Source organism: Podarcis pityusensis (genome assembly GCF_964106645.2).
Source record: "Podarcis pityusensis genome assembly, chromosome: 13".
Classification (NCBI taxonomy): Eukaryota; Metazoa; Chordata; class Lepidosauria; order Squamata; family Lacertidae; genus Podarcis; species Podarcis pityusensis.
Genome location: NC_138038.1, coordinates 42,763,265 through 42,834,452, shown reverse-complemented (window position 1 = coordinate 42,834,452; position 71,188 = coordinate 42,763,265). Strand labels below are relative to the sequence as shown.

The window sequence follows — 71,188 nt, the reverse complement described above, 5'->3', positions numbered from 1 at the left end:
CACCCTAATGCATGGGTAGGCAAACTAAGGCCCAGGGCCCGAATCCTGCCCAATCGCCTTCTAAATCCGGCCCACGGATGGTCCAGGAATCAGAATGTGAATGTAGAATGAATGTGTCCTTTTATTTAAAATGCATCTCTGGGTTATTTGTGGGGCCTGTCTGGTGTTTGTACATGAGTAGAATGTGTGCTTTTATTTAAAATGCATCTCTGGGTTATTTGTGGGGCATAGGAATTCATTCATTTCCCCCCCTTCAAAATATAGTCCAGCCCCCCACAAGGTTTGAGGGACAGTGGACCGGCCCCCGGCTGAAAAAGTTTGCTGACCTCTGCCCTAATATATACAGTTCTGAACTCATCATTTGGCAGCAGAAGTGTCCTGCAAAATTGGAATAAGTGGGTGGCTTTTTTTCCTTTCAAAGGTTTCGCTTTGCGTATCGCTTTGGCAACTGTGGATTAGATAGGCCTGCTTTTAAATGCTAACTGAACCTCAGGCCTCTCCCATTCCTAGTCCCCATCACCAGCTGCTCTCTAGCTGGTAATTTGCCCCTGACTGCAGGGCTCTGGGCTTTATACCTGAGCTGCAGCCCCTACCTGCAGCATGATGCTTGTTATTCCTCCAAAAAGATGCTGGCAGCAACAAAGGGGAAATGGTAGGGACTGGCAGTTATGTCCTGCCCTCTTTCCCAAACTCCCAGGTGCTATGGGAGCTCCTCCTGTCTGCTATCTCCCCACTCCACTCCCTGGGATGTGTTTTGCATCATGTCATTGATGCAATAATATTGCACAAGTGATAGAAGGCTGTCCTTCCACAACAATTCTGCTTTATTAGTTGTTCTGCGATGCTTCTACAGTGTAACCACTGGAGAGCACTGTTGTTCTACAGCACAATGGAACTGGGACAAGAACACCCCCTCTCAATATTACATTTGTTTCATAAAATCCACAGACGGCTTGACTGTTGTTAAAACTCCTCAAAACGGTTTAGAAAGACAATAAAACAATAGAAATATAAGCAAAAACAACCCTTTAAAGCTTTCAAAAGACAAAATCAGCAGTAAACGAAAAATGGATTAAAACATACTACATGTCTGAGTAAGGTAAAGGTAAAGGGACCCCTGACCATTAGGCCCAGTCATGGCTGACTGGGGTTACGGCGCTCATCTCGCTTTATTGGCCGAGGGAGCCGGCGTACAGCTTCCGGGTCATGTGGCCAGCATGACTAAGCCACTTCTGGCGAACCAGAGCAGTGCACGGAAACGCCGTTTACCTTCCTGCCGGAACGGTACCTATTTATCTACTTCCTCTTTGACATGCTTTTGAACTGCTAGGTTGGCAGGAGCAGGGACCGAGCAACGGGAGCTCACTCCGTCGCGGGGATTCGAACCGCCGACCTTCCGATCATCAAGTCCTAGGCTATGTGGTTTAACCCACAGTGCCACTCGCATCCCTACATGTCTGGGTAGGCTTGTCTAAACAACAGTGTTTTTAACAAGGGCTGAACAGAGTACAGTGAAGGCACCTACTTGATGTCAACAGGCAGGGAGTTCCACAGTGTAGGTGGTGCCACACTGAAAGATTGATTTCTTATGAATGCAGAATGGTTATTAAGGAGTACCCGGAAAAGTGCCAGTTCTGCAGATCAGTGTGTGTGTGGGAAATCCTCATGAAAATTCACCAGCATTTCGGTGCTAATTTCTCCCAATAAACACACTTCTGTATGTAGTTTTGACTAAAGAACACATTTTTGCGAGCAAAGTTTCCTAACAATGAATTTTTGTGTGTCGTTTTCATTAGTGCATTCATTAGTAGGCATTCTTTACCCTGGTGTATGCATTTTTGCAAGCCCTGGTCTGTCAGAGAACTGCATTGCGAAAGTTCAGAGAAGTGTGAATTTCGAAGGATGGCTGTGTTTCGATTACCATATTGCTTCTGAAGGTGTAAATCTGGTAGATTCACTTTTATTTATTTATATTTTTTCATAAAGTTTTATTTGGTTTTACAAGTTCATTCACACAAATAAAATTCTTGCAATTTTTAAAATTAGAACAAGATTCTTCCGAATCTTAGGACTTCTCTCCTCCTCTCCGTGGGTTCTTTAAATACCTTTGCCAACTGCATATGATAAACTCATCCAAATTACAGTCCTCCATTATATCCAAAGTCTTTGTGACCTTGCAAGAGTTATTTAAAGCCTGTCAAAGAGTTCAAGTGTTTACAGTGTTCTTTTAGATACAGTCTATATTTGTCCCATTCTCTATTGAAGTTTTGATCCTCCCAATTTCTGATTTTCCCAGTCAGTCTTGCCATCTTTGCATAGTCTAGTATTTTCATCTGCCAGTCCGCTTTCTTAGGTATCTTATCAGTTTTCCAACTCTGAGCAAGCAGCATCCTTGCAGCTGTACATAAACAGTCTTTTCAATTCATTCGGTATCTCTGCACCTACAATTCCTAACAAAAGGGCTTCTGGTTTTTTAACAAAAGTTATTCTAAACATTTTAAAAAGTTTATTATATATCGTTTCCCAGAATTCCTTTATTGTTTTACAGTTCCACCACATATGATAGAAGGTGCCCTGGAAGATTCACTTTTAAATGTGAATTGAATTGAGTTCCTTCCCCATCCCTACATGTACATGACTGGCCCTGACAATGCAGTGAAAAACAGAGAGTTAATACAGGTGACGGATCATGCTCTGCTCCTGCGGTATCACTTCCCACCCCAGACCTTGGTTTTGGTGACCATCTTCCATATGGCAACTTTGATTTCGTTGTTCCTCAGGGTGTAGATCATGGGGTTCATTAAGGGGAAGACCACGGTGTGGAAGATGGCGACCAACTTGTCAAGAGCGAAGGCCTGGAACGGGCGGCAGTACATGTAGATTGCGGGAGCAAACATGATGAAGACGATGATGATGTGGGTGACGCACGTGGAGGCTGTCTTGCCCTTCCCTTTGGTGGAGCTGGACCTCACCTTGGACAGAAGGGCCCCGTAGGAGATGAGGAGGAGAATGAAACATATCAAAGTGGCCAAGCCGCTGTTGAAGAACATGACAAACTCCAGGTTGTATGTGTCGGTGCAGGCCAGCTTGATGATCTGGTTGATGTCGCAGAAGAAGTTGTCCAGCTTGTTTGGGCCGCAGAAGGGTAGCTGGATGATGGGAATGAACTGGATCAGGGAATGCATTAAGCCAAGGAGCCACACGGTTGCAACCAGTCCCCAGCAGAAAGCTTTGCTCACCACGTTGCCATAACGCAGAGGGTGGCAGATGGCCACGTACCGGTCAAAGGCCATGCCAATGAGGAGGAGGAATTCGGCCGCTCCCAGCCAGTGGAGGAAGAAGATCTGGGACATGCAGCCCCAATATGAGATGGCTTTCCGCTGTGAGTACAGGTCAGACAACATCTTGGGCGGGGTGACTGAACAGTAGCAGAGGTCTAGGAAGGCCAGGTTGCCCAGGAAGAAGAACATGGGGGAGCTGAGGCGGGGGTTGCTCAAGATGGTCACAATGATGAGGATGTTCACAGGCAAGATGAGGGTGTCAAAGAAGAGGAAGAGGACAAAGAGAAAGAGCTGGACCTCCCTTCTCTGAGAGAGACCCAGCAGCACAAACTCCTTCACCATTGTGGTGCGGTTGCCCCGCTCCATCCTCTTGAGGTTGCCTCCTGCAACAAACACTCACACACATCCTCACACTGGAAGGACTGCAAGCTGTACACAAATCAGAAATCACCAACATGAAACAGCTTCTAAAACCTGGATCCGCTAGAGAGGACAAGGTGCAGACTTGAGGGATTTACTTTGAATTTAACTAAAAAGGGTGGAAAGCTTCAGGCTTGGGGACTGAATGTGACCCCAAGGCCTCGCTATCTGGCCCTTGGAATTCTCTGCTGGTTGACTGGTCTTGAAACAGTAGACCAGGCTCCCCCAACCTGGTGGTCTCAAGATGTTCTTGGACAACAGCTCCTCCTTTCAGCTAAGAACAAGCGTATTGCCTGCCAGGTTTGTTTGACCACAAAAAAACAGGGGAGAATGAGTCATAGATTTGTTAATGGAATCTATTGTAAGATTGGAGGGCTTGACAGGAGAGGTTCAATGGGCTCGATGGACTGCTTAAAGTTGGTCAAACATAGAATCATAGAACTGTAGAGTTGGAAGAGACACCAAGGGCATAGCTGTCAACGTTTCCCTTTTTTAAAGGGAAATTCCCTTATTCTGAATAGGATTCCTTGCAAGAAAAGGGAAAAGTTGATACCTATGACCAAGGGTCATCCTAGCAATACAGGAATCTTGCCCACAGTTGCCACTGAAGCATGTTGGTCAGGCATATCCATTTGTGATGTAAACTTCAGGAAATGTATTAACGTGGGAACTAAATCATTAAGCAATTGTATCTCGATGCAGGATGATTGGGGGGGGGGAGTGTTCTGAAAAGAACAAGCAGAGAAGGGAGAAGACCCTGCGCCCAGCTCAAGATGGGGGTGGATATGTGTTTGCGAATGAAATGAACAGAACAGAGTGCATTTGTATGAGAGAGAAAGGCACAGAGAGCTGAGCTTGGGTGCTGAAAGCATCTCAGGGGCTTGGCTGTCACTTTAGAGATCTGATGTGGGAGCCATGTGAAAAGTACCATATTTTTTGCTCTATAAGACTCACTTTTTTCCTCCTAAAAAGTAAGGAGAAATGTGTGTGCGTCTTATGGAGCCAATGCAGGCTGCGCAGCTATCCCAGAAGCCAGAACAGCAAGAGGGATCACTGCTTTCGCTGCGCAGCAATCCCTCTTGTTGTTCTGGCTTCTGAGATTCAGAATATTTTTTTTCTTGTTTTCCTCCTCTAAAAACTAGGTGCGTCTTATGGTCTGGTGCGTCTTATAGAGTGAAAAATATGGTGCTTAGGTTCTATGGGCAATTTGTACGTCTGTAAATATTTACCAAATGCCCACAAACCTGCAGTAACCTCCTTCCAAAGAGAAGCAAACCCAGGTTAAGTGTAGCACCCTAAGAACATTTCACCATCCAGAGATACGCTTCCCACGCAGAAAATCTCAGAATTCAATCCCCAGCATGTTTAAGGAATGTAAAGTAGTAAGTGGTGTGAAGGACCCCTTGTTGGAAGCCAAGAGTCACTGCCTACCAGAACAGACATTACTTGGCCAGATGGATAAATGGTCTCACTATAAGACAGCTTCATTTATTCCTATTCGAATGAGCTCCAAACACTGAGCTACAGCATGCGCAGTAGACCATTGCAGGAGCAACATGCTGACAACCTCCATTTGCAAGAGCTGCAATTGAAATAATAGAATCATAGAATTGGAAGAGACCCCAAGGATCATCTAATCCAACCCCCTGCAATGCAGGAATATGTAGCTGTCTCACACAGGGATTGAAGTAGCAACCTTGGCATTATCAGCAGTTTGCTCAAACCAACTGAGCTGTCTGGGAATATAGTGCACTCTTCCTATGTCTGATGTACTTCCTAGCAAAGAGGGGAGATTGTTTTGCCCGCTGTTCATTGTGTGATGGATGAACATAAGATGAGTCCTGCTGGATCAGGCAAGTGGTACATCTAGCCCAGCACCCTGTTCTCACAGTGCTCAAGCAGATGTCTAAGGGAAGACCTGAGCACAGCAACACCCCCCCCTCTGTGGTTTCCATCATCCATCGACTGGTATTCAGTCTTCAACAGTGGAAGTAGAACACAGCCATCAGGGTTAGGAGTCACTGATAGCCTTATCCTCCCATAGATAGATGGATGAATGAATGAATGAACGAATGAATGAATGAATAAATTAAAAAATAGCTTATGACCTTCTCATGGGCATCTGGGAAAAGAAAAGAAGCCAGGGCTATTGCATCTTTAACAGTTGTCTAGGAGAGGGAATTTCAGCAGGTATAGCAGGAATGAGAAGCTGAAATTCTCATTACCGACGAAAGAATGGCAAATGAAATTAGATAAATTAACAGGAAGGATTTGAAACCTGCGGGATCAGAGATTCTTAGAAGACTGGAGTAAATATCTGAGCTATTTGAAAAGCAATTGTAATAAGCAGATTACGCTAGTAGGACTGCAAGAAGTTCTGTAAGGAGGATTATATGAAATATTGCAAGGAAGAGAGTTATTAGTTAATGGCAATTAAAAGTAATAGAGAAATTAAGAAATGCAGAATAAGTGATAAAGAACGGAAAATCTTCAGAGGTTGTTGACGGAAGTCTAAAATATTGTATAAGATAAGAAGTTATGTTAAAGGACTGTTGGAAATGATACATTAAATATATATATAAAGAGAAGCTGAAATTCTCTGTTCTGTGACCTATTAGAGCAGGAGGAGCCCCATCCTGAATTTTCACCCGGTTTCCTGAACCAGACCTAGACATGCTTTCCACAAGGCAGCTGTGTCATAGTCTTGGCCCTTTCAAAATAGTTTAAAGCTCAAACAATCTTAGGTTCAAATAAGACACAGGTAGACACTGGAGGCATGGTTGGTTAGCAGAATAAGATGTGAAGAGAGAGAGAGAGAGAGAGAGAGAGAGAGAGAGAGAGAGAGAAAGAGAAAGAGAAAGAGAAAGAGAGAAAGAGAGAATCAATGAAGGAAAGGCAGAAGAGGAGCATCAGTAATGACTTACCATGCAGGATCTTGGTGCGACAAGAGATGCCCTTAGTTGGCCACAGGTCTTCACACCTCCCAATACTAAATCAGCTCCTGCCCCATGAGAATCCCTTGAATGGGAGAACGGATCTGCTCCATGTTTAGACCTGGAAGGAAGCCCAACTTGGAGTTCAGGGAGCTTGTTAAAAAGAAAAAGAAAAAAGATAGTGGCTGGGTTTGCAAGTGATGGCAGCATCCCCCAGGATGGGAAGGTGGGAGATGAATCAAGAATGAATCCAGATTGGAATGAGACTTCACTTCCGCAGCAGTGTACAATGTTATAGGATTGGAGGGTCAGTGTGGGTGACATTTCTGGTTCCCTTTCAGTCTTACGATCATGTAGCTGTGAGGTTTAGAAGCTAGTGAAAGGACACATTGAATTAGGGCACGTGTTACAGCATTAATGACCATGCCAATCTGCCTGGTTGCTAAGCAATAGCTCCACCCATCTCACTCTTGTACAAAAGTTGAATTCATATTTATTCCTTTGCCCACTTTTGCTTCTGGCTTTGCCCAACACTAGTGTGTGGCCCCCAGAAGGTTGCACAGAAGCTAATGTGGCCCTCAGCCTGAGAAAGATTGTCCACCTAGGCTTATGCTTTGGCAAACCCACTTCTTCAAACTCCATCACTATTTACTTTATTTCATTTCATACCCCAAAATCTGTGTTTGCCCATCAGCTTCCACATGGCTTGTTTGATCTCCATGTTCCTCAGTGTGTAGATCATGCGATTCATTAGGGGGAAGACTACAGTGTGGAAAATGGCCACCACCTTGTCGAAGGGATAGTCCTGGAAGGGACAGCAGTAGAGGTAGATGATGAACATGATGAAGATGAAGATGATGTGGTGATGCAGATGGAGGCAGCTTTGCTCTTCTCTTGGTCAGATCCTATCCTCACCTTGACCAGAAGGGCTCCATAGGAGATGAGGAGAAGGATAAAAGTTGGCCAGACCACTGTTGAAGAACATGATGAACTCCAGGATGTGGGAACCTGTGCAGGCCAACCTGACAATCTGGTTAATGTCACAGAAGAAGTTGTCTAGCTTATTGGGACTACAAAGGGGGAGTGGCATGATAAGGATAATTTGGATGACGGAGTGCACAAATACTAGACACCATGATGCTAGGGCCGAAATGCAGTAGACTGCTCTGGCGACTAGACTGGTGTAGTGCAGCAGGTGACAACAGGCCACATAGCAGCCAAGGGCCATGGCAATGATAAGGAAGAACTCGGACCCACCAAGAAAATGGAGGAAGAAGATCTGGGCCATGAAATCCTTGTAGGAGATCGTCTTGTGGTAGGAGAAGAAATCAGCAAGCATCCTGTCTAAAACTCTGGAGAGCCACAGCCAATCAGTGTGGAAAATATTGAACTAGATCAGGCACCCCCAAACTCGGCCCTCCAGATGTTTTGGAACTACAACTCCCATCATCCCTAGCTAATAGGACCAGTGGTCAGGGATGATGGGAACTGTAGTCCCAAAACATCTGGAGGGCTGAGTTTGGGGATGCCTGAACTAGATGTTCCAGTGACTCAGTAGAACATAGTTTCCTATGTACCCATGTAAAGAAAGAAAAGCTTAAGCTATGATGTCTGTTACATTAACTATGACTTGAAGGACTTGCCACAAAATGCTGCAGAACATCATGCTTGGGGACCAAATGCAACTCCATCTGGCCCTTGAAACTCTCCTCAGGCCACACCTCCTTTTCTCAGGCCACACCCCTCACACACACACACCCCAACCGGTGGATTTTGCTTGGCTGGAATGTGGCCATGAACTCTGCTAATACCTCATGCTCGTCTGGTTGGGGGATGGAGAAGGGTGTGTGTAGAAATGGGTCTACTATACAAATGTGAAATTTCCATTCACTTCTCTGCCCGCTTTTGCCACAGGTCCACCACTGGCCCTTGGAAGTTTTGCTAGATGCAAATGTGGTTCCAGGGCCAAAATAAGTTCCCCCATCCCTGCACCTGACCCACTGACTTCTTTGTAGCTATGGTACTTTTGGGTACCTTTCTTTTAGATGGGTACTGTCAGGGAACTGCCATCAGCTCAGAGGCGAGAAATAGAAGGGCAGTTGTGTTACAGGGAGCCTCTGAAAATCTTGCGAAGCAGTTTCTCTTCTGGGGAGGAGGAAATTCCCACCTCTAGTGGGGAAGAGGTGCAAGGACCAGAGGATGCTCGTGGGAGCCTTAACACAGCTCCTGGGCAAAGCGGACAGGAGGGAAACATGCCCTTGCCATCACCCATCCTGCACAGTAGCCTAAGGCGCAAAGAGGGAAGTAGGAGGTTGGGGGTAATGAAACTCTTATGTTGGGGGAGGTCCAAGAAAAGACCGCTCCCGGATTCTGTTAGCGCTTGAGCCAGACCTGAGCTTTGAGGCTCTTCACTAAATAGTTTGCGCCAAAATAAAAACCTGTAAAACACAGGTTTTGAGTCCTGCCTGGTTACTCTCGAGCAACCGCAACAGCCATCTGACAGGTACTAAGTGCATTGCAAGCAGCAATTGACATTCCGGCTGATTTTCTTGCAATGTCTCCCTGGACTCAGTTACATTAATAAAGATACAGCAATTTGAATGCACTATAAACATACAACACCAGATGGCGCCAGAGAACAGGAAATTTTAAAACACACTTTTTCATAGAGATTTCTTTCTTTTTTTATAATGATCTAATCTCTGACTTATTTATAGCGCTTTTTTCCCTGTGTCTAGATCCATCCCCTGTTAATTATTCATTTGCGGCACACTTTTTCAGTGCCAGAAGAATACTGACAGCCTAGAGCTAACGCAACACTTTCTTGACTGCAATTCATGCCAAATGTGATTGTGAAAATCTCCTGCACTTCTGGAACCCAGGGCAGCTGATGTTCTATCTTGTTTCCCCAACTGCAGGCTCTTTACTGTAGTTCACATCACTTTTTTTTTTTTTTTGGCATATTGTGGCCTGGATGATTGGATGTGTTGAGTACTGCAAATTTATTCATTTTAAAAGTATATAGCTTCATCCTTCATTGGTGCCAATACTGTGGCAAGTTGCAACACAAAACCTCATTGATAAAACAGTAAACTGAGGGTTGTCACTCCTTTTAGGTCCCATGGGCACATTTGGAGTTCTGGTCAACTGCTGTGAAATTATATTTCTGGTATAATTTATATTAGTTTCACAGTTATATGCTTCACTGCTGCATGGTCTGCCAGCCACTTGGAACTGTGCTTAGCCACAAGTCCCTATGCACTATGTATGCATTGGATGAAGTAATCAATGTCTGTATTCTGATTTCTTTTTAAAAGCTCATTCTGCTTTAAAGGCTTTGGAGTGGGCAACAACACTTAAAACTGAGCCGAACCAGACAGAAAAAAATTAAAGCATTATTTTTAATGTCAAAATACTGTAATATGAACCTCAAATTTTAATTTACACCATACTAGCTCAAATGCTAGCTATGAAGGACCAACCTGACCAAGAAAGGCTTTGGGTGTTTCAGAAACAAAATGATCTTGCTCAAACATTTGGTGAGTTTCCAGTAGAAGAGAGTTTCCTGGTTTTGGAGAGGTCACTGGAACGCCATTGTGTGGACATGGGGTAGTAGCCAACATTAAACATACTCAGAGTAAACCTACTGAATATAATTGGCATATCTAACTTTGGTCCATTAATTCCAATGGGTCCATTCTGATAATGAAGTCATAGGAAGCTACTCTATAGTTGTGCGTTTGAATGAGAGTGAAGATCCTAGATGACCTGTTTATTGAGTATTTGTCCTGATTGGCTTACACAACATTTATGTGGAAGTATGACCATGTCTGACCTTTATGAAGCATCTCCTTTGATTTGTTTGTGGGGAGGTTATGAAGGCAGTGAGCATCCATTCATTCTGATGTTTGTGCCTTTCCATTTATCATTCATTTATCACACTTTTCAGTGCGTTTCCCAAACTGCAAAAACCTAGTCCCCCTGTCCCAAAGAGGTGGATTTGTTTCATTAGACCCCACCATTAAACCAATTCACTTTAATGGAGAAAATCCAAATTCCTGACTTGAATTCCCTCCCACAAAACACTGACAGTCTGAAGGTGACCTCAGCCCCTGGTTTCTCAGTTCAAGAGCCTCCAGTACAAGACCAAATCATAGCAAAGACACTCAACTGATGCTCTGTCAGTGACATCAGGTCTCAGCACCTATGTTCTCATTCCAGGCTCCTCAATATCAGTTGCTGGATTTGGGGGCTGAAGAAGAGCAGATGGTAAGTGCTGCTCTTAGAGCAGAGATGGAAAGACTTCAGCCTTCCAGATGCTGTAATACTAACATCCCATCAGCCATGACAATTGGCCATGCTGTTGAGGTTAATGGGAAGTGGAGTCTAACAACATCTGGAGTGTCACAGGTTTCCGATACCTGTCCTAGAATTTTTATGAGTCCTGGTCAAACCAGAGAGCCATTTTTGCTTAACAGTCTCCTTATGGCATGCTTAATCTCCTTGTTCCTCAGCGTGTAGATGATGGGGTTCATCAAGGGGAAGACCACAGTGTGGAAAACAGCCACCACCTTGTCAAAAGAAAACTCCCGGAAAGGGTGACCGTAGATGTAGATGGCAGGACCAAACATGACAATGACAATGATGATGTGGGTGATGCATGTGGAAGTAGCTTTGTTCTTCCCCTCAACAGAACCCATTCTCACCTTGAACAGCAGGATCACATAGGAGATGAGGAGGAGGATGAAACAAATGATGGTGGAGACACCACTGTTGACAAACATGAAGAACTCCAGGGCATAGGTGTCTGCGCAAGCCAATTTGACGACCTGAGTGATGTCACAGAAGAAGTTGTCAAGTTCATTGGGGCCACAGAAAGGGAGTGGGACAATGAGGAGAACTTGGATGATGGAGTGGACAAAACCTAGGCACCAGGATCCCACCACCATGGCACTGCAGACTGGCCTGCTTACTATGGTGGCATAATGCAATGGGTGGCAAATGGCCACATAGCGGTCAATGGCCATGGCAATGAGAAGGAAGACCTCTGACCCTCCCAGCAAGTGGAGGAAGAAGATCTGGGCCATGCAAGCCTTGTAGGAGATGGCCTTGCGGCTGGAGAAGAAATCAGCAAGCATCTTGGGAGGGGTGACGGAGCAGTAGCAGATGTCCAGAAATGCCAGGTTGGCCAAGAAGAAGTACATGGGGGACCCCAATCGGGTGTCACTGCGGATGGTCATGATGATGAGGATGTTTCCTGGCAGGATCAGACAGTAGAAGAGAAGGAAGAGGAAGAACAGGAAGAGCTGGGCCCCTCGTGCCTGGGAGAGACCCAGCAGAACGAACTCTTTCACCATGGAATGATTCCCTTGCAGCATCCTTCCAGAAGCCTATAACATTAGGGCATAGAGACAGTGGTCAGAGAAAATACTTTCCTCCTTCTTTCTTGACACTAGAACTTGTGGAACTCCAAGTTACAAAGCAATGGGGGCGAGGAGGCAATTTGCTGTGGAGAAGGGATGGGCGGGAGCTTTGCCCCCATAACTTGTTGCTTACATTCCTGCATCCCTTCTTCACAACAATTTCCTGCCAAAGCAGGGTTCCGGAGTCATATCTGCAGCATTGTGGGGGAAGATTGGGCATGGCTGAACGGTAGGGTGGGCATGGGACAATCAGGTTGCAGCTTTTTTCTGCAAAACACCTCTCATGCTAAGAGGATATGCTCAGGGAACAATGGGTTCTATTAATTACGAAATGACAGCCTGAGCATCCCTCTGTATGCACCACATTCTGTGCTAAACAAGTAATTTACAAAGCCAGTGCTGATCTTATGACATGTAAGAACATAAGAAGAGCTCTGCTACATCAGGCCAATGGAACATCTGGTCCAACAGCATCTTGTTTGCACAGGGGACAGCCAGATGCAGCAACTCTCCCTACTTGTGATTCCCATCAACTTGTAGTTAGAGGCATCTGGCTATCATGGCTTGTAGCCACTGCTAGCCTTATCCTCCATGAATTATGCTATTTGTCATCTAAAGCTGTCCAAGTTGGGGGCCACCGCTTTATCTTGTGGGAGCAAATGTTAGGCTATGAGCCGTGTAAAGAATCAGTTTGCTTTGTCCATCGGACATCTCCCAATGTTTCACTTCCTTGGATGCTCCTGGGTTCTAAAACTGGGAGAATTGGGAAGGGAACAAAGGAAAAGCTTTTCTGCAAAGACAAAGGAGAAATACCCAATTTGTGGCAAGAAGCATTGATAACCCTTATCCCAGAGCAAGGTACAGATTTGAGACTTATAAAAAACTACAGGTCAGTATCTTTATTGAATATAGAGTATAAAATATTTACTGGAGTTCTTGAAAATAGAATGAAAATTCTGCTAAAAAAGGTAATTAAAAAAGATCAGGCAGGATTTTTGCCAGCCAGACAAATAAAGGACAACACTAGAATAATTATAGACTTAATAGAATATGCCGAAATGAACCCAAGTAAAGAAATTTCAATGCTTTTAGTAGACGCTGAAAAGGCATTTGACAGTGTCTCTTGGAAATTTATGATCAAAACCTGTGAAAGTTTAAATTTAGGTAAAAGATTTACAAATGGAATTCAAGCAATCTACAAAAAACAAAGAGCCAAATTAATCCTAAACAACGAAATTACAGAAGAATTCAACATTGAGAGAGGGACACGACATGGATGTCCTTTATCCCCACTCCTATTTATAACAATATTAGAAACCCTATTAATAGCTCTGAGAAAGGATGAAGAAATAAGGGGCATATGTCTTGGTACACAGTGTTACAAAGTAAGAGCATTTGCAGATGATGTGATCATTACAACCGAAACACCAAAAGAAAGTATAAAAAAAAGCATTAGAAAGAATGAAAGAATTTGGCGAAGTAGCAGGATTCAAATTGAACAAAGATAAATCGAAATTGATAACTAAAAATATAGGCGAGAAAGGGGAAAAGGAATTAGAGGAAACAACAGGACTAAAAATAGAAAATAAAGTGAACTACCTAGGGATATGGATTACAAATAAAAATACAAATTTATTTAAGGATAATTATAGCAAAAAATGGAAAGAAATTAAAGGAAGTATGGATAAATGGGGAAAACTAAAACTATCATTAGGAGGAAGAATATCTATGATTAAAATGATGATACTCCCCAAAATTCTATTTCTATTCCAAACGATTCCAATTCTATTTCTATTCCAAACGATTCCAATTGTAATAGGAACTAAATATTTTATAAGCTGGCAAAGAGATCTTGCAAATTTTATATGGCAGGGGGGAAAGGCAAGGATAAAATTAGAAGTAATGACGGGCCCAAAGGAAAGTGGAGGATTCGCAGTGCCAGATTTAAGAAAGTATTTTGAGGCAACGTGTTGGTGTTGGATAAAAAAATGGATATTATTAAAAGATAATGAAGTCCTAACACTAGAGGGCTGGAACAAAATATATGGCTGGCATGGCTATTTATTCTATGACAAAAAAGAACAACATAAAAAATTTACAAATCACATAGTAAGAAAGGCTCTATTGGATGTCTGGGAAAGAATAAAAGGAAAAATTATTGAGAAAACTCACCAATGGGTTTCGCCAGTGGAAGCAACCACAACATTAAAGAGTAATGTAAAAGAGACTTGGCCAACATATAGGGAAATATTAGAGGATGCAGACGGAAATAATAAATTAAAAACTTACAAACAATTACAAACATCTGGAATAAATTGGTTACAATATTATCAATTAAAAGCAACGTATGAAAAAGACATAAAAAGGGGGGATTTGAAAATAAAACCTCAAAATTAGAGAAGGAAATATTGCAAAGCGATCAAAAAATACTTGCAAAAATGTTTAGATTATTAATGAAAACCACCTTAGAACAAGAGACGAAAGGGGAAAACATGTTAAAATGGGAGCATGATTTGGGATATGAGATAGATCTGGAAAGATGGAAAACTTTTTTTGGGGAAAACATAAATTTTACTGCGTGTGATTTATTAAGGGAGAATTTCAGGAAAATTAACCACAGATGGTACCTAACCCCTGAAAGATTGTCAAAAATAAATAAAAGGAACAACGACAAATGTTGGAAATGTAACAGAACAAAAGGTACGTTATACCAAATGTGGTGGACTTGCCCAAAGATTAAAACCTTTTGGGACATGATCCGTGATGAAATAAAAGAATTGATATGGACATCACACGCAAAAAAGGCAGAGGCATATCTATTAGGAATTCTAGATAAAGATATCCCAAAAGATAAAACTAACTTATTTCTATATGCGACAACAGCGGCAAGAATTTTGATTGCTAGCTATTGGAAAGAAGACAGCATCCCAACAAAAAGAGAATGGTTGGGGAAACTTTGTGAGTACCTGGAGTTAGCAAAACTGATGGATATAATAAGGAGAAAATTCAAAACTATGGTTATGAAGCAATGGGAGTTCTTAAATGATTACTTACAAAACCAGGACTCAACTACAAAAATCTGGTTGTGTTTAGAATAATCTTGTGTGTACTAAAAAAAATTCAAAGTGAGACATTAAGGAAATCCAAAGGGAAAGTATGAAGAATAGAGGTTCTGACGAACGGATTATTAAAAAGGTGTGAGGTAAACGGTGGAAGTCTTTTTTTAAAAAAAAAACACAAAATACCAAAAAAATTTATTTAAGGTAGATAAGGACAAGATGAAATTATACAATTCAATATAAATATAGATGGGAAATGGCTATGTATTGTGAGTACTTATCTACTTTTAACAATTTTCACTTATGATCTTTTTCTCTTCTTTATTCTTTCTTTGTTCTTGTTTTCTTTTTTCTGATATCATATCTTTCATTTCACTGCTTTATTGTGAATGGCATTTTATAGAGGTATAAATAACTGTAAATATGAAAAGAGACAAAATATTCTCTAATTTTTTTCCCCCTTGGTTAGATGTATTTTCTTTTTCTTTTGTATTTTCTTTTGTTGTGAATATGTATGTTTTCTAATTTGTACTTAATAAAAATATTTAAAAAATTAAAAAAAATTTAAAAAAGGAAAAGCTTTTCATAAAGAACATGTCCATTAAACTTTAATTAGTTTAATGTTAAGTAAACGTCCAGTGCGCTTCCGACGCCATAAGTCTTATCTCAGCAGAGAATTTCGTGCAGCGGTTGAAGAAAGCAAGAGAGTCAGTACCTTTCAATGAAGAATCCTGGAGCAAGCACTTTGGAACTCAGGAAAAAAAACTTTATTTACAAAAGAAAAACCCTGGCGATAAAGCACACATGCTTTTATCTCCGGCATAAAGAAAACTTTACTCTAAACTTAACTCATATCAGCAAACACGCCCATGGCCACAAACTGAGTCTGCGAGTCAGGTCAAGGGGGGAGAGAGCGAGAGCACACGGGTGAACTGACTATTTATACAAACTAACTCACATTCCTGGATGCTTAATGACTTCCAGCTGCTCAGTGATTAGAGCGACTTGTTACCTCTTAACCCTTTAGTACCAACAGGCATGCTTCTCGGTTCAGGACAGGGAAGAAATTTGATCCATTTTGCGTTTGAAGGTGAACCTCCCTAATCAGCATTGTCCAAAACAACATGAGATCTGTAATATAGCCACCTTGTGAAATTTGCACTTTTCCAAATTTTGCAGTGCTGCACGCCAGCCAAGCGATGTGTACAAAAATGCACATGCTAGGTTAAACTGTGTAGAAAATGCATCTTTTAGGGCTTATCCATTCCTCTGCATTTTCCCAGGCACAGCCCATGCTTTAAAGCTCTGTGTTCAAGCACTCTTTTCTTTTGCTCTGGAGATTTCCCTGTGAAAATCCCTTCTTTAACGCTGAATTGGAGCAAGTGGCAATCTACAGAAAATCCGAATTGCATTTGTTGCACTTCAGCTTTAAAGAGTGGGTATTCACGGGAAACGTTCTGTGGTGAAAAAAGGAGTGCCCAGATGTGGAGCTTTAAAGTGTGGACTTGGAAAGTGCAGGTCCAAAGGTAAGGGTGAATAAGCCCTTAGTGAAAACCATGTACAGCAGTGGTTCCCACTTAGGGGTCTGCACCCTCAATCCTTGTCTTCCCTCAACTAAATACAGTGTTCCCTCGGTTGTCGAACATAATCCGTTCTGGAAGACCATTCGACTTCAGAAACGTTCGACAACAGAGGCGCAATGGGCGGTCGACAATTCCAATTGAGAAAATGGAGAAACACGCCCCGGAAGCTGTTCGGCTTCTGAGGCATGTTCAAAAACGGAAGCATTTACTTCCTGGTTGTCAGCGTTTGAAAGCAGAATCATTCGGCTTCTGAAGCGTTTGATAACCGAGGTACCACTGTATTTGGCATTTTTGCATGGTAATCTCCCAAATGTTATAGTCTGTTGTAGCACTGTGCGATTTTTCAATATATTGGCTGAAATTGGCTTTCAAATCACACTGCAATAATGATTTTGATCCGGCAATATGCAGCAATATTTTGCTCCTCACGTGAGGGAGACCAGGGCAGCTGATTGTGAGGTGCTGCCTTCCCCTCACGCTGACCGAGAAGAAGGTAGCTGACTGCCCTCACTTCAAAGCACTCCCTTCCCCTGGCACAGAGGTGGAGCAGCTTTTCTCAGCCAGCAGGAAAGCAGCATCAGCCACAGTGGGCATGCATCTTCGCTGGCTGCCCCACTGATGGCAGCTTGAAACACCCTCCATCCCCATCCTCTGCTTCCTCTTCTCCCTCCCTCCATCCAGTCTCTGCAGCTGCTCCTTCTCTCACCCCCACACCTGATCTCCAATTTCCGACATTGTGATATATCGGAATATTGCGATGTTAAGCTGCTGATATATCACAATGTTGGAAACCAGATATCGCTCAGCTCTAGTCTGTTTTTTGGTATACCCAAGATCCTTTGCTTATTCAGGCCTACCCCACATTTTGTTCAAAAATTTGCTTTACAGAGGTAACTACCATAGATTTATCAAAAATTTCAAAAGTAGGGGGTCCGTGACTTGGCTTTTGAAAAACAGGGGGGTCCTCAGTAATTAACTAATGGTGAACCACTGATGTACAGAAATGCACTCTAATAGGGGAAATTGCTTTGCAAATATCTGTATATTAGGCAATGTTGCATAGCAACAGGTGCATATTAGGAGAAATTCACATTAAAATGCTGAAGAATTTCCCGGACTGAAGCAAATGAATAAATCACAGACCAATGCAGAAAAGTGGAGAACACAGCTCAAGTTTAGAAAAATGAGAAATGGAAAGAAACGGAAACTGATAGAGTCATCCATCGATATTCTGGTGGACTTTGGCAGGAATCGTTAAAAGAACAACAACAGCCACAAAATATGAAGACGGAATGTGGGTAGGTTGGAAGACAGCCTTCCTCACTTACCATTCAGTGCCTTGATGGGAAAAGAGAGACCTCAGTCAGTGACAGCTCTCCATACTTGAGAAACCCCTATATGGGAGAATATACCTTCTCAATGGCTAGCCCTGGAGGGAAGCCCAGATCAGAACTCAGGGACCTTGTTAAAAGAAACAAACAAACAAATTTGTGGCTGCCTTTGCAAGAGATGGCAGCACCCCCTTGGGAAGGGAGATAGGAAAATGAATCAAGATTACAATTAGGTTTTTCTCTTCCCATGGTATGACGTTTCGCTCACCTCCTTGAGTCAGCTCTTATGGGAATAGTCATACAAGGCTGTCAAAGCTGCTCATGAATGAGGTGCTATTTGAACACTAGTTTTGACCACCCCTGTGTCCTGAATTAAGTGTTCCTATGGAAATAGCCAAAAATCTCAAAGTTAGTACCAATTAGGCCCCCCTTGCCCATCTTTGTTATTGTGTGTTCATAGTGATTTGTGCCCATGATGCAATTGGATCAATCATACATGACTCTGCTTTCAATGCTATCAGTGCTTGCAAACATTTTGGGGCTAACATACTGCTTTGTTTCCACTCAGTGCATATCCTGAAACTTCCATGCTGAAATCCTGTAACTTCTTGCACCACAAATGTTCTGCACATGAATAAATAGCTTAGAATGACAGAACTGTAGAGCTGGAAGGAATCCTGAGGATCATCTTGTCCAACTCCCTGTAATGCAGGAATATGCAGCTGGCCTGTACAGGGATTAAACCTGCAATCTTGGCATTATCAGTATCACACTCCAACCAACTCAGCTTTCTCCTCAGCTTAAAATTATAGTGGTCCCCCTCAGGGCTGTCTTAAGCATATGCGGCGCAGGGATGCAAAGATCCGCCTGATGCCTCCCCCAGTTGCCCAGTCCCAGGCACACAGGAGGGTGGAGCCAGCCAGCCGTCTCAGCGTCTCACTGGCTCGGTCCCCCCTGAACTGGCAGTGCAGAGCCACCCACAGCAGAAGAGCCCACCACGGCACTCCGACCAACAGGCAGGCTCTTCCCTGGACTCAATTCTCAGGTCCTGCACTCTCAGCCTGGCGCCCCTAAGAGCCCGGCACCTGGGTGCCCTGCACCCCTAGCACCTATGGGTAAGACGGCCCTGTCCCCCCCCCTCCCTTGCTGCACTGTAGCGCCTCTGAACAGCAGTAATGTGGTAGCAATGGAGAAGCATCACAGCGCAGCTAGTGAAGCAGAATAAGTCAACCAATGCATTGTTATAGTGTCAAGAATATGTTGCAGAATGCACCTGCAATAAAACACCAATCTGGAAGGTCCCCTAGCATTTGTGATAGCAATTGGGTTGAATCAGTCAATCGGCTGATAGCCACACTAGGATTTTCATCTGAATTTTGTTAAAAGGAGGTTTAAAGAGAAAGCTTTGGGCTCAGTGAAGCAGCATTTGTTTATTTTATTTGCTTAGCAAGAATTATACACCACTTCATCGAAAATTTTAAAAAATCACAAATTCCTATGTAGCTTACATACAATGATATAAAATATTCCTTAAAAACAGCAATAGAAATGGATTTCAAAAAGCAGGAGGCCTGGTAAAATTATCAAAACATATATGGTGTTGTAATTAATAATTGCACCAGTTTGGAGATGATCCGTCTGGCTTTCTGAGAGACTGTTCAAATCAGCACAAATCATTGCAAGTTGATTTGAGGCAACCTGATCTTCTCTCTAGTGATTTGTAATTTGCTTCAACTGGATCCAGACAGAGCACAAATCACCCCAAATTGGCCAAATCAGGATTTGGCTGAATCTGGTGCACTGCCCTAGTGGTGTGTGTGTGTGTGTGTGTGTGTGTGTGTGCATGCATGTCGTGGAATTGTGTGGGCAAATGAAATACAGATTGTGTATTTGAAACAAAGACTGTTACAAACTTAAATATATGTGAAATCATGAAGAGTGACCATCCACAAAGTAGTATTGATACCAACCCCCAAATCCTGGCGTTGGTAGCTAATTAATGCCTATAGTGGGAGATTTCAATACATATATAACTACACCCATTATCTCGATTCAGGCCGTTGAACTAATGGACACCTGCCCCACCCAATGCATATCATATAAACAAGGCAACTGTCAGCGCTGCCTCAGGTCCTAGCTCACAGAGGACCAACGCCAGTTGCCCTTTATAAACAAAAGTCTTTATTGTGGTTCATTGTTGGTTTGACATCCATGGCGCGCAGCGCTACGTCTGAGTCCTTAGACCGGCGAAGCTCCGTCTGACTCCTCCCCTCCCCTACACCAGTTCAAGACCCGAGCTTTGCTCCACCTCTTCCTCTCCTGCTTCTGCTCCTTTCTCCTCCGGGTCCTCCTGTCCTCTGGGGTTACCTCCTTCCTACTTTCTTCGGAGGCGGATTCTTCTGACTCCTCCCCACCCTTCCGGCGGGCTTTAGGACCTGGCTCCCAATCCGGGTTTTCTGCTGGCCCGCGCGCCTCCACATTTGAACTTGGCGCGCGCGCCCAGCCGCCTACTTTCCTCCTAACAGCTACACTGCTCCCCTCACTGCTTTCTCCTTCAGGGAGGCTGGCCGGACCTGCTCTTCCCTCCGCCCCTCCACTCTCTGACGGAGGCGTGGTCAGTCCAGCCTCACTCTCTCCTCCTGCAGGAGACTCTTGTTTTAGTCCTTGGGATTCTTCCCCCCCGCTACGCTCTGGTGGGGAAGCTACCCCTGATTTCCAGCTGCCGCTTGGAGACTCCCCACTGGCCCCCCTTGCCCTGCCTCTGGGGGCCCCCTTCTGGGAATCCTCTGATTCGCTGGAGAGACTCATGGAATCTCTCTGATCACTGGCATACCCTCCTGAGCTCCCCTCAGATTGTTCCCCTTCGCTCTCCATCTCCTCCTTCCCCTGTGGCTCAGCCCCTGAGCCCATGACATCCATCCCCCCCTCGAAGCCCCCCCTTCCCCCCTCCCCCTCTCCGGGCATTGGTTCCGGGCGCTCCAGTGCTTCGGGGGCGAGAGCTGGATACTGTTCGGTGCCCCTGTCGTGCAGCCCTCCCGCTGGCTCCAGCCAGTCCGTACTGTGTTCATCGACGTCTATCTCCTCCGCTTCCATCTCTTTGCATTCGTGCTCAAACCCCTGTTCCTCACCCCACTCGTCCATGTTTGTCCCACCCTCCGATACCTCGGGTGACTCTGCGTGCCAAGGTCCCCTCAAGCATTTCCGCCTCCATTGCTCCTCCGGTTGATCGTCCCACCAATAGGAGCGGTCCGTGTCGACCCCCGAACAAGATCCCCTTGGTGTGCTCCATCCCGGCTCCGCCTCCTCGTCTGATGAGAACCCCTGGAACGTGCTGGCCGAAAGTGTGGGTGTGAAAAGCCAGTCGTCGAAAAAATCTGCTGGCATGGGTTTTTGGGGGAAGAGTGCATGAAACTCGTCCTTGAGATAGCGCTCTTCCAGGGCATAGTCCGGTACCCATCTGTTGGCGCTAGCCGGGGTACCCTCCCTGGCGAGGAAATATTCTACTCCCTCTTCCCCCCATCTCGAGTCCAAAATCTCCGTGACCTCGTTGATTGGTGTCACCCTCTGTGACTCCCCCCCTGCAGGTGATTTTCTGCTTGGGGCTGGTGCTGACCCTTGTGCCTGAAACCTGTGTGGTGCCTTGTAGGGTGTGAGCACCGACCTATGAAAGACCGGGTGCATCCTGGAACCCTCCGGAAGCGCCAACCTGAAGGCTACTGGATTGATTTGTGTCTCCACTTGGTAAGGCCCCAACTGCTTGTGTCCTAGCTTCTGCTTGGCTAACGATTTGGCCGGCACTGCCTGGGCCGCTAGCCATACCCAGTCCCCCACCTGGATGTCTTCCCCTACCCTCCTGTGCTTGTCTGCCTGCACTTTGTAGGCGTGTTTGGCTAGTTCCAAGTGCCTCCTGAGCTGCTCATGGACCTCCTGTAACTCTGCTGCCAAGTGCTCAGCTCCCCCTCGTGACTCCCCCTCCCCCTTCTTCTCAAACCCCGGGAAGGTTCTGGGATGCCGCCCATTGTTGGCGAAGAACGGTGTCACCCCTGTGGACCCGTGCTTCGTGTTGTTGTAGGCAAACTCGGCCAGCGGCAGGTAGTCCACCCAGGTCGAGGGCTGTTGATTCGCGTAGCATCGTAGATACTGCTGCATGATGGCGTTGACCCTCTCCGCCTGCCCGTTGGCCTGTGGGTGTCGCGCCGACGCTAAGTCGATCTTGACGTTCAGGATGCCCAGGAGCTTCCGCCAGAAACTCGAGATGAACTGGCGCCCCCTGTCAGACAGGATGGACCGTGGCAAGCCGTGAACCCTGAACACGTGGTCTATGAACAGCTTGGCAGTTTGTTCCGCCGTGGCTACCTTCGCGCATGGGATGAAGTGCGCCATCTTGGTGAACAGGTCTACGACCACAAGAACCGCTGTCTTGCCTCGCGAGCTGGGCAGATCCGTGACAAAGTCCAGGGCCACCTGCTCCCATGGTTCGAACGGCGTCTGTAGCGGTTCCAGCAGTCCCGCCGGTTTCCTGTGCACTGGTTTGGCTCTTTGGCACGTGTCACACCTGGCGACGTAATCTGCGACCTCCCCTCGCATCTGGGGCCACCAAAAGTCTCTGGCCACCAAGTCCGCCGTCTTGTCCTTGCCAAAGTGTCCAGCACTGGGTGCGTCGTGCAACTGCTGCAGGACTTTCGCGCGAAGGTCATCTCCCGGCACGTAGAGCGCCCCTTTGCGGGTGAGCAGTCCGTCACGTATCTGGAACTCGCCGTCCTTCGCTGTGCCCCGTCGCACCTCCTCCATCTTGGATTGCGCGAATGGATCCGTCTGTAGCGCTCGACGTACCGCGTCCAGGTCGACGGTGGCTGCAGAGCACGTCCACACTGCCGGTGTGAAAATGTGTTTAGCTGCCGCCGGCGCCGCTTCCTCCAGATACTGCGGTTTCCTGGAAAGTGCATCCGCCATGACGTTGTTGTCTCCCGGGATGTACTCTATCCTGAAGTCGAAATCCGCAAAGAACTCCGCCCAGCGGATGTGTCTCTGGTTCAGGAACCTCGCCGTGCGCCAGTACTCCAGGTTTTTATGGTCTGTGCGAACTTGCACGGTGTGTCGGGCTCCTACGAGGAAATGCCGCCACGCTTTGAAGGCTGCATGAATGGCCAGCAACTCCCTGTCCCAGATTGTGTAGTTCTGCTCCGACTTGCTGAGCTTCCTGGAGTAAAATGCGCAGGGCCTCCAGTTCCCTTGCGGATCTTGCTGCAACAGGACCGCCCCCACCGCTCTGTCTGATGCGTCAGTCTCAATCCTCAGCGGGTTGCCGGGGTTGACGTGCAGCAGCTGTTCCTCGGACGCGAAAAGACGCTTGAGCCTCTGAAAAGACTGCTCCGCCTGTTCCGTCCAGATGAACTTCTTCTTCTTGGAGCTGAGGGTGTCCGTGATAGCCGCCGTCTCCTTCGCAAACCCCTTGATGAATTTGCGGTAGAAATTGGCGAAGCCGACGAACTTCTGGACTTCCTTCCTGTTGCGTGGGCTCTTCCAGTCCAGCACCGAGCGGACTTTGGCGCTGTCCATGGCGAGTCCCTTGTCTGACAGCTTGTATCCCAGGAAATCCACTTCCGTCACGTCGAACTGGCACTTTTCCAGCTTGGCGTAGAGCTTGTGCTCCCTTAGTCTCTGCAGGACCTCCCTGACGTCCTCCTCGTGAGCTGCCTGCGATTCCGAGAAGATCAGGATGTTGTCTAGGAAGCAGACGCACTTCTTGTAGAGTAGCCCCGCCAACACGTGGTGCATAAATTTTTGGAAAGTGTGAGAGCCATTTTGTAATCCGAAAGGCATAACTTTGTATTCATAGGTGCCTAAGGGTGTAAACATGGCCGTCTTCCACTCATCGCCCTCTCGCATGCATATCAGATTGTATGCGCCTCGCAGATCCAGCTTGGTGAAGATTCTCCCCTTCCTCACCGTCGTTAGCAGATCGTCTATCTTGGGCATGGGGAATGCAGTGGGCTTTGTCCTCGAGTTTAAAATTCTGAAATCCACCACAAGTCTCCGTTGGGGCGTGTCTTTTTTCTTCACGAAGAACACGGGACTGCCCCCTACTGATTTGGATTCTTGGATGAATCCCCGCTTCAAATTGAGCTCTATGAACTCCTTGAGTTCTTGCATTTCGTCCTCAGACATGGAATACAGCTTCCCCGTTGGTAGCTTCGCTCCCGGTAGGAGGTCAATCGTGCAGTCGTAGGGCCGATGAGGAGGTAGCTTGTCAGCTTCTTTCTCGCAGAAAACGTCCAAAAACTCCTTGTACTTGTTGGGTACCGCCTGCACCATGCCGAGATGTAGCTGTTGTGCATCCTCCTTTCCCTCCTCTTCCTGACTGGTCTGGATGCAATGTTCCGCGCAGTAAGAGGAGCAGAAGGTCAGTTGCCTCTGGTACCAGGCTAGCGCTGGGCTGTGCCTATCCAACCAACTCATGCCCAACACTATGGGCGTTTCGGATAGGTGGGTGACATTGAAACTGATGACTTCGCGGTGATTCCCAATTTGCATCACCATAGGTGGTGTCTGCTGTACCACTTGCCCCCCCAGCAGCTTCCTGCCATCGACTGTGACGACGTTCAGGGGCATCGTGGCAGGTAGGAGTGCTATGCTGTGCTGCTTGACAAATTCCACCCCCACAAAGTCTGCATTGCTGCCAGAATCGATGGTAATAGGAACCTCCAAGATGAATCCATTGGGCAGTTGAAGTGATGCAGTGAGCTGCACCACTGGTTTGGGCGGGAGGGGGTCTTTGGGCTTCAGAATCTCTGGGGACTGCTTCAAAACCTTGCCTGGCTGAGCCCCAGTGCCTCTGCTTCCAACCAGGCTTGGTCGTTTCCCTGCTGCTCCCCCGCCTGCTGAATTCCACCTTTAATAATTGCGGAGGCTGCAGTGTGCTTCTGGATCCTCTGGGGACACTCTTTGACCATGTGTTGTGCACTGTCGCATAAGAAACACTTCCTGTTCCCTCTAGGATTTTTCGGCTTGACTGCTCCTGGCGTTAGGGCTCTGGCCGCTGTCTGAGCCTTAGCAACACCCAACTCCATTGGTTCTACTCCCTCCCCCAAAGGAGGCGTGGAGTGGGCGCGTCCACTCTCCCTGGGCATGAAAGGAGGTGCTTTGGCCGGTGTGCGTGCTAAGCGACCCTCATCTCTGTTCCATGGGCGTTCCTCCATTCTCACTCCTATTGTGAGTGCTCTCTGGACCACGTCTGCAGTGGTGCTAGGTCTATCGCCCCTGGCCAGCTCATCTTTCACGGAAGCGTTTAGCCCCTCCCAGAAGAGATCTCTTACAACCACAGAGTCCTTTTCCCAGCGCAGCGTATTTACCAACGCAAAAAACCGGGCATGGTATTGTCTTACTGTTGCCTTCCCCTGCCGCAAACCGTGCATCTCCTTTCTAGCCACGTCCACATCAGTGGTTGATTGGAAACAAGCGTCCATAGCCTTTATAAAGGCGTCCGCATTCTGGAGGGCTGGATCATTGTCGCGCCATAAATTGCGCAGCCAGGATCTTGCTTCTCCATGCAAGTGCGTTATGATAAATCCTACTTTCTCCTCCTCATCTCTAAAGTCCTTCCGAAGCAGCCTGAGCGCAAAAACTACATCTGCTCTGAAGTTAGGATACTGCTGCAGGTCTCCGTCAAAGTGGGCTACTAGGCTGCCCCCCCTCTTTCCGAGGCCAATTCCCTCTGTTGATCTGGGTCCCGGCAGCCCCTCCTTGCCCAATCTTTCCCACCTGGTCTGCAGATCCTCGCAGAACTTCGCTGCTTCCTCCTCTCTCTTCCTGGAAACTGCCAGTTCTGCGTAAAGCGCCTCAACTGCTTTTTCCAGCTGTTCCATCTTCCCTTCTGAAGTCATCTTTGTCTCTCTTCGTGAGCTCGCAAAATACCAAGTTTTGCCCCTCGCTGCGCCAACTCGCGCTGCGAGGGTTAACTTTTAGCTGAGACGGAGCTTACTGTCAGCGCTGCCTCAGGTCCTAGCTCACAGAGGACCAACGCCAGTTGCTCTTTATAAACAAAAGTCTTTATTGTGGTTCATTGTTGGTTTGACATCCATGGCGCGCAGCGCTACGTCTGAGTCCTTAGACCGGCGAAGCTCCGTCTGACTCCTCCCCTCCCCTACACCAGTTCAAGACCCGAGCTTTGCTCCACCTCTTCCTCTCCTGCTTCTGCTCCTTTCTCCTCCGGGTCCTCCTGTCCTCTGGGGTTACCTCCTTCCTACTTTCTTCGGAGGCGGATTCTTCTGACTCCTCCCCACCCTTCCGGCGGGCTTTAGGACCTGGCTCCCAATCCGGGTTTTCTGCTGGCCCGCGCGCCTCCACATTTGAACTTGGCGCGCGCGCCCAGCCGCCTACTTTCCTCCTAACGGCTACACTGCTCCCCTCACTGCTTTCTCCTTCAGGGAGGCTGGCCGGACCTGCTCTTCCCTCCGCCCCTCCACTCTCTGACGGAGGCGTGGTCAGTCCAGCCTCACTCTCTCCTCCTGCAGGAGACTCTTGTTTTAGTCCTTGGGATTCTTCCCCCCCGCTACGCTCTGGTGGGGAAGCTACCCCTGATTTCCAGCTGCCGCTTGGAGACTCCCCACTGGCCCCCCTTGCCCTGCCTCTGGGGGCCCCCTTCTGGGAATCCTCTGATTCGCTGGAGAGACTCATGGAATCTCTCTGATCACTGGCATACCCTCCTGAGCTCCCCTCAGATTGTTCCCCTTCGCTCTCCATCTCCTCCTTCCCCTGTGGCTCAGCCCCTGAGCCCATGACAGCAACATAACTGTTCATGCATCTGATAGACTCTAGTCTGCAAAGGTTTATGCTATCATGATTAGAGAACAGAGAACCAAGAGAATATAGAGAACATAGAGACTATAACCACTTTGAGAATGAACAAATTAAAATACAGAGAACAGGGATAGACATATACTAATATCAAACTTAGGTGCTGAGCTATGTTGGCTTAATACTTTTCCTATAAAGGTGGAGAGTAGAGCTAGCAGCAGTATCAGTCCCTGCTGCTTTTTCCTTGAATTTCCAAGGAAAAGGGCTCAGGAAAACACTCTCCCTTCCCCTAATACTTTGGTGGCTGGCTACCTTCCAAAAAGGCTTTGTCGGAAATGTGCGCTTGAGATCCCAGATCCCCCTGCCTTGCTTTTTCCTCATTAACTGTATGTGACTGAAGGTCATTTCTCCCTCCTTCATCACCCTGGTCAGCACACACAAAACCAGACTGGGAAAAATAAATAAATACTACCACCCCCTTAGAAGAAACCTCAGTTTCCAGCACCGACAAATGTTTGCCTGCTTGTCAGCAACTGTCATGGTGCCAAGCACAGAATGAAGTGACCATACACAGTGCATTTTATCTTCTGCAGAGGGAACCCAAAACCCTTCCCCAAAGCTCTGGCCGACACACATAGATCAGACTGAAAAAGTGGGAGACGTTTCATCAATTCCCTCCCCACCTGCACCCCAACCCCCATCTTTGGTTGCCACTAGATGTTTGGTAAGGATTAACCCTGTTCATCTCAGTTATGTGGGACTGATAAAACCTAAAGCATAAGGATTGCGCAGGACTATTTTGTAAGGAAAAGAGGATGAAGAATAAGTGTGAATCTTTCCTCTGCAAAGCGGTCTGTGCTGTAGGGATGGGGGAGAAATTCAATTTGCATTGGATTTGAATGCAAAGCTAGCCTAATCCATGTTTTCCAAAATAATATGCAAACCAAAACACAGCTCAGTTTTGAAATTCACACTTTTTGAGGACTGTTCTTCAAAATAGCTGCCCCTATGCTTAAGGATTTATAAGGCAAAAGCCACACAATAATGAGGAGTCCGGTGTGAGCTACTGGTGTGAATGTTCCCTTATTAAGCCAGTGTGCTGTACTGGTTAGAGTATCAGACCAGGACCTGGCAGACTAGGGTTCAAATCCTCAATCAGCCATGAAGCACACAGCCTCTCAGCCTAACCTACCTCACAGGGTCGTTGTGAGGATAACACAAGGAAGGGGAGAGCCCCATATGCAACACTGAGCTCCTTGGAGGAGAGGTGAGATACAAATTCAATTAAAAAAAAATAAACCTCCACCACCAGTCATGGTGCTATTTCAAGTCTTTGATGTCCACTGTTCAAGTATCTCCAATTTAAGGATAGGACTTTGTAAGCAGCAGTAGCTGGTGCTCACTGGAACTGGTAGGACAGAAGGCAGGGAGGCTAAGGGTAAGTTGACTCAATGACTGGCAATGATTGGCTGAGGCAGAGCCAACTAATTCTAGTTTTACTCCCATCCTCATCCTTGTTGTGATCTACAAGGGCAGCACTGAGACTAAGGAGGATGTAGCTTCTAGGAAGGGTCAGTCCCTGTAGGCTGGTTGTAAGTGAGCAAGTGGGGGCTGGCTGACAGCAGACTGAGGTTGGCTTCCACTGTTGATAAGTCTTCTCCCCGAGAACCTGTCATGGCTATGCTGGGGCTGTTGGTGGCCAAGCTGAATCCCAAATGAGTTTGTGATGCTCAGGTCAGTTGCTTGAGTCGGGGAACAGAACCACTGCTCTGTGCACCTGGCAAGAGCACAAGGCCAGGCTCCCAGAATCCTCCTGGAATTTATACTGATCCTGGCCAATCCGCAGGCCAACGTTTGCCCAACAACCTCCACATGGCATGCTTGATTTCTTTGTTCCTCAGTGTGTAGATCATGGGGTTCAGCAAGGGAAAGACCGTGCTGTGGAAAATAGCAACCAGCTTGTCCAGAGGGGAGTCCTGGAATGGGCGGCAGTACATGAAGATGGCAGGGCCAAACATGACAACCACGATGATGATGTGGGTGATGCAGGTGGATGCAGCTTTGCTCTTCCCTTCGGTGGAGCCCATCCTCACCTTGAAGAGCAGGACCACGTAGGAGATGATGAGGAGGGTGAAACTGATGAGAGCTGAAAGGCCACTGTTGATGAACATAAAGAACTCCAAATCATAGGTGTTGGTGCAAGCCAATTTGACAATCTGGGTGATGTCGCAGAAGAAATTGTCCAGCTTGTTGGGGCCACAGAAGGGGAGTGGGATGATGAGAGCCACCTGGATGATGGAGTGAACAAACCCTAAGCACCAGAATACCACTACCATGGCCCCACAGATCGGAATGCTCACCAGGCTGGCATAATGTAAAGGGTGGCAAATGGCCACATAGCGGTCAATGGCCATGCCAAGGAGGAGGAAGACCTCGGTTCCCCCCAGCCAGTGGAGAAAGAAGAGCTGGGCCATGCAGCCCCTGTAGGAGATTGTATTGCTGTTGTAGAAGAAGTCAGAGAGCATCTTGGGAGGGGGGACGGAACAGTAGCAGATATCCAGGAATGCCAGGTTGGCCAAGAAGAAATACATGGGTGAGCTCAGTCGTGGGTCACTCTGGATAGTCACAATGATAAGGATATTTCCAGGCAGGATCAGAGAGTAGAATAGAAGGAAGAGGAAGAAGAGGAAGAGCTGTGCCTCTTGTGCCTGTGAGAGTCCCAGCAGCACAAACTCTGTCACCATGGAGTGGTTCCCATGTTCCATATTGCAGCTTCCACCTGCTGCAACCAAGAGTTGGGATGGGGGAATACAAGGAGTAAATATGAGAGTCCCAGCAGCACAAACTCTGTCACCATGGACTGGTTCCCATGTTCCATCTTGCAGCTTCCACCTGCTGCAACCAAGAGTTGGGATGGGGGAATACAAGGAGTAAATATGAGCAACATCAGAGTGAATCTTGTTGGGAAAAAGCACCAAGGCAAAAGCCAGCTCCAGATGGCTGGAATGCAAAACAGGATGTTGTGGTTTTGCAGATGTACTGTTGGAGAAAAGGTGGAGCCTATTCTCTGTACTGAGCACCGGATGTTAGCTCAGAGTGTGTCATCTGACCTGTGCTGGAAGTACAGGGGAGGAGTTGTGACTCTTCTGATGGAGACTGAAGGGTGCAGACGCATTTCTATGTACTGTTGAGTGACAGGAATAAAACATGTAGAAAGGACTCCTGTCTGTCTCATTTCCCCTCCCTGGGGAGAATGCAGGGAGGGAGAGAGAAGCAGAAAAGCAGAGGGTGTGTTCTTCTCACGACTAATGAGAAGAATCGCCGGGTTTGTTTACCTAGCCTGCCGGAGGTCGCAGACGGACGGTAAACACACAGTATCTCGCTCAATTGCCTCGGGGGAGGCCAGGTACCTCTGCCTGTGAGCTGAAGATACTGACATATGGCAGCCTTCGGATGGTTGCGATTCATCGGACATCTGCATGAGAGGCTGGTGGATTGTCCTCCTCTGCTCCAAGGGAGAAGGCAAGCGTCTGAAAGAAGCCAGAGGCTCAACAGACAGCTGGTGGAAAGAAGAGGTGTTTTCCAGAGCAACAAAGTTCAAGGTATGCTGCATTTCGGGCTAAAAGTGTGAACGCAGTTCGATTAATTCACTGGTTCACGGGGAGCTGCGTTTTGGAAAAATACAGCTCCGGGAGAAGAGGCCTGCAGCTTGGAAGCTCAGCCTGCATTCCACAAATTCTTGTGGTTGATAAGATGTCCTATTGAAATGCATTGTTGCTAGGTAACGGAAAGTTGGAAAGTTACTGGCAAAGGGGCTGGACTGTGAGCCTGGGAAAGCGAAACAAAATCAGAGAGTGTTTTGGCTACAAAGTTTACGTGCCCTTGGAAGGGACTTTCCAAAGCAGCCAGAGTTTAGCTGCCAGGTGTAAAAAGCGTAAACAACTTGCAGTTTTGCCTGCCTGAGAAAAGAAAAAAACAACTGTTGGATTTTACAGCTTGTTTGAAAGTGAGAGAGGCTTGGATTCAAAATGGATGCCAAGAAGGGGGAGACTTACCTAACTCATCTCCCCTGACCAGAGACAGTTATTCATCATGGTCTGGATGAAAAACTACCCCAGAAGGGGTGAGCCAAGATGATGCTGGCCAAGTTCCTAAGAGCTCATCGAAAGCTGAGGAGAGCTTTGACCCCAGAGGGGAGAGTGCAGGAACTGTGGCTGTTGGAACTGTTGGTGTTCCTGAACAAGGTGCAATGGGTGTTGCTGACAGGGGGAGGGAAGAACAGAGTTCAAATCTCCCCACTGATGATGCTACTGGGAAGCATGGAGTAGCATTGAGTGCTGTCCGATGCTACAATTGTGGACAGACTGGGCATCTACAGCGAAACTGTAAGAAGCCGCGCCAGTCAAGAGGAGCAAAGAGCAGCTCTACGAAGCCTGAGGCGTCAGGCAAAAGCCGTACCAAGTGCCAGGTGAAACCTGCAAAGGCTATGATGGCGAAAGGAACCACGCCAGATGTTGGGAACTCGTTCATAATCGACACGGGCTGTACAAAACATTTGTGCCCGCACAGACAACTGTTTTCAACGTTGAAGAAGCAAAGCTTCACTGTGAAACAGGCCAACGGTCAGGAGCTGGAAGCGACTGGAATTGGGACTGTGTATCTTGAGAGTCTGAACTTGACTATAAGTGATGTTTACCTGGTTCCAGAACTGAGATTTAATCTGCTGAGCGTGTCGCAGATTGCAAAGAAAGGACTGAAACTGTCCTATGATGCTAAAAGCTGCAAGATCTACAAAGATGGAGAACTGTTTCTTACTGCCAAAGAGAAAGATGGACTGTATTTGTTGACTTTTGATCAAAGTGATTACATGAAGTGTAATTCTTCTGTTTCTAACGAAATCTCTCTTGCAGGTGTGACCAGTGTGAGCACCAGGAAACTGACCAAAAAGGTCGACAGAGCATTTCAGCGGGTGTATGCTGATGTGATTGGTCCTCTAGAACCATCTAGAGGCAGTGCAAAGTATTACCTTTTGTGTGTGGATTGTTTCACTAATTATTCTTGGGTTTATATGATGGAGAAACCGCAAGAAACTTTAGAAAAGTTTCAGGAGTTTTGTGACAAGGTTAAAAATATGCATGATGCTAACATTGATTGTCTATTCACAGATGAGAAGCAAATTTTTCTGTTACAGAAGTTTCAAAAGTTCCTGGATGGAAAAGGGATAGACCACAAAGTGGCAGTTTCGCAAGAAGCGTGGAACAGGGGGGTCTGTGTGAGGGTGAACAAAGAATTGCAAAAGGGGATGAATGCGCAATTGCTGAGTTCACATTTGTCACATGAATATTGGGCCGAATCGCTAGCGTCCTATCTTCATGTGTGGTTGAGAAAAGTCTCAACAGGGTTGGGATGTTCTCCTTTTGAGAAGCTGTTTAATAGAAAACCTTCTGTTGCCTATTTTAAGGTTTTCGGGTCTCATGTGAGAACAGAAGCTCCAGGTGGAGTAAAGAATGCCAGAGGCATTTTTGTGGGTTATGAAAAGGGTCTCTACAGAGTAATTTTGTCTGAATCTGGTCAGGTGATTCTCACAAAGTTCCTAGAGAGTGCTCCAGAGCAAGAGCGGGTAGTACAAACATTTCCCACAGGTGGCGATTCAGATGTTGATGATTTTTCTGATGTCACAGATTACAGTGGTACTGATGATGATGATGACAGTGATAGCTCAGAGAGTTCAGTTGTAACAGTCATTGAGAGGAAATCTCACACAATGGATAGACCTTCACAGGTGAAGGAAGAACCACTGATTGCTACTGGTTCTCAACAGAGTCCAAAGGTTGAACCAGTGAGCACAGAGGATCAGAACCTCATACGCAGGTCTGAGAGAGTTACAAAGGGTGTACCACCGAGGAGGTACTCAAAAGAGTTTGCTAACTTAGCTGTTGCGTGTGTTGCTATTGTTAACAACTCAAAGCAGGTTAAAGCAGTGTCTAAGTCAGAGACAAAGACACAACAGAGGGTAGCTAGCCAAGGTAATGCAGAAGCACTCACTCCTTGGAAGCCAGACAACCAGAGAGGTACACTGGTGAAACCAGTGGTGGGGAGTTCCAAGGGTGGAACTGAAACAACAGGGGACTGTTATATGTATAACAACTGTTTGTTCTCTTCTCTGGATCATGTTTTGCCAATTGATGCTTTTGGGGGAGGATGTTGGGAAAAAGCACCAAGGCAAAAGCCAGCTCCAGATGGCTGGAATGCAAAACAGGATGTTGTGGTTTTGCAGATGTACTGTTGGAGAAAAGGTGGAGCCTATTCTCTGTACTGAGCACCGGATGTTAGCTCAGAGTGTGTCATCTGACCTGTGCTGGAAGTACAGGGGAGGAGTTGTGACTCTTCTGATGGAGACTGAAGGGTGCAGACGCATTTCTATGTACTGTTGAGTGACAGGAATAAAACATGTAGAAAGGACTCCTGTCTGTCTCATTTCCCCTCCCTGGGGAGAATGCAGGGAGGGAGAGAGAAGCAGAAAAGCAGAGGGTGTGTTCTTCTCACGACTAATGAGAAGAATCGCCGGGTTTGTTTACCTAGCCTGCCGGAGGTCGCAGACGGACGGTAAACACACAGTATCTCGCTCAATTGCCTCGGGGGAGGCCAGGTACCTCTGCCTGTGAGCTGAAGATACTGACACCTGCTGCAACCAAGAGTTGGGATGGGGGAATACAAGGAGTAAATATGAGAGTCCCAGCAGCACAAACTCTGTCACCATGGACTGGTTCCCATGTTCCATCTTGCAGCTTCCACCTGCTGCAACCAAGAGTTGGGATGGGGGAATACAAGGAGTAAATATGAGCAACATCAGAGTGAATCTTGCCATTTTTAAAAGGCATTTAAAAGGTCATTATCCACTTTCTTGGTTTTTTAAAAACAAAAAACAGGGGAAAGGTCAGTGGCACTCCAGTACATTTCCGAGCACAATTTGAAGTGCTTGTGGTGACCTTTAAAGCCCTAAATGGTCTTGGCCCTGTATACCTGAAGGAGCGTCTCCACCCCCATTGTTCAGCCCGGACACTGAGGTCCACTTCCAAGGGCTTTCTGGTGGTTCCCTCACTGAGAGAAGTAAAGTTACAGGGAACCAGGCAGAGGGCCTTCTTGGCAGTGGCACCCTCCAACAGATGACAAAGAGATAAAGCACTACACAACTTTCTGAAGACATTGGAAGGCAGCCCTGTATAGGAAAGTTTTTAATGTTTGATGCTTTGCTGTGTTTTTATTATGTTGGAAGCTGCCCAGAGTGGCAGCTTAAGTTTTTCGAAACACTATGACTTTTGGCCAACCATTTCTCTGGTTGGTGGTTCAGAATGGTCAGCTGATTATCTCTGTGGGAAATATACCAAAATGCATTAAATTGGGGAAAATTCCTTCAAAAATGTGTATGTTTTTCAAAACTACATGCAAAAAATGTGTTTATTAGGAGAAATTTGCACTGAAAAGCTGACAAATTTTCATGAGGATTTTTTTTAAAAATGTGTGAATTGCTGTGGAAATATGGAGAACAGAATTTGTATTGGAAAAATGAGAAACCAAAATTAACAGATTCCTCCGTATCTACGGATGAAATACTAAACAGTTTGGTTGAAGAGGGGGGAAATGTATAGTGTGTGAGGTTTCTTTTTTCTTTAGCAGTGTTGAAGAAACAGGGATAGAGAAAGGGAGTGTGGGTTAGGAGTTTAGGAATAGCTTGCTAAAGTGTGGTGCAAATTTAGTGATGGGCTGCCCTAGCCGCTCTCTGAATGCCTGATGCAGTCTGAGCTGCCCGCTTGGTTCTGTGCACTTGTATGCACTGTGTTCTGCTTGTCTCTTTGTATGTAAAACTAACATGAGAAGGTTACTATATGAGTGGACTGTTAGTCTTTTAAGGGATGGATTCAAGTGCATACTGGAAGTTTAGGTCTGTGCAGTTGAAGTGGAATAAAGGGCTCTGTTGCCCTTGCACAACAAATCCATTTCGAACCACAGACTTTTTGCAATTTGGAAAGTGAAATGGAAACGCATGAAAAGTGTGGGATGAACAAATAATTAATGGAGGACACCCCACAAGCAAATCAGAATGAATACTCAATCAAGACCGGATGTAGTCTAATCTTTGCATAAGCTCTGTACAAACCAATCAGGGTGAATGTTCAATAAACTGAATTTCAGACAAGCAAGTCTTTTTTTGGAATTGATTCCTTATTTATTTTATACATTTCTAAGACTTTAAATATACATCATGCATTTTCCAAAACAAAACTAAACAAGACCCCTCTTTTCTCAGGACTTCCCAGTCCACCCCCATGGCATTCTAATCAAACTTTATTTTGCTGCATATCCTTTTCTTCCATCCTATTTTATTCTATAGGTAAAGGTAAAGGGACCCCTGGCAGTTAAGTCCAGTCACGAACGACTCTGGGGTTGCGGTGCTCATCTCGCTTTACAGACCAAGGGAGCCGGCGTTTGTCTGCTTCTGCAGGCAGTTTTTCTGGGTTATGTGGCCAGCATGAGTAAGCCGCCTCTGGCGAAACCAGAGCAGTGCATGGAAATGCCATTTACCTTTCCGCTGGAGTGGTACCTATTTATCTAATTGCATTTTGACATGCTTTCGAACTGCTAGGTTGGCAGGAGCTGGGACTGAACAATGGGAGCTCACCCCGTCACGGGTTCGAACTGCCGCCCTTCCGATTGGCAAGTCCAAGCGGTACAGTGGTTTAAACCACAGCGCCACCCGTGTCCCATTTTATCCTATAAATAGCCTTTATTGTTGGTCACTGCTGCTCTTACTGTTATTCCTACTCGTAAGTTAATTTAAATATATCTTTTAAATATTCTCCCAAGTATTTCCACTCATCCTTTATCAGAGTTTCATCTTTATTTCTTATTTTCACTGTCATGTATGCTAGCTCTGCGTATTCTGTCAAATTATTTTGCCATTGTTCTTTGGTCAGGATGTCAAGCAAATCTTTTGATAGAGCTGCACTAAAACTCCTCAGCTGTCAGCCTTTAAGGAAGCAAGGAGGCTGTATCAAAGCATTAATTTATACTAAACCATTAGGTCAAAGCAGTTTTTTGTGCTATTCATTTCTAGAATAGATCATATTCTTTCTGCCTTGCCTTCTTCTTCCATGTTTAAGATGTGCCCACCTTTTACACCATTGCTGCAGGAAACCAGGATCTTCATAGCAAACATGATACTTACTAGAGTTGAGTAGAGGAATACTTCCTTCCTCCCTCCCCATTGTTATTGCTTAGGTCTGTTTTGCACACTCCAAACAAATGACACTTCCAAAATGTCAGCATTTTGACAAACACAAAACAGAACTTTAAGTTTGCACAACTAAAGTTGACTTAAGGGTTCTGTCGTCCTAGCGCAACAAATCCAGTTTAAAAAAAGAATTGGACTGTTTGCAGTTTGGAAAGTGGTGTGGAATTGCATCCAAAAGTATGGGGTGAACAAATGATTAACATGAAGATGCATGAAAGCCCCACAAGAAAATTAAGACAAATGAAGTTAGATTGCTTGTGGTTATATAACTGCCCCACAACAAATCAGAAAAAATGCTCAATCTAATTTCTGCATAAACTTTGTGCAAGCAAATCAAGATGAATGAGGAATCTGGAGGAGCCCAAATACTCAAGAGATTGGAGCAAACACATACAGTTGGGAACAGGTTTGACAGCAAACACATACAGTTGGGAACAGGTTTGGTGTTCTGGAATAATGGGTGTTGTTCACAGACAAAGGGATTTCTGAGATTAAAAATATTACCAAAGACAAGAACTAGCTCAGACACTTACCTGGTTCCCATTGATAAAGGGAGAATGGGAGGCATTAGGAAAAGTAGAAGGGAACTGGAGAACAAAGGTTTCTTGAAAGCAACGTAGCATCCACATTCTTCGGTGGGATAGGGAAGGTATCCCCCCCCCCCGCCCCGTTCTCAGGTCTGTATCACTGCTCACATCTTTATCTTCTCTGAGCCCAGGAGGTATGTTGCTCACTGAAGGAAGAACAGGACTTGTTCTCATGATGGCCCTGGAGGTGAGCCCAGCTCCATACCTTGGGGACCTTGTTAAAAACTAGAAATCAGCTTGAGAAATTGCATCTGCGCCTCCTATGCCCTTCTTTTATCCCAAGGGAGGGAAAAACTGAGCAGGGAAACAAATGAGGCCAAGGGCAGTGCTGGATTTTGGGCGGTGTAGGTAGTCCCCCTGCACAGGGTGCTGAGCCAAGAGGGCGCATTACAAAAACAACAACTTCTGTTTTTGTCAGCCTATTGAGTAGATCCACAAAAAAGCAACTCTACCGAAAGGAATTATTGTGAAAATAAGAAATATTTAGAGGGGGCGCCAAATTTTGTCATTGCTCAGGGCACCATTGTCAGGAGCACATGCAGGAGCCAGGCCCTGTGACCAGTAGGACTTTGCAGGACTGGGGCCTTCCTAAGTTTGTTCTGAAGAGGCAAGGCGTGGCCGCACAGGTGAGGCCAATTGGTAACTCACAGCACCTGGTGGCAAGAGCCAGGAAGGGATATAAGGTCAGCATTTCCCTTTGGCTCTTTGCCACAGCAACACGTTCCCTGCCTTGCTGCGTTTTGCTCCTTGACTCCTTGCTTCTTGATCCTTGGACCCCTGACTTTGTGACTCCTTGCTTCCTGATCCTCAGACTCTTAGCTTCCTGGCTTCTGGACTCCCATTCCTGCTCCCACCCTGCCATCTTGCCCCCGGTCCTGACTTCTCCAGCCGGGACTTAGATCGCCTGTGAACCAGACTGTGACAACCATCCTATCAAAGTCCATTCCTGCCAAGGGCTTCCAAATTTACCAGCGTGACTTTGCTCTACGTTAGGAAACTCTTAGCTTAGGCTATAGGTGAGCTGACTTCTGTCTTGTTTGGTCTGCTGTTCCTTCATTTGCTTAGGAGCTGACAATAACAGGCAGTTGGCATTCTGTGGCTGATGGCATGTTCAGTCCTCATCGGGTTATTCCCCCCCCCCTTTAAAGAACAAAAGGAGTAAGTGCCCGCTGAATGAGCCCAAAGCTTCCTGCTCTCACAGTGGCCAACCAGATGCCTGTGATTATTGCACAGGACCTGGGTGCAATAGCCTTCTTCCAACTTGCTATTTCCATTAACTGGTCAGAGGCATACTTCCTCCATCTGTGGAGGTAGAACATACTTGTTAGGGTTAGTAGCCACTGATAGCCTTAACCTCCATGAATTTGTATAATCCTCTTTTAAAGTCATCCAGGTTGATAACCATCTTGTGGGAGTGAATTTGATGGCCTATCCACAAAAAAATCACCATAGCTATTTTATTCAAAGCATCATGCTCACAAACTTAGCACAAATGTCACATTAGTGATCCATCTTACAAGGCAGTTGCAGAAACAACTAAGATAACGTTTGTGAGCTTCATGGAAAGGAATGTCCAAAAATAAATGAGACTAAATGGCCACTAGGAGGCATTGATGCTTCGTAAATGGCCAGATTGGAATACACCGAAGCCGCTCTGAAGGCTTTGAATATGCTGCTGTTTTTTCAAGATTTCACTTCCATTTAGGTAGGCTAGAGCAGGGGTCAGCAACCTTTTTCAGCCATGGGCCGGTCCACTGTCCCTCAGACCATGTGGTGGGCTAGACTATACTTTGGGGAAAAAAATGAATGAATTTCTATGCCCCACAAATAACCCAGAGACACATTTTAAATAAAAGCACACATTCTACTCATGTAAAAACACGCTGATTCCCAGACCGTCTGTGGGCCAGATTGAGAAGGTGATTGGGCCAGATCCGGCCCACGGGCCTCAGGTTGCCTACCCCTGGGCTAGTGGCTGTGAAGGAGTGAAAGTTTTGACTGGCTGTTAAGTGCTGTGCCGGGCATTAAACACAGATGTGTGGAAGGTGACCTAAGGCCGGCACAGGGAACCTGTAACTCTCCAGATTCTGTTGGACTTCAATCCTCATCAGCCCCAGGCAGCATGTCCAATGGTCAAAGATGATGGGAGTTGTGGTCTAGCAATATTTGGAGGGTCCCAGGTTCCTTGCTCTTGCCTGAAGGGGAGCAATTCTTAAAGGGCATTTCCTTGCAAATAGTGAGTGGAGAATATTTTGACATAGGAGAAAACAAGAGAGGGTTTATTATGGAAGGGTGCTGATATTTGTTACATTATAATAATAATAATTTATTATTTTTACCCCGCCCATCTGGCTGGGTTTCCCCAGCCACTCTGGGCGGCTTCCAACTGAATATTAAAAACAGTACAGCATCAGACATTAAAAACTTCCCTAAAGAGGGCTGCCTTCAGCTGTCTTTTAAAAGTAAAATAGTTGTTTATTGCCTTGACATCTGGTGGGAGGGCATTCCACAGGGCAGGCGCCACTACCGAGAAGGCCCTCTGTCTGGTTCCCTGTAACCTCACTTCTCACAATGAGGGAACTGCCAGAAGGCCCTGGCGCTGGATCTCAGTGTCCGGGCTGAACGATGGGGGTGGAGACGCTCCTTCAGATATACAGGACCGAGGCCGTTCAGGGCTTTAAAGGTCAGCACCAACACTTTGAATTGTGCTCGGAAATGTACTGGGAGCCAATGCAGATCTCTCAGAACCGGTGCTATGTGGTCCCGGAGGCCACTCCCAGTCACCAGTCTAGCTGCCGCATTCTGGATTAATTGCAGTTTCCGGGTCACCTTCAAAGGTAGCCCCACGTAGAGCGTGTTGCAGTAGTCCAAGCGGGAGATAACTAGAGCATGCACCACTCTGGCAAGACAGTCTGCGGGCAGGTAGGGTCTTAGCCTGCGTACCAGGTGGAGCTGGTAGACAGCTGCCCTGGACAGAGAATTAACCTGTGCCTCCATGGACAGCTGTGAGTCCAAAATGACTCCCAGGCTGCGCACCTGGTCCTTCAGGGGCACAGTTACCCCATTCAGGACCAAGGAATCCCCCACACCCGCCCGCCCCCTGTCCCCCAAAAACAGTACTTCTGTCTTGTCAGGATTCAACCTCAATCTGTTAGCCACCATCCACCCTCCAACCGCCTCCAGGCACTCACACAGGACCTTCACCGCCTTCACTGGTTCTGATTTAAAGGAGAGGTAGAGCTGGGTGTCATCTGCATACTGATGAACACCCAGCCCAAACCCCCTGATGATCCAGCGGCTTCATATAGATATTAAAAAGCATGGGGGAGAGGACGGAACCCTGAGGCACCCCACAAGTGAGAGCCCAGGGGTCTGAACACTCATCCCCCACCACCACTTTCTGGACACGGCCCAGGAGAAAGGAGCGGAACCACCGTATAACAGTGCCCCCAGCTCCCAGCCCCTCTAGACGGTCCAGAAGGATGTTATGGTCGATGGTGTCAAAGGCCGCTGAGAGATCCAGCAGAACTAGGAAACAGCTCTCACCTTTGTCCCTAGCCTGCCGGAGATCATCAACCAGCGCGACCAAGGCAGTTTCAGTCCCATGGTGAGGCCTGAATCCCGATTGGAAGGGATCCAAGTGGTCCGCATCCTCCAGGCGTGCTTGGAGTTGTTTGGCAACCACCCGCTCAATCACCTTGCCCAAGAATGGTAAATTTGTGACTGGGCGATAGTTGGCCAAATTGGCTGGGTCTAAAGATGTTTTTTTAAGAAGCGGTTTAATGACCGCCTCTTTCAGCGGGTCTGGGAAGCCTCCCTCACAGAGGGAAGCATTCACCACCCTGTAGAGCCCATCGCCCAGCCCGTCCCGGCTCGCTTTTATCAGCCAGGATGGGCAAGGATCAAGGAGACAGGTGGTCGGTTTCACTTGTCCAAGCAGCCTGTCCACATCCTCGGAGGTAACAGATTGGAATTGATCCCATGTAACAGGACTAGACGGAACTCTTGCACTCTCCCGCCCTGGCCCTGCTCTCACGGTGCAGTCTACCTCCTTCTGAATCTGAGCGACTTTATCTGCAAAAAACTTTGCAAAGGCATTGCAGGATATCTTGTGGCCCCGGTGGTGCAGGCGGTTCCGATAGATTGCGAACGACCTGAAAATGTCTCCTGTTGCTGTTTTCTGCAGATGCAATGGAGGCGGCGAAGAAGGCACTCTTCGCCGTTGCCATTGCCACTTGGTAGGCTCGACGTTGAGCTCTAGCCCATGTCCGGTCTGATTCAGAATGAGTTTTCCACCACCGGTGCTCTAGCCGTCTCAATGATTGTTTCATCGCCCTCAGCTCCGGGGAAAACCATGGGGCTGTCCGGGCTCCATGCAATCGGAGAGGGCGCTTCAGAGCCAGACAGTCAATAGCCCTGGTTAACTCCACATTCCAGCGGGCCACCAGGGAATCAGCTGAAAGGCCATCAACTTGGGATAAAACATCCCCTACCACTCTCTGGAAACCAATTGGATCCATTAGGTGGCGGGGGCAGACCATCTGAATTGGTCCCACCTCCCTGCAGAGGGGAAGGGTCGCGGAGAAGTCCAGTTGCACCAGGAAGTGATCTGACCATGGCACTTCTTTTGTTTCGCTTTTAGTTAATGTCAGATCACCAACATCCGTAGAGGTAAACGTCAAGTCTAAGGCATGTCCGCGGCTATGAGTTGGGCCAAACTTATTCAGGGACAGCCCCATGGAGGCCATGCTTTCCACGAAGTCCCAAGCGGCCCCTTGTAAGGTCGTGTCGGCATGGATGTTAAAATCCCCCAGGACAACCAAGCTAGGTGTCTCCAGGAGCATATCCGCCACAACCTGAAGCAGCTCGGGCAGGGAATCCTTGGTGCAGCAGGGAGGTTGGTACACCAATAGGAATCCTGTACTGCCCCTATTGCCCAACTTCCAGAACATGCACTCAGAGAACTGGGTCTTCCCAATAGGACGCCTGGTGCAGACTAATGACTTCCTAAAAATCACTGCAACCCCCCCTCCCCGCCCACATGACCTGGGTTGCTGTGCGTAAGAGAAACCCGGTGGGCAAGCAGCGGCAAGGACAGGCCCATCTGCTTCATCCAACCAGGTCTCTGTCACACATGCCAGGTCAAATCCTCCATCCACAATCAGGTCGTGGATGGCAGTGGTTTTATTCATCATTGACCTGGCATTGCACAGCAATACTTTCAGGTCATGTGGGTTTCCCTTGCTGATTCCAGTATCCTTCCGGTCAGGACCAGACCTGGAGGCAGGGATAGTCCTCAAATAACGACTAAACCTGCCTCCTCGGTAATGACATGGTCTGGTCTTAGCGTAACTCCTCCTCCTGCCCGTGATCACTGAGATCGGGTGTCCCAATACATTCCCCCCGTGAAACCTGCCCCAGCCATTCTATTGGCTGAGGCCAACTCCCAGGCAGCCTTGACCCGTCCCCTTAAAAGGCAAAATGCAAACTATATAATAACTTAACAGAATAATAAAAATAGGAGCAAAGCAAGAAACAATAGTGCTAAAATTAAACTACTCCCCACCCTTAAAGCATTAAAAATGCTTTAAAAATAAAGAAAAACTTAATGGACCAATCAAAACCTTCTGGCCCTTTGTTTTGTTACACCCCTCCTATTTTATTTTTTTTGTAAACTATAAAATAAAAAATATTTCAAAAAAAGAGAGATTGTACTGCCACACGTTCCTTATGTCATTTTAAGAATCTATGATAAAAAGTTCCCTGTCTTCACAAACAATAGGCTCTCTGTGTCCAGGTAGAATTTTCTTTTAAAAATATACACCTACAGACACAAAAGAAAATACTGGTGAATTTTCCCTTGGGAATGCTGTCAAAGTGCATGTTCACCCATGAAAACAGAGTTTGTGTACAGCTAGGGCTGTCTGCTAAAAAGATTGTGGGCTTTCTGTTGTGACAGCATGTTATATCTTCTAGGAGTAAAGCAACAGCACTTGCAATAAGTAACCCAAACCACTGAAATGCCCAAGGAATAAACCAATGGTTTCTATAAAATTTCAAACCACTTTTGGTTTTTGGGCAGAAAGGTAGTGTATAAATGCAATGCAATGCAATGCAGTCCAGGAATAATATATTTATTAAAACTGCCTATTTCAAAACAGCTGATGTGCTTGGCAGACTGAAAGACTGAGATGGCCTAAATATAAAAAGACATTGTCCTGAAGGCCATATTCATCCTTTGCCAACTGACCAGGGGCTATGGTCACTTCAACTCTCTCCCTCTCCACAGCCATGCAGCTTCCCTGCCGATGGTCAAACTGATAAGCAAGGAGGGGGTGATTTGTATCACCGTTAGGGCGCAGAGCTGTTCAGAGAGGTTGACGGAAGTAAATGCTAATTTTATAAGTCCATGTGTATTTTTCACTTGTGGTAGTAAGTTCGCTTGTTCAGCAGTGTGATGTGTAAAGAAGTGCTTCCTTTTCAGCTCCATGGGATGAGCCCGGGTTCTGGAATTAGGAGAGAAGGAGGAAAACTTATCCCTGTCCACTTTACCCACACCTTGTGTGCAAGGGGAACTGTAAATAAAATAAAAGTTTGCTGCTTTTTTGTGTCAGCCATCACAGGGGGCCTCTGCAAGCTGCCTAACGGCAGACCTGGCCTTGAGTGGAAACCCGCCCAGAAAGCCTTGACAAAAGACTTCCCAAGGCAGCCTTCATCTCTTTATTCTTCAAAGCATAGATAGCTGGGTTCAGCAAGGGGGTGATGGAAGTGTAGAAGACAGAGAGTACCTTATCAATCATGAACCGGGTGTACGGACGCAAGTAAATAAACATAATAGGTCCAAAGTACATGGTGACCACGATGAGGTGAGAGGTGCATGTGGAGGCAGCCTTGGTGGTCCCTTCAGAGGGACCCCGGGAGCAGACTGTGTAGAGAATGAATCCATACGAGAGAAGCAAGCCAATGAAACACACCAGTGACAAAATGCCACTGTTGGTGACCATCATGACCTCCAGGGGGTAGGTGTCAGTGCAGGCCAACTTGATGACCAAGGGGAGGTCACAATAGAAGCTGTCCACCTGATTGGGTCCACAAAAAGGCACATTAATGATGAAAGCCAATTGCACAGTAGCATGGAGGAGTCCACCAGCCCAGGAGGCAAGGAGAAGTGCCATGCAATGGTTTCGGTTCATGAGTGAGGCATAGCGGAGAGGATGGGAGATGGCCACATACCGGTCATAGGCCATAACAATCAGCAGGAGCATCTCAATGCCTCCAAAGAAGTGGAGGCAGAAGATTTGTGTCATGCAGCCATGGAAGGAGATGACATGGTGATGGGCAAGGTAATCAAAGAGAGATCTTGGAGTGGCAAAGGAGCACAGGCAGAGGTCCAGGAAAGCCAAATGAGCCAGCAGAAAGAACATGGGTGAGTCTGAAAGACGGTGATCCCTGAAAATTGCGAAGATTATGAGAGTGTTGCTGAAGAGAGTACTCATGTAGAGGAGGAGGAAGAAGACAAATAAGATGAGTTGGAATTCCCAGGTTTCAGAGAGGCCCAGTAGGACAAACTCGGTCGTCATGGTCTGGTTTGACCACACCATTCCCTCCTTGTGTATCACTGTGAAAATTGGGCAGAAAGGAGAGAGTAATGAGATACTTGCTTCACAGTTTTAGGTGAAATCAGCAAAGGGTGTGTCTTGTGTGTTATTCTTCTCAGCTGGGTGCTGAGACTCCAGTCTGAGTGGTTCCTACATTATTGCAGGACTTATAGTGATTCAGACTGTTCCCCAATCTAACTTACTATTGTTTGTATGAGGAGCCAGGGATGGAGAATATGTGGCTTTTCAGGTGTTGTGGAACTCCAACTTCCTTTCTCTTTGACCACTGACAAGGCTGGCTGTGGATGAGTCCTACCAACATCTGAAGGGTCATAGGTTTCCTGTCTTTGATTTATTTATATGTTACTGCCTTACACTGAGTCATAGTTGGAGCAATGAATAAATCATACATGCCACAAAAAAGAAAGACTGACTATCCAAGGTGCAGTTTGCTCAAGTCCATCAGTTGTGTGTCAAAGAAACCATCAGGTTTAGGTACTGGACAAGTGAGAAATTGCTTAGAAATGGACACCATATTGAGAGACTTGCAATCATACTCCGTCATGTTTTGAATAAAAGAAGGGAATTAAAAATGTTTACATCCCTACACAAACAAAAAAAGATCAGGGGCAAATGGGGCATAACTTTAAGCTAATTGTATATTAGAACAGAGAACTGATTGCTATAAAAATGTTCAAGTTGCTTATAGATCGCAAGAGAGGCTGGATATTAACCTACCCATGGAAAGAATGAGAAGGCACTCTCGACCACGTCTTGTAACATTATTAGACTCAAAAAAGAAGTATGTCAAATCAATGCTTGAGAAATAGAGAAAGAATGTTGCAGAGAATAGATGAACAAATAAAACTAGTGCAGGTTCCGAAAGGAGGTGAATTGCAAAGGTTAAACATAAACAACCAAACTGAAATAGAGAGATAGTAATAGGAGTCATGGGAATGAAGTAACTTCCCAACAGATTTTTTTTATTTCTTTACTTTCTTCCATGCTCACTGACTTTCCTTTTATTCCTTTTCATTTTTTTCCCTTTTGAGGTCTTTTCTTTATTTCCCCCCTCTTTATATTTAAATTTATATACTACCGTTCATTCAAAGATCTCAGGGCGGTTGAACTGTACAGACTTCACCTCATCTTTTGTATGCCAATAACAGAATGAATTGAATTCCTGCCCCTGTAAATACCAAAGGGTGAAATTCCCATAATAAAATGTGTGGGAATGCAAGTTCATTGAGAAAGGAGAAAGTCAATTTTATATTTCTTCAGAAAACTAGTGTAGGGTTTTTTTTTTTGTCTTTTAGAAAGATCAGAAGCTGCCATATATTGGGTCAGATAGTGTCCATTTAGCTTAGTACTTGTCTACATTGACAGGAAGCGGCTTTTCAGGGATTCAGACAAGAGAAAATTCACAACTCTACTTGGAGATTCTGGGGATCAAACCTGGGACCTTCTGAGTGCAGATCAGATGGTTCATCACTGAGCTAGGCCCCTTCCCCATCTTATCAATTCCTCTAAAATATACTGTCCTTCTTCCTAAAGTTTTGTCCGCACACCAACTATACATTTTCCTAAGAAACAGACCATTTTCCAAAAGGCAATATAACCCTATGGGGTGCCTGGAGCACAGAAAGGCCATTGGAACTCTTCAGAGCTCCTGAAGGAGGAGATTGAATAAGATTCTAGGGGGATGTTAGCCTCTGGAGGAGACCATGAAGAAGAAAGCAGGAGCTGTGCCCTCACAATGCATCTTTTATTTAGCACCACCACCATCACTACTGGGTCAGGTGAAAGAAAGTGGATCTCAGCACTGTGAGAAGCAGATCTGGCAGACTTTGAATGTACCCCTTTGTCTACCTTCATTACTAAACTGCATCCACTCCTATTGTGCTGTTTAAAGACTGGCCTTAAAATTCTACGCTCAACTGAGGTTTAACTTTTGCTTCCTCCTCCCTTTTCACATCTATCCTTGACCTTGGTTCCACCCTCCCTTTCTAACAAGGTATATTTCAATAAATGTGGGGTGGTGAGTTTGAACCCAGATCTTTCCCCTCCTCACAGTTGTTTGAACCCTGCTCCCCTTGTTCCCTGCACATAAAAGGTTGTTGGAAATGAAAGTAGAGTTGCCACAGTTATCTACTCTTGGTGACACTCTGACGGATCTAATTTTGTAGACGTTAATAGAAGAGAAGAGAAGAGAAGAAAATGTTGCTCTGTGGAGTGTCTCAGTGTCTTAGCTACCCATCTCTCCCCTCCATTCTCCCCCTCCCAGTTTTCCATCTCCCCACTGCCACTACACAATCCCAGAAAAGGATGTTAGAACTCTTGTGACCACTGGGCATGTTCAGTCTCACTGGGCTGTTTTGAGGTGGATTTTGTTTCCCCCCTTAAAGAAGACCAGGGAACCCTCCTGGATCAGGCCAATGGCTCATCTAATCCAGTGTACTACTCTCACAGTGCCCAAACAGACTCTTTTGGGAAACCCACAAACCAGACCTGCGCAGAAAAGCATTCTCTCCCCTCCTGCATTTTCCTGCAGCTGAAAGAGTAGTCAGCTAGTTGGTCATAAGTTGCATTCACATGTCAGTTTATTCCATTTCTCTGACATTTCTCTAACTGTTCATTTCCACATTATATTTGAGCTTTCACACGACATAAAAGCTACTTCCAGAACTATAGTTGAACATAGCAAAACTTTGGTGCTAATTTCTGTGCTGTTTGCTGCCAAAAAAAAATCCTTTGCAAATAATACGGAAACGAGGGCTAAACATCTGCTATACCCTTCTATAGTTCTGGATGTGGTTTTTACATTGTATAATGGAATGTGAAAATTAACAGGCAGGGAAACACTGGGGAAATGGAATGAACTGCTATGTGTATAATAGCCAGTGTCTGACCTGGAAAGGTAGTTCGGAGTTCTCATGTCCTTATATTCTCCCTTAGAAAGGAACACCACTTCCCTAACCTCAGTATTCCAACAGTATGCTGGGACGAATCCATTCCAGATCAGGCTATGGTAAGCTGAGTGTTCTGTCTTCTGACAGCAGTCAAACAGATGCCTATGAGAAACCCAGGAACAGAACTTGAAAGCAGCAACAGCCATCTTCCACTGTTCTCCAGCATTGAGACACATGTCACCTTCGATACTGGAGGTATTATATATAGTTTCCAGTGTTCTGGATGGAGAACCACATCCTAACATTGATGACCAGTCTCTATGCTGCCTCTATGCCCATAAACAATCTAGCCACCAATAGGAGGCATGTGGAGCGCTGGAGACAGAGAGGGGGAGAAAGCAGATCAGCAGATAGAAACTGCTGGACAGCTCCTTGGAGGAGTCTGCAATATGTCATCTTCCACAGAATTTCGCACCTGCGTTTTGGAAAAATCCAATACACCCTCATCTATTTTTTCACCCACCTGCAAATCCCAGCAGATATTTCTTGAGGTTTTCAGCAGCAATTTCTTCTACTCAGGATCAGCATCAGTTTGGAGCCGATTGATCCGGTTCCATCTGCTGCCTATGAGTGCTATGCACATGAGACATCTCTGGTGATGATCTATCTGCTCCAAAGGCTGACCAGCAAGTCAAGAGTAAATAGACCGTGTGTTTGTGTGTGATTAATTGCTCATTCTTTTTGAAAGGGGACTGCATTAATTGGTGCCTTATCTGCTCTTTCTGCTCTTGGGGAGCTAGAGAAAAAAGTAATTATTTGTCACTAAGGAACATGCTACACAGCAGTCCACAAGGGTGCACTGTGTGTTGGTTTGACTTCTGGTTTGGTTTCCTGGGTAGATGGCAAGGGATCAAAAAAGGTGGTAAGAAACAAGGGTTTGATTCCCCCACAAGTTTTCCAAATGTGTGATCTCACCACCTCCAGCAATTGAATAATATCCCACTGTACCTACCAGGAAGGAAGGAGGGAAGGAAGGACATGTTATTAAGTGGATGACAAGATTAGCAAGTTAATTTGTGGCTATACTATTTCCCAGGTGCTCAGGCAGTCCACCACCAATATTACATGTGCCTTTAGGAACATGTGTGCATACATGATACACCCATGAACCCCAAAACACACACACGTGAGAGGTGGATATGTTGTGGGAGTCAAACACATGATGCCTTGAATGTGTGCCTAAACAATTCCAAACCAAGAAATTCACAACACAGAGAATTTCAAAAGCAAACTTTTATTACACTGTGGTCTTGGAAAAAAGACATCTCAGTTGTTACAATCTAATCAGTGCAATGCAGTACAGTCACAGGTTTCTTTTAATCCTAGTACCCTAATACATTCACACTCCTAAATCTAAAGAAATAAGTGTCATTTAAAAGGACAAAACAAAATGCTTGAGCATAACCCTTAGTTATAGAAACCCCAAGAAATTAGAATAGAATCCAGTGACCTGTATTGGACTTACAGAGGTATAAGTAAAGAAAAGTCAATTTTGGATTTCCCCACCCATCCTTCTAAGAGTGGAGAAAAGTCCACAAGGTTGAAACCTCCCTTCAGTATGGGCTTCAAGACTGTTTCAAGTCTGTTTCAATGTGTATTGAAACAATTAAATTCTTGTTAGTAGCATCTTGGTTTGTCCCTATATCTGACCATATATTTACTTGGACTCTAAATTAAGACTAATTCAATATTAACCCCACTGCACCATAAGTTGATTTGGGTCTGTATCCTGGCTGGCTTTCTTCTGGATCTTCCCAGGTTGGGGGGCAAGGGTGGAATTTTGCACAGCCCTAGAATTTGTGCAATTTCTTGCCTCAGGTACCAAAATAACTCGAACAGTCACTGGTACTCAAAGCTCTGTACAGACTGGGGCCTGGATACCTGAATGATAATCTTATTCCTTCTGTACCAACTGGTCGTTGCAGGCAGGGGGGACCCGTGGCCCTTGAGATAGAAAAGTCTACCTAACTATGAAGAGTCTCTTGTCTGTGCAGACATTTTTATTTAGACAAAGCTACACAGATGTATAGAAAGTTTGTATGAGTTGTAATTCGTTTTAGTCTATTCCATGGGTAGGCAAACTAAGGCCCGGGGGCTGGATCCGGCCCAATCTCTGTCTCAATCTGCTCCGCGGATGGTCAGGGAATCAGCATGTTTTTACATGGATAGAATGTGTCCTTTTATTTAAAATGCATCTCTGGGTTATTTGTAGGGCCTGCCTGGTGTTTTTACATGAGTAGAATGTATGCTTTTATTTAAAATGCATCTCTGGGTTATTTGTGGGGCATAGGAATTTGTTCATTTTTTTCGCTTCCAAAATATAGTCCAGTCCCCCACAAGGTCTGAGGGACAGTGGGCCAGCCCCCTGCTGAAAACGTTTGCTGACCCCTGGACTCTATTGTGGTTTAAACCTTCTGTTTGTTTTAAATTATGGTTGTAAAAGTTTTATTGAAGATTTATCATTTTTTGTAAAATGGATTTAGACAATCAGTTTCCTGGAACTGGTCTATGACCACCCAGTCAAAAACCTTGCCCTGGAAGGGGAGATTAGCAACTGGCCAGTAGATTTTCTGAATCCAATGAGGGTTTCTTGAAGAGTGGTATTACTACTGCCTCTTCAAGCAGGCAGGGACCATCCCCTCTCAAAAGGAGGCATTAATTATCTCCCTGGCTCAGCCACCTATCACCTCCTTGCTAGTTTTTATCATCCATGTAGAGCAAGGATCCAGAATACAAGTGGTTGTCCTGACTGATCCAAGCATCTTGTCCACTTCCACAGCCTTACTAACTAAAACTCATCCAACACAACAGGACTAGACAGTGCTCTGGACACTACATGAGATTCATTTGCTATAACAGCAGAGTGAAGATCCCAGTGGATACAAAATAAATCACTGCATATCACACTTATATTCTAAAAAGCGATCTGTGGCAGAGCATTCAGCTGAGAAGAGGAAAGTTTAATTCTGTTACGTACTGCTTACCTTCTGGAAGGTGCTTGCATAGGAACATCCTGAAACCAGCTGGAATGAATGCCGAGTGTTCTGATTCACCATGGCATTCTACACAGGGAACACACCCCTGCAGCTTACCCACCTATATATAACCTTAACCCTCACAACTCCTGATGACTTGTGGTGGTCCAACCCAATACAGGGCAATCTGAGACTATCTCATCCAGATACAGCCTAAACCCAGATTGGCCCAGTCTGGTTCAGCCTTCAGTCAAATCCAGGGCAAAGTCCTAACAGAGATGTCTACTGTACCCTTACGCATCACTAGCCATCTAGTCCAACATCCTGATTTTACAGTGGCCAGCCATGTCTAGGAGAAACCTACAAACACAACATGAGCTGAACAGCATTCTCCCACTCATGTTCTCCAAGTAATTGGTATTCTAGGGCATATGGCCTCTGATACTGGTAGTAGCATAGCCATCAGGAGTAGTAGCCATTGATATACTTAACCTCCATTAACTTGTCTAAACAAGACCTCCAAGTTGATGGCCCTCACTTGTGCTAGCAAATTGTGTTGTTCAGGTGTGTGTTGTCTAAAAAAAGAATGTCCTTTTCAGCTCCACTGGATGAGGAGGAGAACCACCTCTCATCCACTTTCTGAACACTGTGTACAAAATGCTAGAGATGCAGTAAATTAAATAACTAACAATGTTCTGCTCTTTTGTGACACTGAGAGGAGCACGTCATGCTACCTAACATCAGGGCTGGCCCTGAGAGGAAACCTGCCTAGAAAACCTTGAGAACAGACGTCCAATGGCAGCCTTCATCTTCTTGTTCTTCAAAGCATAGATAGCTGGGTTCAGCAAGGGGGTAATGGAGGTATAGAAGACAGAGAGCATTTTATCAATCATAAACTGGGTGGATGGACGTAAGTAAATGAACATAATGGGCCCAAAGTACATAGTGACCACAATGAGGTGAGATGTACATGTGGAGGTAGCCTTGGTGGTTCTTTCAGAAGAGGACCGGGATCGGATTGTGTAGAAAATGAATCCATACGAGAGAAGCAGGCCAATAAAACACACCAGTGACAAAATGCCACTGTTGGTGACCATCATGACCTCCAGGGGGTAGGTGTCAGTGCAGGCCAACTTGATGACCAAGGGGAGGTCACAGAAGAAGCTGTCCACTCGATTGGGTCCACAAAAAGGCACATTAATGATGAAACCCAGTTGCACAGTAGCATGGAGGAACCCACCAGCCCATGAGGCAAGGATAAATGCCATGCAATGGTTTCGGTTCATGAGTGACGCATAACGGAGAGGATGGGAGATGGCCACATACCGGTCATAGGCCATGACTATCAGCAAAAGCATCTCACTGCCTCCAAAGAAATGGATGAAGAAGATTTGTGCCATGCAGCCATCAAAGGAGATGGCTTGGTGTTGAGCAATGTAATCAAAGAGAGATTTTGGGATGGCAAAGGAGGACAGGCAGAGGTCCAGGAAAGCCAGTTGACCCAGCAGAAAGAACATGGGTGAATCTGAAAGGTGGTGATCCCTGAAAATTGCTGAGGAAATAAGAATGTTGCTGAAGAGAGTAGCCACATAAAGGACAAAGAAGAGGATAAATATGAAAAGTTGGGCTTCCCATGTTTCATAGAGGCCCAGCAGAACAAACTCAGTCACCATTGTCTGGTTTTCCCACATCATTCCCTTCTTGCATATCACTGTGTAGACTGGGAAGGGAGAAAGGAGACAGTAATGAGATACTTCCATCACAGCCTTATGTTAAATCAGGAAAGGGTGTATCCGTGTGTTAGCTGCTGTTATTCTTGGCTGGGGTCTGAGAGCTCATGCACACTTCCATTTCCCCTGCCATTTTACCTGGGGAAACCCGTATTTTAGCACTGAACAGTGACAAACAGCGATAGGGTTTCCTGTGGATTGCTATTTGTTGCAATTTGGCGCTAAAGAGCGGGTTTTCTGGAGGATAGCAGCAGGCAAAGGCAAAACCACTTAGACAAATGCCTAAAAAGCATGGGAGAAGCAGAAAAACACTTGGAAGTGGTCTACACACACAAACACACACACACACACACACGTACGTTGAGTCAGAACATTGGTCCATTTAGCTCAGTCTAGTCTACACTGTCTGGCAGGGGCTGTTCAGATCTTTAGGCACATGAACATTCACAAACCTATCTGGGACCTTTTCAATGTAAAGCTATGCTCTACCAATGATTTATTACCCTTCTCCATCTTTTCAGTTCCCCTAAAATATACTGACCTTTTGCCCAATGTTTTGTACATTCACGCACCTCCAACTCAGCAGCGACCCACCTTCATAAGAAGTAGACCACTTTCCAAAATGCAACGTAACCCTGAGTAATGTCTGGAGTATAAGTTTTTGGGACTCTTCAGAGCTTCTATAGAAGAGATTGGGGGAGATTCTCAGGAGCGTTACCATCCACAGATGACTGCGGAGAAGAAAGCCTGAGCTGCCTAATGCTCTCACACAGCTCTTGACTTAGTGGCAGCTCCACCACTAGGGTGGGTGTGACAGAGACCGCATGTCAGGATTCTGGTTTCAGACCTGAGATGCTATGAATGTACCCCTTTGGTCATCTTCATAATTGAACTGCATCTGCTCTTATTGTGCTGTTCAAAGGTTTACCTTTAAAAACCATCCAAACTTAGCGGCAATCACTGACTCCTGAAATACTTTCATCTGCCCTGAATGAACTTCATTGGTGTTTTCTGAAAGATTATTATTATTATTATTATTTTGGTATTTCTCAGGGTTCCTGTTTTGGCTACAGTTCTGTTGGTGCTAAGATCACTATTAGACAGCACTGTAGAACTTACAACTATGACGGTGTGTTGTGCAAAGTGAAAAGAACTAGCTAGACAGCTCTGGGGTAGCCTGTGAGATTGATTGCTTCTTTGTAAGAATAAATTATAGACACACACAAAGACACACAGATCTCTCAGTAACTTCTACCCATGATAACATGTTCAGAGGCAGAAGAAAAAATTCAACAGAATTATTAACAGGCCAGATACATTATCATGTCCTGTTTTGTGACTCCTATCCAAAGAAGCACCTTTTGGGGCACTGTCAGAAGACAGATTGCTCAGATAAATGGCCAGAGGATGTACTCTCATGGCAGCTTATTCCATCGCCAATAGAACAATTTTAGTGCTAATTTCCATGTTATTTGCTGCCAGAAAAAAAAGCAGTTGCAAACCATGGAATTGAGGACTGAACCCACACTATATTTGTCATTTGAAAAGTGTATTTTCCATCATGTGAAAGCTCCAATGTAATGTGAAATTTAATAATGATAAGGAAAACACAAGGAAAATAGAATTGATACGTGTATACAAGCCACAGCCTGATCTGGAATGATACCTGATTTCCCAGTTTCTTACAATCTGCCTTAGCAAAGGACTCCACTTCCCTAACCTCAGTATTCCAACAGCATGCTGGGACTGAACCATTCTAGAGCAGGCTTTGACCATCTAGCACAATATTCTGTCTTCTGGCAGTGGTCAATCAGATACCTAGAAGAAAGTCACAGAGCATGGATACAGTAGTCCTCTCCCGCTGCTTTGCCCTGGTATTCAGAGGTATTCCACCTATGGTACTGGCGGTTTTGAATGGACAATTACATCCTAATAATACTGACCATTCCCCATGCTACCCCTGTATCCATCTGTAATCCAGCCATGTAACTCACTGGAGTAAGAGAGAGAAAAAGAGACCATCAGCAGATGGAAACTGCTGAGGAGCTCTTGGAGGAGCTGTAGTATGCCATTCTTCCCAGAGTTTCACACTTGCATTTTTGAAAAATCTTTTTTTAAAAAAAAAGTTTTTATTGTTAAAATAATTCAGCATTAATACACACATATTGCGAATATACAAGCATACAAACATACATTTCATACAATCCTTAAAAATATTCAGACATACCTACATTCAGTCCCACAGATAATTCATTTCCCCATCACCATCCACCACCCCTCACCCCACCTTTGTGTTAGACTTCCAATCTACTCAATTGCAATTTCTTTCCACTTCTATTGCTTTCTTTCACACACCTTTAACCTAATTTCATGCTTCTTTTTCTATTACGCATTGTTATCCATCTTATTTAGTTGCAAAACCATATTGAAAAATCAGAGCTCCTATTAGAATAAACAAGTCCCGTTTTAAATACTGAAATACTAAATAAGCATTTTTGGAAAATCTAATACACTCTCAACTGTTTCTTCACCCACCTGCCAATCCCAGCAGATATCCACTGAGGTTTTCTGCAGCAACTTCTGTTCAGTTCATGGAGCTGCTTGATCCAGTTCCTTCTGATGCCTGTGAGTGGTATGGGGATAAGATCCCTGTGTGGATGAGATCTCTGCTTAAAAGGCAGGATGAACAAGCAAATCAGGTGTAAATAGTGTGTGTGTGTGTGTGTGTGTGTGTGTGTGTGTGTGTTGGTAATTGTAATTAATTGCTCATTTTCTTCTGATGGGGGCTGCATTTGCTGCTGCCTCATCTGCTTCTCTGCAGCTAATTAGAAAAGTAATACTTTTCAGGTAAGTGTTACACAGCTGATCTCAAGGGTACATTATGTGCTAAGTTTGAGTTCTAATTTGGTTTCCTGGGTACATTGCAAGGGATCAAAAAAGATGGGGAGAAACTGTGGGATGATTTTCTCTCCTTTTTCCGAATGTGTGAGCTCACCACCTCCATCAATTAAATGATATCCAACTATACCAATCAGAAAGAAGGAAGGGTGTGCAAGATATGAAGTGGATAATAAGATTAGCAAGAACATTTTGGGTTATTCCATTTACCAGGTGTCCATTTAGGAACATAAGTGCACACATGGCTTATCTGCGAACCCCTAATCAGTATAATACTGCTGATTCTTTGACAAAGGTGTTGCAAAGACAACAGAGATAATGTACATGAGCAATATGTGGAGGAACAAATTTTAGTAAATTTACTTACTGAAATAAATGGGACTGAATGGCCACTAGGAGGAGGAGGAGGAGGAGGAGGAGGAAGAAGAAGAAGAAGAGGAGGAGGAGGAGGAGGAGGAGGAGGAGTTTGGATTTGATATCCCGCTTTATCACTACCCGAAGGAGTCTCAAAGCGGCTAACATTCTCCTTTCTCTTCCTCCCCCATAACAAACACTCTGTGAGGAGAGTGGGGCTGAGAGACTTCAAAGAAGTGTGACTAGCCCAAGGTCACCCAGCAGGTAGGCTGGCATTGATGCTTTCTGAACAGCGTCATGGGAATATATTGAGGTCATGTGGATATGTCGCTTCTATGTCTTCCAGATTTCAGTTCCATATGTTTTTGTACTTCAATTCCTATCAGCCTTAGCTGGCTTGACCAATGGTCAGGCATGATGGGAGCTGTGGTCCAGCAACATTTAGAGGGCCACAGTGCCCTTTTCTTGTTGTCTGAAGGTGAGCAAATCTTTCCTCCTGAGTAACGGGTGGAGAATATTATGACAAGATGAGAGAGGTACATTGTGGAAGAGGGGGATGAAAGCTGCTTCATTAACAGTGAGTGCTTTGAAAATAAAGAAAAACCATGTGGATCCATAAAACGTATTCTTGAACTTTCTTTTTCACACACACACACACCCCTCCTCCTTCCTCCACCCCCACTCTCTCTAGAGGGGCTTTCAATTAAGCACTGACCAAACACATAATGTAAGCAAACAATAACTATAAATTAACAGTTTGTGTTGGCAACATGGAAGAAAGCTAAAATGGATATCCTTGGAAAGGAGTCAATTCACATGTCGATAGGATCCAACTCCTAGGTGCCAAGGTCCCTTTGCCCCTTTCAAAAGTAAAAGATTTGAGGGGGGCGCCCCTCCCCCCAGTTGATGGACATATAATTTGTATTGATTAGATTCAAATTGTGTGTGCACACCGTGTCTTGTGATCAATTATGTGGGGTGGGGCTTACCTGCCTCCCAATATTTTATTCAAGCTGGCACCCTTGCACATGTCTTTTAAATACGCCGTATATTTTGAAAAGTCATAGGCACTAGCTGGCCTGCTTTTTCTTTATTAAGGAAGGTTTTAAAGCTCCACTAGTTTTCAGCAAAAGAGTCTGTTTTCTTCTACTCATTGCCAGGTGTAGTGGCTGAGTTAGCTTTTTCATTAAGGCTACATCCCATACTTTCTTGTCCCAGTAATCCAGAGTAAGCCATTTTGAGTCTTTCCAAGGTTGGATTATTAATTAACATTCTAACTACCATGAGAAGAAAACACAAATACATCTTGGTTTGTTACTATAGCTGACCATAGTGTGTGTGTGTGTGTGTGTGTGTGTGTGTGTGTGTAAACTAATTCAATATACATACCCCTTCACCCAATTTGATCAGAGTCTGGATCTTTGATGTCTTTTTCCTGGGTTGACACAGGTTGGTGTAATGAAAGTGCAAGCCCTTGAATTTTTGCAATTTTCCACTTCAGCTACCCAAATGGTTTGACCTGCTGTTGGTGCTGAAAGCTCCGTACAGCCTGGGACATGGATGCCCAAAAAATTGTCTCATCCCTTCTGTACCCAACGGGTCAATGCAAGTATGGGGAACAGTGCCCCTTGTGATAGAAAATTCCACTACTGCTCTTGAATAAAGGGAACATGTCATTATAGCATAACACACACATATTCTAAAAAAAAAAAAAAAATCTGCAGCAGAGCAATCCGTGTTTAATTTATTAGAAATATTTTTTATTTCATTGTTAAAAAAAGGAGATGCTGCTTTGCCTTTTCCCACCCACAACTGAGCAGGAGGGTGAAACGGTCCTTTGAAATATTCCCACCCTCCGCCCCACCCATCACAACTTTAGATGACTCTTGGGGGCCCAGCCCAGCATGGGCCCATCCAGTCTGTATCCAACTTGGCCCAATGCCATTTTGGCCCAGTTTCATTGACCCTTCAGCTAAATCCAGGACAAATCTAGTCAGAATTGTACAATTGGAAGAGACCTCGATAGCTCTCAATTTCCCTTCCCTAGCAGTCATGAGAACAGCCATGCCAGATGAGATCAACAGCACTCTTGTTCCCCAAGCCACTGCGGGTTTACTGCTTCTGATACTAGCCATCATAAGCTTTATACTCCATGAATTTGTTTAATCTGCTAAAGATATTGAAGATGGTGCCATCCCTTGTGGTAGGAAATTTCATTGTTCAACTGTGTCCATCTCTAAATAAATAGTTCCTTCTCAGCTCCACTGGATGAGCCTGGGTTTTAGGACTAGGAAAGGAGAAAATCTCCCTATCCACTTTCTCTGTACCTTGTATAAACATAAGAGAACAATAAATCAAATAACCAATGATTTGTTGCCTTTTGTGACCTGCTGCTGGATGTGGCTGACTCAGGCTGCCTAATGGTGGGAACGGCCCTGTGCAGAAACCTGCCCAGAAAGCCTGGCCAACAGGCTTCCAATGGCCGCTTTCATCTCCTTGTTCTTCAAAGCATAGATAGCTGGGTTCATCAAGGGGGTGACACAGGTGTAGAAGACGCAGAGAACTTTATCAATCATGAACCGGGCAGATGGACGCAGGTAAATGAACAAACAGGGCCCAAAGTACATGGTGACCACAATGAGGTGAGAGGTGCATGTGGAGGCAGCCTTGGTGGTCCCTTCAGAGGGACCCCGGGAGCGGATTGTGTAGAGGATGAATCCGTACGAGATGAGCAGGCCAACAAAAGACACCAGTGATAAAATGCCACTGTTGGTGACCATCATGACCTCCAGGGGGTAGGTGTCAATGCAAGCCAACTTGATGACCAAAGGGAGGTCACAGAAGAAACTGTCCACCTGATTGGGCCCACAGAAAGGCACATTAATGATGAAACACAGTTGCACAGTGCCATGGAGGAGCCCACCAGCCCAGGAGGCAAGCACAAGCCCAATGCAATGATGCCGGCTCATGAGTGAAATATAATGGAGAGGATGACAAATGGCTACGTAGCGGTCATAGGCCATGGCCACCAATAGGAGCATCTCGCTGCCTGTAAAGACATGGACAAAGAAGATTTGTGCCATGCAGCCATCAAAGGAGATGACATGGCATTTGGCAACATAATCAAAGAGGGATCTTGGGATGGCAAAGGAGGACAGGCATAGGTCCTGGAAAGCCAGCTGACCTAGCAGAAAGAACATGGGTGAATCTGAAAGGCGCTGATCCCTGAAAATTGCTGAGAATATGAGGATGTTGCTGAAGAGTGTACCAATGTACAGAAGGAGGAAGACAACAAATAAGATGAGCTGGACTTCCCATGTTTCAGAGAGGCCCAGTAGGGCAAACTCGGTCACCACTGTCTGGTTTGCCGACATCATTCCCTTCGTGCATATCTCTGTAAAAATAGGAAAGGGAGAAAGGCAAGGGTAATGAGATGATTCCATCAAAGCTTTAGGTAAAATCAGCAAATGATGTATCTGTTTGTCAGCTGCTATTATTCTTTTTTTTAAAAAAATTTTTTTTATTAACCGACCAATCAAATCAAATCACATCACATAAATTCCGAATTACAAAGCCGAATTTTAAATTTTTTGTTGGGAGGACCCATATTTCAATTTCCGAAGGGGATTCCAATCATCTTCTTGCTGCTGCATTAATATCCACAAATCTGTCCAAATAATGTTCATAATTCTAACCAGTCCTCTCTTGCTGTTCTCACATCTCATCTTGTTCGTATATTTTTCTTTTTTACTTTATGATCTCTTCTGATAATCTCCTTAAGCAGGTAAACACCAGTTGTAATCCTGTGTGAATTTTCCATTCTTCCAATCATCATGTCGAGATGGTTTCCATATATCATCACTTTCGTAAATAAAAGCTCTCAGTCTCGTAAAACTGTCGCCTTCTTTAGTCCCTCTGAGGAGGCCACTCACAATATGAAAACAAATCTACTCCTCCTCTCAGACATAAGTCTTTCGACACAGCTTGCCAAAATGGCGACGGTATTTTTTACTGCGTCATTCCAAAGCAGTCTCCTTAAAACATGCTTTGGTTAGAAAATTATCTCCACACAGTCTTAAATCCTCAGCTTAAGTCGTTTAAACGGCATTTGTGACTTGTAACTTGTGGGGGGGGGGGATTCTTGGTTAATCACATAGAGAAAAGAAAGGAAAGTTTTTTCTCCTCCCCCATCCAGTCCCGTTGCCGAACATACCGAGCCTTGGTGTGTCTTCTCATGATTTATTCCTGTTCCTCCGACCCGTCTTGTTTCTCAGAGATCTCTTCAGTTAGCAGTCTTTACTCCCCATTCATCATTTAAATATGTGCATTAGCTTCCTCCTAATTGTTTCTTTTGAAGTTGCTGCAGCTAGAGGCGCGAACCAGAGACAGCGTCCAGGAGCGCCGAAATCCACACAAGGGCTTTCTGCCTAGGGCCCCCACCCCCTCAAATTTGGGGGTGGTGTAGGGCACAGCAGGCAAGGGCAGTCCCCCCACACACTTGGGGGGGCTGGGAGGCTGTTTACTCCCATCACAGCCTCTTAATTACCTCGTGTGGGTCGGAGAGATGTTATTGTCAGCCATCTTCCGATGCACCCCTAGTGGCCCCCGTCAGCTGCTCTTATTCTTGGCTGGGTCCTGAGGCTACTGTCCTAGTGATTCATACAATGTCCACAAAAACATCATAGGGTGACGTATGCTGCATCGTACTATTGCTCCATCCAAATCAGTATCATCTGTAGCCATTCAGATGCTGTCGGACTCCATCTCCTGTCATCCCTGAGCATGCTGGCTCAGGATGATGGGAGTCAAGAGTCCAAACAAATATCTGAAGGGTTATAGGCTGCCAATCTTATAGAAAGCAGGACCAGCCCAAGGTAACTTGCTGCCTGAGGTGAACCAGAAAATGACACACCATGGGAATACTGGGAACAATAATTTGTTAAGAGTGCTGGGTTAGAGCATGGGTGAGGAATATCAGGTTCAGGGACCAAATCCAGCCCTCCAGGCCTCTCTGTTGAGGCTTGTTCCATTTCCTCTCTTGTTCTGATTTAGATTCAGAGCTATTAGCATACAAAGGGAAATGAGAAGGGACTCTGGACCAGGTCTTGTTACATCTATGGAGCAAAAAAGAAAAAATCAATATTTGAGAAGTAGAAAAATTATGTTGCAGAAAGTAAATGAACAAATGAAACTAGTGCAGGTTCAAAAAGGAGTTGAAATATAAAAGTTAAACACAAAAAACTGAGGCATTGAGACAATAATCATAATAAAAGCAGAGATAAATTATCGTTATTACTATTGCTTTTGTTTCAGTGCACCTCTCTCTACTGATTTCCCTTTTGTTTGTGTGTCTTTTGTATTTAATTATGCTAGTGTAGTTTCTAATGGATGGGACAGGGTGGTTGAGTGTGTGGTCATAGCTGCTGATGATATGTGTTGCTTTTCTTCCCATTCGCTTTCAACGTTTTATTGCCAGCCCCGCCCCGTAATGTTAAAAAAAACACAAGGATGATATGGCGCTAAGATGTCTGGACTACATGACAATACAAAAGTGTTTATCAGAACTTTGGAAAACACCACCACAAAAAACCAAACTGAGATACAGAGATAAAAATGACAACAGGAGTTTTTGGAGTGAAGTAATTTCCCAACAGATTGTCTATTTTTTTTTACTTTCTTTTCTCTTTCTTTATCCATCCTCTCTCCACTTTTTTTTTTTTTTTAAAAAAAAAACATTTTCAGGTCTTTCCTTTATTTTGAGGTGTAGAAACTATACATTATCTAAGTTAATGAAATTACTGGGAGGGGGGTATACAAAAGGGTTTAATTCACCTAATAAAAGGTGTAGGTAAGAAAGATTGTTGAGAAAGAGTTTACAACCAGGAGAGAATTCACAACCTTACTTTGAGATGCTGAGGATTAAACCTGGAACCGTCTGCATGAAGAGCAATTGCTCTGCCAATGAGCTATGACCCTTCCCCACCTTATCAACACCCTAAAATGGTCTTCCTTTTCACATCTCTCTTAAATACATCCCAGGCCTTGGTTCCATTCTCCCCTTCCAATACATTGTCCACCCACCTCTTCCAAGAAATGCGGGGTGGGCAGGAGCCCTGGTTTTTCTCCTCAAAATTGTTCGCACCCAGTTCCCATTGTTCCCTGCATATAATGGGTTGCTGGTAGTGAAAGTAGAGTTGCTTTCTTAGTAGCACTCAGTTAGGTCTAATCATAGAGTGTGCTCTGTGGAGTGTCCCAGCTAGCTATCTCCTCTTCCTGGATACTCCCCCTCTCTGTTCCCCATCTCCTAGCTTCCCATCTCTCCACTGCCACCCTGAAGAAGCATTAACAGGCTGCTGGCACTCTGAGCAGGTTCAGTCATCACTGGGCTGTTTTGAGGTAGGATTCTCCCCCTGTAAGAACGTAATAAAATCTTGCCGGATCAGGCCAATAGCCCATCTAGTCCAGCATCCTGTTCTCACAGTAGCCAACCAGATGCCTGTGGCAAACATGGAAAGCAGGACCTGAGCACAAGAGCAATTTCACTTCCTAAGGTTTTCAGCAACGGGTGTTCAGAAGCATCACTGCCTGTGACTGTGGAGGCAGAACATAGCCATTGCTGCTGGTAGTGAGTGGTGACCTTGTCTTCCATTAATATGTCTAAACCTCTTTTAAAGTTATGATTTCATCTGCCCTGAATCTTCCAACATTCAGCTTCCTTGCTGTTTTCTAAATTAAAAATAAATAAATTACTTTCTTTATTTAAAAAAGTTTTTATTAAGGTTAATAGAGAAAAATTCAAAACTTAATATTCTCCCCCTTTAATAAAACACCAAACCAATACTTTTACAGTGGTACCTCGGGTTACGTACTTAATTCGTTCCGGAGGTCCGTTCTTAACCTGAAACTGTTCTTAACCTGAAAACCACTTTAGCTAATGGGGCCTCCTGCTGCTGCCACGCTGCCGGAGCATGATTTCTGTTCTCATCCTGAAGCAAACTTCTTAACCTGAGGTACTATTTCTGGGTTAGCAGAGTCTGTAACCTGAAGTGTATGTAACCTGAAGCGTATGTAACCAGAGGTACCACTGTATCTAGATAAAAACACAAAAAGGGTGGGAGTGTAGAAGGAAATAGAGAAAGAGAAATAAGACAGAAAGACAGAAAGACAGAAAGAGGTTAAAAGAGAAAGACAGAAAAATAAGATTTAGAAAATAACTAATTTCTGTTTCATCTGTCTGCTATATAAAAACAATATTCACTTTGTCCAATCCATTATAACACCCACCAAAGCCATTTTCTAGAAACAAACATTTTGGGGGGACTTATCGAGGTTCTACTGAGGATGCTGGCTCTTCCCTCTTGTTTCTGAGCCCTGTTTTGGTTGCAGCCCATTTGGTGCCAATATCAGTATTACTGTAGATGGCACTTTAGATGTAACACCCATGATTTTCTATTGTGCAAAGTGAAAGGAACCAGCTGGACATCTCATGGGTAGCCTGTGAAATTTGATGCCTCAGCACATTGTGATATTCAGTAAGAATAAATTACAGAAATAAATGTGTGAACACACAAAGATATCTCAATGCCTCCTGTGCATGATAGTGTGTTCAGAAGCAGAGGAAATAACTGACAGAATTATGAACAGTCAGATGACACTATCATGCTCTATTTTGAGATTCCCTTCCAAAGAACATCTGGCACTGTCTGAAGACAGAGTGCTCAGCTAGATGGCTCAGGCTGCATCCACACATTGTTTATGTAACTGTTAATTTCCACACTATATTTGATCTTTCACACAACAACTTCCAGAACTATAGTGGAATATAACGTAGCTTTAGTGCTAATTTCCATGTTATTTGCTGCCAGAAAAATCATTTGCAAATATTATGGAAATGGGGCTAAACTTACACTGTTTTCCTCCTTAGTTCTTAAAAGAGCCAATGTAATTTGAAAATGGATGGTCAGGAAATAGTGGGAAAATGGAATGAACTGTAATGTGTATATGAGCCACAGTCTGATCTGGAGGGGTAGTTCTGATTGCTCAACTTCTTATATCCTCCCTTAGAAAGGAACACCACTTCCCTAACCTCCGTATTCTAACAACATGCTGGGATGGATTCATTCCAGATCAGGCTGCGGTAATCTAGCTGAGTGTTCTGTCTTCTGACAGATGCCCATGAGAAACCCACAAAAAGAATTTGAGAGCAGCAGCCATCTTCTACTTTTGTTCTCCAGCATAGAGAGGCATGCCAGCTCTGATCCTGGAGGTACTATACATAGTCTCCAGTTGCTTTGGATGGAGAATTACAATGATGACCTGTCTCTATGCTACCCCTATGTCCAGAAGCAATCTAGCCACCAGAAGGCATGTGGAGCGCTGGAGATAGAGAAGGTGAGAGAGCAGATCAGCAGATAGAAACTGCTGGACAGCTCCTTGGAGAAGTCTGCAAAATTTCATTCATCCCAGAGCCTTGACCTGCTCTTTGGAAAAATCTAATACACCCTCAACTATTTTTTCACTCACCTGCAAACCCCAGCAGATATTTCTTAAGGTTTTCTGCAGCAACCTCTGTTCAGCTCAGCGTCAGTTTGGAGCTGTTTGGTTGAGTTCCATCTGCTGGCTGTGTGTGTTGCGAGGATGAGATCTACCTAAAAAGCAGGATGATCAGTAAATCAAGAGTAAATAGATAGAGAGAGAGTGGAAGTAATTAATTGCTCATTTCCCCTCCTATGGGGATTGCATTTGCTGGTGCCTTGTCTGGTCCCGGGGAGCTAGTTTAAAAAGTAAAACTTTGTGAAGCAAGTGTTACAGAGCTGTCCTCAAGGGTATATTCTGTGTTAGTTTGACTTCTAATTTGGTTTCCTGGGTAAATGACACAGGATCAAGAAAGATGGGGAAAACTGGAGTGTGGTTTTACTGTTTCCCCACTCAGAGGTCTAAGTAGAATCTATGCATGCATAAGCACCACTGAGTTCAACTAAACTTACTTTCCTGGGAGTAAGCCCTACTGAATTCAGTAGGGCTTGCTTGGGAGTAGACATACTTTTGCTTACTGAAAAACACCCTCCCCATCATTCTCACAGAATACACAACCTCCCAATTCAGCATAAGGCCACCAGCTAAATCTCCTTCCATCCATCCCCACCCCCAGAAGTCCCCCCCAACCCACATCCCACCAATCTTTCCTTTTTTATCAAAGGGAGGGAGGGCAAGCAAGCAAAAAGATAGTTTCAAATCAATCAATCAATCAATCAATCAATCAATCAATCAATCAATACCCTTCCTTTTTACTATGGAGGAAAGCTATTTAGGGGGCACCATCAACATAAACACCACCAGAAAATAAAAATACAAACCCTTCTCTCTCTTTTTTTCACCGGTGAGGGAAGAAATAAATGCTTTCCACTTCTTTGTTCACTTTGCCTCTTTAATTGTCTAGCTGTGGGAGGGGGGGGGTTTCATCTCCTGGATTGTTAGCAGCATTCATTTATACTCCTTAATCTGAAGAGATAAGAGTTTCTTCAAAGTGGAAAAGAAAGTGGTGAAACATAACCTAAGGTTACCAGACGTCCCCGTTTCCCAGGGACAGTCCCTGGATTTGCAAATCAGCCCCCATAAAAAATCCATTGAAGTTGAAAAGTGTCCCCGGATTCATTGAAAAAAATCTGGCAACCTTAACATAACCCTTAGTTACGGAAGCCCCTATGGTGTGAACCACTCCTGGGAAACTCCACAGGATCACTAGAGGGGGGCCCTCTTCCTGCCCATTGCCACCAAGGGTCCAGCCCAATGCCCCTTCTCAGTGCTATTTTTCTAGAAAAAGAGATGCCAAAACTCTGCATGAACACCTCCCTTGTTCTCTTACAATGGCAATGGCGCCCACACGAAAGCTTCCTGAACTGAGTTCTGGCTGAAAAAAACGCCAAGCCTCTCCTGTCATTTACATGGGTATCCTGCCAACTTGCAACCAAACCAACCACATTAGCAACCAAGACATGAGGCCATTATGAATGCCTGCCATCCTAAGTCTTTGCTGGTTGCAATTATATGTGTAGGCGGGGAGCATTTTGCGTGCTCCTGATGGACCCATGACTGATGATGAACGCGTCAATTTGTGGCCCAGGAAGGGGGTGGAACAGAGGCGGAACAGGCTTACGTGAGACCACTTATTTGTGTAATGACTCGCAACACAAACTCCACACAAACGGAGAGTTGCTGGCACTCCATCCGGCCTGTACACATTTTTTATTTTACAGCTAAAAAAAGGAGATGCTACAACTTCTTCCTCCACCACCACCAACAACTGAGAGATGGAGGGTTTAATCTTGCTAGGTGCTTCTATCAAACACAAAAGTTTGAGAATCCCAATAACACAGAATCATTTATCTGGGCTCTGACTACAGAGAGGCAAGCAACCTGAAGATTCCTAGAGAAGAGTGACTAGTGGGGTGCCACAGGGTTCTGTCTTGGGCCCGGTCTTATTCAACATCTTTATCAACGACTTGGATGATGGACTCAAGGGCATCCTGATCAAATTTGCAGATGACATCAAACTGGGAGGGGTGGCTAACACCCCAGAGGACAGGATCACACTTCAAAACGACCTTGACGGATTAGAGAACTGGGCAAAAACAAACAAGATGAACTTTAACAGGGAGAAATGTAAAGTATTGCACTTGGGCAAAAAAAATGAGAGGCACAAATACAAGATGGGTGACACCTGGCCTGAGAGCAGTACATGTGAAAAGGATCTAGGTTCTTGGTTGACCACAAACTTGACATGAGCCAACAGTGTGACACGGCAGCTAAAAAAGCCAATGCAATTCTGGGCTGCATCAATAGGAGTATAGCATCTAGATCAAGGGAAGTAATAGTGCCACTGTATTCTGCTCTGGTCAGACCTCACCTGGAGTACTGTGTCCAGTTCTGGGCACCACAGTTCAAGAAGGACACTGACAAACTGGAACGTGTCCAGAGGAGGGCAACCAAAATGGTCAAAGGTCTGGAAACGATGCCTTATGAGGAACGGCTAAGGGAGCTGGGCATGTTTAGCCTGGAGAAGAGGAGGTTAAGGGGTGATATGATAGCCATGTTCAAATATATAAAAGGATGTCATATAGAGGAGGGAGAAAGGTTGTTTTCTGCTGCTCCAGAGAAGCGGACACGGAGCAATGGATCCAAAGTACAAGAAAGAAGATTCCACCTAAACATTAGGAAGAACTTCCTGACAGTAAGAGCTGTTCGACAGTGGGATTCGCTGCCAAGGAATGTGGTGGAGTCTCCTTCTTTGGAGGTCTTTAAGCAGAGGCTTGACAACCATATGTCAGGAGTGCTCTGATGGTGTTTCCTGCTTGGCAGGGGGTTGGACTCGATGGACCTTGTGGTCTATTCCAACTCTATGATTCTATGATTCAAACAAGCAACGGCAAGAATGTTTTGAAGCCACTTGGCACTGGAAAAAAAATTACCCCAAAATATCCCAATCTCCTCTCCTTCCTCGTGAAATTCTTCAGGTTTAATTTTTGTTTCTTCTCTTTTGATGTTTATTTGCATTTGGAGCATATTGCCAAAAATCAGATATCATTATTGGACTAAAAACCAGTGAAATCCAGCCAAACCCAAAAGGATTGGGATCTGAAATAACTACATTTTGAGTGTTTGGCATATTTCTTTCCCTTTAAATTAGCTCGTAATTTATTTGGCTCTTTCCCTTTTTTCTCCCCTCCCTTCCTCATTAAGTTTTTTTTAATGTTATATTTAATGAATGCAACCTTTCCCTCAATTTAAAGTGACATCTTGAGTATCCTTGGTGTGGCTGTGATGGCAAAACATTTTTACTCAGATTAATTGTCAGATTTAAAGATCTGAAGAAAGCAAGGTCATAAACCTTTTAGTCCTCAGTGCTTATATTTTGTGACTGTTTTTAAAGGATTTCTACAGACCTATCCTATGAAATTTCCACTAGAGTGGAGCAGGACGTACATTAACACAGCCAAATGCAGAAAAATAAGATGGGATTAGAAAGGGTGAAATTGTTTATCTGTAGTGTGAAAAAGTTGTGAGAAACAGCATCAGAGCAGAATAGTACAGTGCCGAGGCCTAAGAATAAGAGATACAGAGTTGAAACTGAGCAGAGGAAAAGATGCAGTAGATCTGGGATTGCTGAATATGGGGGACTCAGTGTGTTGAAACAGGGCAAGTAGTGGAGATTTTCGAAGACAGGAGTGCCTGGCGTGCTCTGGTCCATGGGGTCACGAAGAGTTGGACACGACTGAACGACTAAACAACAACAGTGGAGATTTTCAGGCAATAGTAATGAGAAATGGGCATCTGCACAGCCTATGTGATCTGGGGTGCAATTTTGGGCCCTGGATTGGGCCAGCTGAGGGAAAAACAGCCATGCCCTATATGCATCCTCAGAGCAAATTGGGGGCAGGACTAATATTTAAATGCTGTTTTAAAAATGCTGATAAAGGTTGGAGGCAGGCAAGGAAAGGAGATACACCATCTCCCTCCCACATTCCGACTGACAGCAGAGGATGGTTAAATCCAGTTGGTTGGTAGCCTACAGAGGATTCTGGGTGCTTCTTTTCAGGTATACATACAAATTGCTCTTCTAGATATTATAACCAGTGGCACAGAATTTGATTTCTTTAGCATTTTCTTCTTATTAGGTCATCCCTATTGTTCAGCTCAGGTCTCAACAAAATAATGTAACATTTTGGGGAAAAGATGCAACCCAACAACCCACCACTGGAGGCTAAGATAGAGAAGATCTCCACAGCCACCATGTATTTCCCCTTTGTGCTCATGTAGGAAGGAACAAAAGACAACCAAACACTACAAAAAACCAGCATGCTGAAAGTGATGGACTTGGCTTCGTTGAAACTGTCAGGTAATTTCCGGGCAAGGAAAGCCACAGTGAAACTGACCATAGCTAGGAAGCCCATGTAGCCCAAGACACAGTAAAAGAAGGTCACAGTCCCCTCATTGCACTCCAGTACAATTTCTTCAGCCACTGACTTCATGTCAAGATTAGGGAATGGAGGAGAGATCACCAGCCATACAGTGCAGATGAGTGCTTGGATAAGGGAGCAGGAGAGGACAATAGAGTTTGCCAGTCCCTTCCCAACCCACTTCCTCATCCTGGATCCTGGTTTTGTGGCCATGAAAGCCAGAATCACAGTGATGGTTTTTGCCAGCACACAAGAAACAGCCACTGAGAAGATGATGCCAAAAGCAGTTTGTCGGAGGAGACACATCACTTTGTCAGGATATCCAATGAATAGTATTGCGGAAAGGAAGCAAAGCAAGAGGGAGATGAGCAGAGCGTAGGTGAGGTCCCGGTTGTTGGCTTTCACAACGGGAGTGTCCCTGTGCTTCACAAATATTTCTAGTACCAGTGCTGTAATGAAAGCAAAGGAAAGAGCAGAACAGGCTAAGCTGAGGCCCAGAGGTTCTTCAAAGGACAAGAAAGTTGCATGCTTGGGAATACATATAGTCTTATTTTTGCTTGGATACTTTTCATCTTCACATTCATAGCAGTCATTCATGTCTGAGAAAAAAAAACATGGTCCTTAATACCAATAATATGACCAACATGCCACTGCTTGTAAATACATAATTAAAATGATTTTAAAAGTGTACAAGGAGTTTTAAAAAATAAAGACTAAAATGTTGGCACCATGTCCTTCTCACCTATCCAGTGTAGAATACCGACTGAGGCAAAATGCAAGAGGGAGGGCCACAGAGACCCTCCCTGATCTACAATCAGAACCCAACTCAGTTTCCCCCGTCATTGTTCTAGTTGCTCACACTTATTTATTCTTCAATTAAGGAGTGATTGTGTACTTGAGACTTTGAAATTTTTTACATCAAGACCTTTCAACTGTTTCCTGGATTTCAACATTTCACACATTTCCAAACATTACGGCATGATTCTCTGAAGTTTAAGGGCATCAAAATACATGTTTAAATATTTTACCCGAAAGTAAATGCACATGCAGATATTATTTTAAGGGAAAATATATCATTTGTAAGCCTGGATGAGGGAGATATGATGGCAAACTTCCTCCTGGCTCATTATACTAATCCTGGTGGATCTTTCTATAGCATTCTTCCTTATTAACAGCATTCAACATCCACAATCACAAATTATCACACACACTTTCTTTAGTCCCTCTTCAGCAAGATTTCTCAATATTTCATGAAATGTCAACTGGAATATTGGTGAATGCATCATTTCATATGCATGTTCTCGATTAGAGGCAACAAGTTATAAATATATACAGTAAATTACTTACCTTCCTGGTCCGAAATCTTCCCTTCTGGACATGGGATGCAATCGTAGCAGCAAAATGCTTCTCCCTCCTTCATCTTCCTGCAAAAACCAGGGCGGCAGCTCTCAGTACATACAGAGTCAGGCTGTGTCTAGAACACAAATGAGAGAGAAAGAGAGATGTATAAAATAAGTGGACTCAAAGAAAAGCTAAAAAGGGAAGTTAAGCTCTTCCTTAAAAGGGATTTGCAAGAGAACATTATTTTCAGAAATTCACTTACTAGCCTGTTTCAACTCAATTTTGACTCATTTCCTGACATTTATGAGTGACGATGTGCAAACTCCAATAAATTGTTGTTTTTTGCAGTTACTATTGTAGACAGTAAAGTTTTTAATATTATCGTCTATAGTCAAGGTTCTTTCTGCCACTGTGACATTAAGGGGATGTGGTTGTGTCAATGCAAATTAAGCTTCAGAGTTATACACCTGCTATTGCAAAACCTTGAAACATGGCATTCATAATCTGCCTTATGAGGTGTGCAAATGTGTCAAAACCTTAAACCCATTTTGTAAAAGGAGCCACAGCTTAGAAAGTGCTGAAAAGTAACATAAGGACCCATTTGAAAATGAAATATTTATACCTGCAATCCATTGCTCTTAACTAGCCAGTCAATGCCATTAAGTAGTATAGCAAACTTATTATTTCTACCCCGCCCATCTGGCTGAGTTTCCTCAGCCACTCTGGGCGGCTTCCAATCGAGTGTTAAAAACAATACAGCATTAAATATTAAAAACTTCCCTAAACAAGGCTGCCTTCAGATGTCTTTTAAAGATAAGATAGCTACTTATTTCCTTCACATCTGAAGGGAGGGAGTTCCACAGGGCGGGCGCCACTACCGAGAAGGCCCTCTGTCTGGTTCCCTGTAATCTCGCTTCTTGCAATGAAGTGCAGAAGGCCCTCGGCGCTGGATCTCAGTGTCCAGGCTAAACGATGGGGGTGGAGACGCTGTTGGGTTTGGAACTTAACTGGTTAAGTTGTTCCCATGATGCCTCAACATTCTGACGTCAGCTTTCGAAGCTGGGAGGAGCTGGGAGGAGTTACGTTCTGTTCCCCTCTGGTTCTCTGAGGGAAGAGGTCGCAGTTTAGTCATGGCTGCGGTGAGCCCAGGAGTTTCCTGGGGAATGTCGGAATAAAGAACTGAAATGGACAAACCTGGTCTCTGTGTGTGTTTGTCTGAAGCTAAGTGAAGCTACGTGACAGTTTTCGCTGCTGTGTTCAACTCTGCTGAGGCGTGACTGGAGAGCTACTGGAGACGGAGCTGAGTGGCGCAGCTGGGAGGAAGCGCGCCGGGCATAAAGAGCTAATTGTGGATCGTAAATCAATTAGCAGGGGTCACGCCAAACCAATCAATCAATTCCACAGGTTATGGACCCTTAATCACCGATCGTAAAACTGTCACAGGAACGCTTTGAAGTGCCGGAATGCGTTTGAAGTTGCGGCAGGAGGTGGTGAGATTTTTGCCTGTTGCTAGGAGGCAAAGGAGTAGCTGCGGAGCTCAGAGCAGCTGAAAGACACTAAGTGGTTGCCTGTGTTGCTGCAGAGCTGCGGAGCTGAGAGCAGCAAGAAATCGTTTCTCCACGGATGGGTGCCGGAAGAGCTTGTAATCTGTGAGTACAGCTT

At 45.1% G+C, this 71,188-nt stretch overlaps 5 protein-coding genes across 5 annotated transcripts; all 5 read right to left on the bottom strand.

The window, feature by feature from the left end:
• Window positions 1-2,129: 2,129 nt before the first annotated feature.
• On the bottom strand, window positions 2,130-12,048 carry LOC308461351 (olfactory receptor 4N2-like). The gene is made up of 3 exons (XM_080978205.1): window positions 11,341-12,048; window positions 6,626-6,787; window positions 2,130-3,149 (listed from the first exon to the last, which is right to left on the bottom strand). Exons 1-3 carry the CDS (start codon window positions 12,010-12,012, stop codon window positions 2,709-2,711), a joined length of 1,275 nt encoding a protein of 424 aa, XP_080834331.1. The 5' UTR covers window positions 12,013-12,048; the 3' UTR covers window positions 2,130-2,708.
• Window positions 12,049-28,646: 16,598 nt separating this feature from the next.
• LOC308460904 (olfactory receptor 4N5-like) lies at window positions 28,647-29,591 on the bottom strand (the record flags this gene model as incomplete). Its single annotated transcript, XM_080977438.1, has 1 exon — window positions 28,647-29,591. The coding sequence occupies one exon, from the start codon at window positions 29,589-29,591 to the stop codon at window positions 28,647-28,649; it is 945 nt and encodes a 314-aa protein (XP_080833564.1).
• Window positions 29,592-43,320: 13,729 nt separating this feature from the next.
• Window positions 43,321-44,792, bottom strand: LOC308461356 (olfactory receptor 4K3-like). Its single transcript, XM_080978217.1, has one exon. The coding sequence runs from the start codon at window positions 44,304-44,306 to the stop codon at window positions 43,347-43,349; it is 960 nt and encodes a 319-aa protein (XP_080834343.1). The 5' UTR covers window positions 44,307-44,792; the 3' UTR covers window positions 43,321-43,346.
• Window positions 44,793-50,970: 6,178 nt separating this feature from the next.
• LOC308461367 (olfactory receptor 4K14-like) lies at window positions 50,971-51,838 on the bottom strand. Its single transcript, XM_080978237.1, has one exon. It carries the CDS (start codon window positions 51,762-51,764, stop codon window positions 50,988-50,990), a length of 777 nt encoding a protein of 258 aa, XP_080834363.1. The 5' UTR covers window positions 51,765-51,838; the 3' UTR covers window positions 50,971-50,987.
• Window positions 51,839-57,646: 5,808 nt separating this feature from the next.
• Window positions 57,647-58,603, bottom strand: LOC308460903 (olfactory receptor 4K15-like; the record flags this gene model as incomplete). The annotated part of the gene is made up of 1 exon (XM_080977437.1): window positions 57,647-58,603. The coding sequence occupies one exon, from the start codon at window positions 58,601-58,603 to the stop codon at window positions 57,647-57,649; it is 957 nt and encodes a 318-aa protein (XP_080833563.1).
• Between the last annotated feature and the right edge of the window lie 12,585 nt (window positions 58,604-71,188).

Coding starts and splice junctions, on each gene's coding strand:
- LOC308461351 (XM_080978205.1), bottom strand. CDS start 12,012: ATGCTGCAAGGGAATCATTCCATGGTGAAAGAGTTCGTTCTGCTGGGT. Junction 6,788..11,340: donor ATGTGATCCTGCTGTTCAAG/GTGAGAATGGGT, acceptor CTTTTTAACAAG/CTCCCTGAACTCCAAGTTGG. Junction 3,150..6,625: donor TCGCACCAAGATCCTGCATG/GTAAGTCATTAC, acceptor CCCATCATCCAG/CTACCCTTCTGCGGCCCAAA.
- LOC308461356 (XM_080978217.1), bottom strand. CDS start 44,306: ATGGTGTGGTCAAACCAGACCATGACGACCGAGTTTGTCCTACTGGGC.
- LOC308461367 (XM_080978237.1), bottom strand. CDS start 51,764: ATGTTCTTTCTGCTGGGTCAACTGGCTTTCCTGGACCTCTGCCTGTCC.